The following is a 72,089-nucleotide window of genomic DNA, read 5'->3' as shown; positions in this document are numbered from 1 at the left end:
AAGCCAAAGGAATTTATTCTTTAAATCATGGTTTGCAGTACCGGTCCGTACCGTAGGAAATCATGGTGATCCTGATGAGGGTCATTTTTGCAGGAAAACGCGGCCACCTCACGAAGGTGAGCTGCCAACCACCCAGGAATTATCGTCCAGTGCACGAAGGAGAATAGCCAACTGGCCCGAATCCCGACCAACGCCAACTAGCACCCCTTCCCGAGGGCGCGGCCACCTCACGAAGGCGAGCTGCCAACCACCCAGGAATCATCATCCAGTGCACGAAGGAGAACAGCCAACCAGCCCGGATCCCGACCAATGCCAACCAGCACCCCTTCCCGAGGGCGCAGCTACCTCGCGAAGACAAGCTACCAACCACCCCGGAGAAGGAGAGATGCAGCTCAACATACACAGTGCCCGGATCAGCACACCAAGGAATGCTGATCAGCACCTCGTCGTGAGTGCTCGATCGACCTTCGCATCTAACTCAACCTAAAGAAGACTCCCGACATCGACCCGTGGACCAGGCCGTGCTGACTCACCAGCCACGACACATTTGTTCACTAACAACCCTAATCCAAAACTTTTTAGTGTGATTTATTATCTTAATTACTCTCTAATAAGAGCAGCTATAAATATGGTACTAAGTTCTTCCTCCATTTAATAGACATTTTTTTATTCTTAAACTAAACTAGTCAACCAAACTATCTCATGATCCCTTCCAACCATAATAAATGTGTCAATTGGTCCCACACTTTTACCCATATTCATCCTTGTTAGTCTTATTTTACCTTATTCAATCCAAGAAAAACATAATTATTACTTCTAAATTTAACACCATCATTTACTACTAGAATTAAGCCATGTATAGAATGTACATTAGCTAATTTACAAAAAAAAAACCACCTTTCCTTGATCTCCATATTATTAACAAATATCTTGTGATCATCATCCTTTAGAAGTCCATGGTTACCTAAATCTTTGATATTTCTTTCTTTAACTTTTGAAAAAATATCATTTTTTCTATCGTTAGTACCTAGCTTACTGTAAGACTTTAGATAAGCCTTGTACTTTTGTCATGCATGCAATTTATATTTGCCTCTTTTTAGTCACCTACATATGTACTAAATTTTCCTTATTTTATAATTTCATCAATCTTTCAAGCACAATCTTTTAGGTGTAATTGCTTTTTGAACTTATATCGTCACCAACTCTCTCTCAGATGTACACCTCTACTCTTAGATTCTTAAAATGAATCTTTTCATGTTTCTAATCTCAGTGATCATCAAAGTCCACAGGATTAAGAGTAAACTTATTCAAGTTTGAAACATCTTCGTTCTCCATCCCACTTCTATAAAATCTTAAATTATGTCTTTAAAATTATCCTATCTAATTCTGGTACAATTTACTATCTTCTTTTCTCTTCCATTTTCAAAAAAGTGAATACCTAAAACAACCAATTGATTTATTCATGAACTTTTTATTATGTATAACTTTACGATCTTTAAAATATACCATATAATAAAAAAAAGGTCCAACTATATCCATGTCTACTCTTAAAAGTAATCTGATATTCATCACTTTTCTTGAAGCATCAATAACAATGAAATCATTAATGTAGCAAAATCCAAAATCGTTCCACCCTCTTTGTTCCTCTCCTCATATCCAAAGCCCTCATATATTCCTTTAAATTCACCATCTTCTCTCTCTATATGATCATTCAAATGTCCTCTAATTATAGATTTTCAATAAAAGTTACTACAATTATATCCCAAAATCTCTTGATTTTACAACATTACTTTCACCCCTATCTATAAAAGATACTTACACCAATGTATGTTTAATTATCTAGTATTAACAATCTCTTACATCTTTTCCCTTAACCCATTTAACCAACTATGCAGTATATATATATATATATATATATATATATATATATATATATATATATATATATATATATATATATATATATATATATATATATATATATAATGATATAATGTGTCAATCTAACCCCTTTTCTGAAAATATTCATATATTCCAATTCTACCAGCCTAATTCTATTGTCTTAGATTATTTACCTTGCCCACACCGGTCCAAAATAGAGCAAGAAACTCTGTAAAAAAAATATGCTAGACCAGTTTTCCCTTTTAATAGATCCGAACATAACCATTTTTTTCTTTTAAAATTACTCAAACCGACCCCTTCTAGGGCTACCAACTCCTCACGAACCCATTTTACTTTATGTATAACCACCGCCGAGTGTTCACCCTCCCCACAAACCCTGAATATTCTTCTCTTTTTTTTCTTCCTTTTTCTCGACGGCCTCCTTCTTCTACCTCCATTTTTCTTCCTGCCTCCTTCTCCCTTCTTCAACCGTCGGTAAAGTCATTTTAGTTTGAATGTTGTGAGTAATCATTTTAGTTAAACCAAAGTAAGCAATATAAAATACCATATTAGAAAGTTTTAATGACTATATAATAATTACATCATAAATGCATACGAACTTGTTGCTAATGAAATTATAATTTCAACATGAAGGGCTCGGACTAGGTACTTGACTTTAGCACCCTTTCCAGGGCCAATATAAATCTTTTGATTTCGATAAGCAAGCCTAAACAAAACTATGGATCAATGAGCATAATTGAAACCATGATCATAAGCACTCTAGAAAGAGTAGTGAAAGTTGAAACTAGATAGCATAATCCAAGAAAATTCGTTCTACCAAGTGACAATATCCAATTATTCCGTATCTACATATTGCAATTATGGTTACCTGAGAAATGAACAGTCCAAAACCATTAATAAATTGCTCACTAATTTTATCAAAACAAATACACCTTAATAAGGAAAGACCAGAGGTCGAGGAATTTATAGATTATGAAATTTTGATTGTACTATTCCATGACAATTTTAAAAAACAAAGAGAAAGACCCATGTTATGAGAATGTCATTGGGTCACTAATCCTTGTAAAAAATGATAAATAACAATCACCACGAAAGAACTCTAGGATCACAAGAAAGGTAGCTTTGCATTTAATATTCCATTTAAAATCATAAAAATATATAAAAATTATATTTTTCTTCAGAATTTTTGACTTCTTCATATTCTCTTTGATTTTTTTAAATTCGTCTAACCAGGATCCCGAGCTCAAAGCAATATTAACATAAGCAATGAACCCGACAGCACCTAAACTTATTCAGCCAGATAGAAAGCAACCACGATTGTGAGTGTTTGAATTTAAGTCACAAACATTGAAAAGTTCAACATTATATGACCCTAATAAATATAACCAATCATACAACATTTCTAATCTTCACCTGTTGTTTTATTGTTGGAAACACTTTATGAATTTTAAAGGAGACAAATACAACAAGATGTATAAGTTACTAAATATGACATGTCATGTAAGACTAGGTAAGTGACATCAATGAAATATTTTCTATGTAACATTAGAGGATGCAGTTCATGCCAAACAAAACCTCAAAAGATAGATTTTTTGAATTTCATCATTCAATAACCCAAAGCAATAATATACTCATAAATTCTAGACCTCTAGAAATGCACACTTAGAGAAACCATAGGACTATTCACTACATCATGTTCAACCGGGGGAATAAGAAACATACTTTTGATCAAGATTCACAAGTTCGGTCCGTACTGGCTTGGTACAATACGTATCGAGGCATACCATATCGAGCGGTACGCCTAAAATATGATATAGGTTGGTAATGGTTGAAATTTCGACCGTTACTACCCAATACAACCCTGTATCGGGTGATACGGGGCCAAAAATTTGGCACCGGCGGGTAGCAGGCAGTCTGCGTGTCGACTGCCGAGAGGCTCTTGGACCAATATGTACTGCCTATATCGGGCAGTACACATCGAAATTAAAAACCATATTTTTGATAAGTGGAGCAGTATAAGCTAATTGTGCAAATTATTCAAGTGATTAATCAACAGAAAAAGTATTATCTTTAGTACCTTAATATTCAACTCCAACAAGGTAGGCTTTCTCTGAACAAACCAATATTCTTAGTATGATAATTCTTTGGTTTTAAAATGATAGAAAAATGAGCTAAATATTAGTTTGCAATATATTTTTACAAAAAAGTGCAAAATGAAAGCATACAAATAACAAGAAAAAGTAAAAGCTAAAGGAATTGAGATGTGTAAAAATATTATTGATGAATGCTCCGGTGATAAATGAATATCTAGAATGTAATTCAAGAATTAGTTAATGTCTCTTTTTTCCTTCTTACATAAACATAACAGAGACTAACAGAAGTCACAATTCCCATAGAGTAATTGCCAATAGTTCGCAAGAAATATTACAGAATGTTGAGGGTCAAGCCAGAAGTTAAACAAGAATGAGAAGCAAGTAAACAAATAGACTATTCAATAATAAAATTTGAGAAACCCCTAAATATATTTTCTAGTAAAGGACTAATATAATAGTTTTAAAAAAAAGATAAATGAACCTGATTCTCGAATTCTAATAAGTGAAGCATCAATGCTCTGAGCCTCTTTATCCCTAATGAACAAAAGAAAAAATATGCCTTGATCATAAAATAAAAGAAAGATAAGCCTCAACATATGACTAAAGCATCACAAATGACAATTTATAAGAAAGTTGTTGCAGGTGAAATATCCATATAGCATGAACCATGAAGCAATTTGCTAACAAGCTAATCATCATGGTGATTGTCGTGATGTTATAATAAGCATTTCATGACTTAAATGTTTCAACTGGAATTATCATGTCAATTTAAACATTTTACCATATGCGATATTAGGAATTGCAAAAAACAATCGCTAACTTAATCTCATTAAATAAACTAGGAATTGGCATGAAGAAATACTGATTCAGAGGTCTGTTTTATGCTTGCAAGGTGCACAATTCAAACCACAAGGCGTGGATACTAAAACTTGTGCTAAATGATAGCAACACCATAATTGAAAATATTGAAAACAGTAGCCATGTCATTCTTTGGTGAGCATCTGTATGAAACTTAGCTAGCTTCTCTAACAATCTCATGAAGATTGCTACTAGTCTTCTACAAACCAACAGTTGATTCAGAAAAAGATAAATCCCAGAGACTAAAATAATCATAAATTAGAACCTTCACTAAGATCCTTTTATCCAGAAGGACCAGAACTACACTATCACTATAATCAAGCATTTATTAACTGTTGGTATAGTAAGCTAACTTCCACAATTTAGAACTTGTCAGGCCCTATCTTGAGACCAGCAAAAAACATAGTCTATTCATATAAAGACATGTATCTCTGTTCATATCACAGAAAAAAAAACCATAATATACAGAATCATAATGCCTCATTTTCATCAAACTCATAGAATTATTTGTTTAATATATCTTTACTATTATATTATTCGATTTGGTTTACTGTTCTCATAGGTCTAATGACTGCTGTTTAAAATAGAAATTATGACACATCATACTAAAATTAGAATATTTTAAGCTTGGATTTCACTCTTGAATTAATCTTTTACGGAGATTATTCACTATATACTAACTTACTGAAACCATTTCGGATTAGAAATTATACACTCTATAACCAGTTTTTTCAACAGCATTTGAGTGGTTGATGAGGACAGCTCTTTTGATTGTCAAACACAATTATAATTGCATAATTGTCATGCTTCTCTCCCTATATAATCAATCAAATGTCCTCCAATTATAGATTTTGAATAAAAGATTCTCCTTAGATTATATTAACTAAATTTTCTAAAAATTCCCCTTTGATTTAATCACTTAAGACAAATGTAAGAGGCATAAACAATGAATCAAAATATTTTCTCATGACACAGATTATAGTAATATAATTATATTCCAAAATCTCTTGATTTTACAAACAGTACTCGGTACACTCAGGTGTACCGCTCGGTACGGCAAAGTCCACAGGATTAAGAGTAAACTTATTCAAGTTTGAAACCTCTTCGTTCTCCATCCCACTTTTATAAAATCTTAAATTATGTCTTTAAAATTATCCTATCTAATTTTGGTACAATTTACTATCTTCTTTTCTCTTCCATTTTCAAAAAAGTGAATACCTAAAACAACCAATTGATTTATTCATGAACTTTTTATTATGTATAACTTTACGATCTTTAAAATATACCATATAATAAAAAAAAGGTCCAACTATATCCATGTCTACTCTTATAAGTAATCTGATATTCATCACTTTTCTTGAAGCATCAATAACAATGAAACCATTAATGTAGCAAAATCCAAAATCGTTCCACCCTCTTTGTTCCTCTCCTCATATCCAAAGCCCTAATATATTCCTTTAAATTCACCATCTACTCTCTCTATATGATCATTCAAATGTGCTCCAATTATAGATTTTCTATAAAAGTTACTACAATTATATCCCAAAATCTCTTGATTTTACAACATTATTTTGACTCCTATCTATAAAAGATACTTACACCAATGTATGTTTAATTATCTAGTATTAACAATCTCTTACATCTTTTCCCTTAACCCATTTAACCAACTATGCAGTATATATATATATATATATATATATATATATATATATATATATATATATATATATATATAATGATATAATGTGTCAATCTAACCCCTTTTCTGAAAATATTCATATATTCCAATTCTACCAGCCTAATTCTATTGTCTTAGATTATTTACCTTACCCACACCGGTCTAAAATAGAGCAAGAAACTATGTAAAAAAAAGATGCTACACCAGTTTTCCTATTTAATAGATCCGAACATAACCATTTTTTTCTTTTAAAATTACTCAAACTGACCCCTTCTAGGGCTACCAACTCCTCATGAACCCGTTTTACTTTATGTATAACCACCGCCGAGTGTTCACCCTCCCCACAAACCCTGAATATTCTTCTCTTTCTTTTCTTCCTTTTTCTCGACGGCCTCCTTCTTCTACCTCCATTTTTCTTCCTGCTTCCTTCTCCCTTCTTCAACCGTCGGTAATGTCATTTTAGTTTGAATGTTATGAGTAATCATTTTAGTTAAAACAAAGTAAGCAATATAAAATACCATATTAGAAAGTTTTAATGACTATATAATAATTACATCATAAATGCATATGAACTTGTTGCTAATGAAATTATAATTTCAACATGAAGGGCTCGGACTAGGTACTTGACTTCAGCACCCTTTCCAGGGCCAATATAAATCTTTTGATTTCGATAAGCAAGCCTAAACAAAACTTTGGATCAATGAGCATAATTGAAACCATGATCATAAGCACTCTAGAAAGAGTAGTGTAAGTTGAAACTAGATAGCATAATTCAAGAAAATTCGTTCTACCAAGTGACACTATCCAATTATTCCGTATCTACATATTGCAATTCTGGTTACCTGAGAAATGAATAGTCCAAAACCATTAATAAATTGCTCACTAATTTTATCAAAACAAATACATCTTAATAAGGAAAGATCAGAGGTCGAGGAATTTATAGATTATGAAATTTTGATTGTACTATTCCATGACAATTTTAAAAAACAAAGAGAAAGACCCATGTTATGAGAATGTCATTTGGTCACTAATCCTTGTAAAAAATGATAAATAGCAATCACCACGAAAGAACTCTAGGATCACAAGAAATGTAGCTTTGCATTTAATATTCCATTTAAAATCATAAAAATATATAAAAATTATATTTTTTCTTCAGAATTTTTGACTTCTTCATATTCTCTTTGATATTTTTAAATTCATCTAACAAGGATCCCGAGCTCAAAGCAATATTAACATAAGCAATGAACCCGACAGCACCTAAACTTATTCAGCCAGATAGAAAGCAACCACGATTGTGAGTGTTTGAATTTAAGTCACAAACATTGAAAAGTTCAACATTATATGACCCTAATAAATATAACCAATCATACAACATTTCTAATCTTCACCTGTTATTTTATTGTTGGAAACACTTTATGAATTTTAAAGGAGACAAATACAACAAGATGTATAAGTTACTAAATATGACATGTCATGTAAGACTAGGTAAGTGATATCAATGAAATATTTTCTATGTAACATTAGAGGATGCAGTTCATGCCAAAAAAAACCTCAAAAGATATATTTTTTGAATTTCATCATTCAATAACCCAAAGCAATAATATACTCATAAATTCTAGACCTCTAGAAATGCACACTTAGAGAAACCATAGGACTATTCACTACATCATGTTCAACCGGGGGAATAAGAAACATACTTTTGATCAAGATTCATAAGTTCGATCCGTACTGGCTTGGTATAATACGTATCGAGGCATACCATATCGAGCGGTACGCCTAAAATATGATATAGGTTGGTAATGGTTGAAATTTCGACCGTTACTACCCAATACAACCCAGTATCGGGTGATACGGGGCCAAAAATTTGGCACCGGCGGGTAGCAGGCAGTCTGCGTGCCAACTACCGAGAGGCTCTTGGACCAATATGTACTGCCTATATCGGGTAGTATCCCTAATGAACAAAAGAAAAAATATGCCTTGATCATAAAATAAAAGAAAGATAAGCCTCAACATATGACTAAAGCATCACAAATGGTAATTTATAAGAAAGTTGTTGCAGGTGAAATATCCATATAGCATGAACCATGAAGCAATTTGCTAACAAGCTAATCATCATGGTGATTGTCGTGATGTTATAATAAGCATTTCATGACTTAAATGTTTCAACTGGAATTATCATGTCAATTTAAACATTTTACCATATGCGATATTAGGAATTGCAAAAAACAATCGTTAACTTAATCTCATTAAATAAACTGGGAATTGGCATGAAGAAATACTGATTCAGAGGTCAGTTTTATGCTTGCAAGGCGCACAATTCAAACCACAAGGCGTGGATGCTGAAACTTGTGATAAATGATAGCAACACCATAATTGAAAATACTGAAAACAGTAGCCATGTCATTCGTTGGTGAACATCTGTATGAAACTTAGCTAGCTTCTCTAACAATCTCATGAAGATTGCTACTAGTCTTCTACAAACCAACAGCTGATTCAGTAAAAGATAAATCCCAGAGACTAAAATAATCATAAATTAGAACCTTCACTAAGATCCTTTTATCCAGAAGGACCAGAACTACACTATCACTATAATCAAACATTTATTAACTGTTGGTATAGTAAGCTAACTTCCACAATTTAGAACTTGTCAGGCCCTATCTTGAGACCAGCAAAAGACATAGTCTATTCATATAAAGATATGTATCTTTGTTCATATCACAGAAAAAAAAACCATAATATACAGAATCATAATGCCTCATTTTCATCAAACTCATAGAATTATTTGTTTGATATATCGTTACTATTATATTATTCGATTTGGTTTACTATTCTCATAGGTCTAATGACTGCTGTTTAAAATAGAAATTATGACACATCATACTAAAATTAGAATATTTTAAGCTTGGATTTCACTCTTGAATTAATCTTTTACGTAGATTATTCACTATATACTAACTTACTGAAACCATTTCGGATTAGAAATTATACACTCTATAACCAGTTTTTTCAACAGCATTTGAGTGGTTGATGAGGACAGCTCTTTTGATTGTCAAACACAATTATAATTGCATAATTGTCGTGCTTCTCTCCCTATATAATCAATCAAATGTCCTCCAATTATAGATTTTGAATAAAAGATTCTCCTTAGATTATATTACCTAAATTTTCTAAAAATTCCCCTTTGATTTAATCACTTAAGACAAATGTAAGAGGCATAAACAATGAATCAAAATATTTTCTCATGACACAGATTATAGTAATATAATTATATTCTAAAATCTCTTGATTTTACAACATTATTTCGAGGCATATCTATGAATGATACTTGCATAATTTTACTGTGGCAATCTAACCCCTTATATTCCATGTTACTAGCCTAATCCAATTGTCCCCTTATCTATTTTACACCACAGTTGAAACCTAATATCATAGTTTTCTTCCAAACAGTCTAGAAGTCCACCTTCACATTTTAGTATACTTTGGTGGTAAATATGTCTCACATCTAATCTCAATGATGACCTAATTTTATTATGAAACAATTAAGATCATGCATTTGAGTTCTCAAATGTTTTTCAAGCTGGCTCTTAGTGGCCTTACACAACCCTCCACCTTTTTCATTCGGGCTTGGGACCGACATCGGCGGTGTTAAAAACATTTGTACAGATATTCTCCTTACAAGAGAGAGAAAACCTGAAAAACGTAGTAGGAATTTGAAAATGACAATTGTAGAAATGGAAACAAGTATGTCCAAGTACATGGCTTTACTTCCTGTTAAATCACACAAATCAGACCTTGTATGACAATACCATTTTTTGTGCACCTTTTGTTCAATTTTCTAATCCATATATGAACTAGTTAGCACAGATGATCATAATAGCAAATGATTTGATGGCATTCTTCATAAGGGAAGACCTTTGAAGATCAAGAGATAGCTTCATTAACAAGCATACTAAAAGAAAATAAATGGAAAGTAAAAAATTACCAAGAGATTGGAAGAGAATCTTTTAGATAAAAATTTATAAGAAAGGAAATAATTAAATTGCTCAAACCATCAATGACTTGACTTAAGGAGCCATACTGTAATATCAAAAAACAAACATTCAAAATTTCTTAAACTATCAGGAATTAAGTTATCTGTTATCATTTTTGTTGTTGTGGTCAAATGCAACTTCTATTTCAGCAGACCCTAAGAGTTATGCAATAACATATACAATATTTGTAACTTGGATTACATATAATGTCTCTAGGATTGCATCCCTAACTTTTAGATTGCTAAGGCATAATGAAACAAGCAACAATAACATCTAATGCAGGGAAGTCAAAAACTAAAAATGAATAACAAATGCATGTTTAGTGACATGACATCGGCTCCCATGAAATCTAAAATAGCTAAAATTGAAAAAGCCTAGTGAGCACTTGCTTGTAAGGCTCCTTCATGAATTTTGCACCCTTTTGGTTGAAGAGACTGACAATGAGAGCAGTTCCATCATACATCCTAACATCCCCACCAAGTGCCTTCTCTAAGTTACACAATCATCTAGAAGTAAGATTCCATACATTACCGGAAATAAGGTTAATTCAAATCAAAGATGCATCAGAATTACTCTTGAAATAAAATAAATATACACAACAAGGTCTACAATCTCACTCTAATATCAATTTCAATATTCTATAAGACCAGCATGGTACTAATATATTGGGTCATACATCACCTGAAAAGATAATAGAAAAAACAAAACAAACTAGCATTGGACCGTATGGTCTAAAACCAATCCATAGTCGAAGGTACTGCAGCGGAAGCACACTGCTTAAATCCATGCAAACGACAATTAAAAGACAAGGACACTATTTGAATATATTGCATTGGAGTTTTTGTAACTTACACTATTCAGATACTAAAACTATCTATGCTTGTGAAGTTTTCTTTTATTTTCGACATTAAAGAAATATCATCGACAAATCTGAATGAAAGTGTAAGATAATTAGATATCGACAACAAACGATAGATATCATCAAACATCATAAAAATGTCTTAATTGAGATATACTCGACTTGAAAGAAATCTTGGCAGAAACTTTCTACCAACTATGCATTACTCTTACTCTAAAATGGTGAGCTAGAAGATTTCATTACATTTATAAAATGCATTTAAATGGTAGAAATTAACTTATCTTTCCCACTTTTTACCAAATGGCAGAAAGTAACTCAGAAAGTAATGCATTACATCAGAGACACAACAAAATTTTCCTTTGCATATGTGATCTTTTAAATAATAAAATCTGTTAAATTTTAATTTTCTTAAATTTGTAATATTTCTACAAATCTTTATCAATATAAGCAGATTTTTGACCTTCTAGCTTTCAATTAAATCTTTATTTTTTAAATTATTTTAAATATTTTACATAATTGTATTGTGTTATTATATTTTTTTATCAGCTTCTTCTTACTCATTATAAGTATTTCTTCATAAAATTATCGATTATTTTTTTCTAATGATCAAAGAAATTTGGTTATTTTCCAACTTGGTGGCGAATGCCATCAACAGGATACATAATAATTAGTAATTTTACCTCAAATAAGTGTTTTTTCTTTCAAGTCATAAAAGATATCTTATATATTCCAACTTATTTTTCCTCAATATTTTTTTTCATGTTACTATTCTAGAAAGCACTAATTCAAGTAACCAACGTATAACGACAACATCAATGTGGTCATTTGCTGGCATCAGTATATCGTACAGTTTTAAAATATTCAACTATTTGTTTGTATACTTGTTCGTGTTATACCCATAGATTTAAATTTTAATCAGTTTGATTGATAATGACTGTCCGGGCATGATTTAAGATGTGGACTGCCTCATTTCAGGCTGTATGGTATGATTTTTTTCCTTTTTTATAAAAAAATGCTAGGGCCGTTTTCCCTTTTCAAAGACCCAAATCAAATCATTTTTTCTTTTAAAATTACTTGAATTGGTTCTCCTTCTGAGGTTCGAGTCTCCTCACAAGCCTGTTTTGCTCTTTCTGCAACCACCGCCAAGTGTTCTCATCTTCTTTTCCGCCTCTTCCACCATAGCATCCTTCTACGTCCATTTTTCTTCCTCTTTCCTCCTTCCTTCTTCTCCCTTCCTCACCCCTAGTAATGTCATTTTAGTTTATATTATTGCGAGTAAAGTCATTTTAGTTAAAGCATAGTAAGAAATATAAAATACAACATTAGAGAGCTTTAATGACTACATAATAATTATATCATAAATGCATAAGAACTTCTTCTTGATAAAATTACACATTCAATATCAAGGGCTTGGATTGCAAACTTGACTTCATCACCCTTTCTAGAGCCAATATAAAGTCTTTGATTTCAATAAGCAAGCCTAAACAAAACTTTGGATCAGTTGGCATAACTAGAATCTTGATTACAAGCACTCTAGAAATGCTACTGTAAGTTCAAACTAGACAGCATAAGACCTGACGAAGAAAATTCATTCTACATATTGCAATTGTGGTTACCCAAGAAATGAAGAGAATAAAACCATTAATAGTTTACTCCCTAATTTCATCAGAAGAAACACACTCAATTGGGAAAAACCTAAGGGTTTATAGATCATTAAATTTTGGTTATACTATTCCACAACAATTTTGGAAAGGAGAATAGAACGACCCATATTATAGGAGTGTCATTTGGTCAATAAGTTACTCCCTAATTTCACCCGAACAAACACACTCAATTAGAAAAAATCTAAGATTAAGGAGAGTTTATAGATCATTAAATTTTGATTGTAGTATTCCATAGAAATTTTGAAAAGGAGAAAGCAAAGAGCCCATATTATAGGAGTGTCATCTGGTCACTAATCCTTCTCAAGAATATGACAAATAACAACCACCAAGAGAGAACTCCAAGATCACAAAAAAGGTAGCTTTGCATTTAATATTTCTATTTTAAGGCCACAAAAAAATTTGAAAATTACATTTGCTTTCATAATTTTTGACTTTCTGAGATTTTCTGATTTTTTTTTTATTTCTCTAACCCAATTCCCTAGCTTCAAGCGACATTAACGTAACCAAAGAACCCGCTAACACCAAAGCTTATTCAGCCAAATAGAAAGCAACTACGATTGTGACTATTTGGATTTAAATCACAACCATTGAAAAAATCAACATTATACAACCCCAATAAATATAACCAATAATACAACATCTCAATGGATGGCAATAGCTATCCATGATGTCTTCACCTATTAGTGTTGTTGACAACACTGGATGACTTTTATGAATCTTGAAGGAGACATATATAAAGAGATGCACAAATTACTAAGTATGACATGTCATGTAGGACTAGATAAGTGGCATCAATCAAATATTTCCTATGTAAGATTAAAGAATGGAGTTCATGTCAGAAAGATGCCTCAGAAAGATATATTTTCTGAATTTCATCATTCAATGACACAGCCAAAGCAATAATATACTCCTAGATTTTATACCTCTAGAAGTGCACACTTAGAGCAACTATAGAACTATTCGCTGCATCATGATCAATGGGGGAAATAGAAACATACTTTTGGCAAGTGTAACAGCATGAGCTAATTGTGCAAATTCTTCAAGTGATTCATCAACAACAAATGATGATGTTGATAATTCAGTGCCTTTACATTCAACTCCAACAAGGTAGGCTTCCTCTTGACAAATCTATATTCTTAATATGATAATTTTTTATTTTTAAAATGATGAAAAAATAAGCTAGATATCAGTTTGTAATATATTTTTCCAGAAAAGTGCAAATTGAAAAAGACACAAATAAAAGAGAAAAAACAAAGGCTAAAGGAATTGAAATGTGTCTAAAAATATTATTCATGAATAATCTGTGATAAAAGAATATCTAGGATGCAATTCAAGAGTGAGATAATGTCTCTTTTGTCTTTCTTAACAGAAAGACTAATAAAAGTCATAATTCTTGTATAGTAATTGTCAATAATTGGCAAGCAAAGTTACAGAATGTTAAGGGGCAAGCCAGAAGAGCAAGCAAAAAACTAATGACTTTTCAATAATCAAATTTGAGAAACCACTAGAGATATTCTCTAGTAAAGGTAATATAATAGCATCAACAAAAAAAGATACTCAAACCTGATTCTCAAATTCTATAAGTGAAGCATCTTTGCTTTCGGTCTCTTTGTCCCTGAATGAACAAATAAAGAATGTGCCTTGATCATAAAATAAAAGAAAGATAAACCTCAACATATGAGTAAAGCATCACAAATGGCAGTCTATAAGAAAGTTGCTGCAGGTGAAATTATCTGCATACCATGAACCATGAAGTAATTTGCTAACTTAATCATCATGGTGATTATAATCAAAAGATATTAGGCAAATCTATTATACAAAACTGAAAACAAATGAGGCCTGCACTGATATGATTACTAAGTTGACATAAAGAAGTACATCACGTTGCATATCAACTCATGAATAACACAAAATTTGATATAAAAGAAAAACTGAATCTGGTTAGCATCAAATAAAACTATGTAGCAAAATTCCTATTCAATAAAGCTAGACAAGAATGGACATGATAGATAGGAAGAGCTGTAGAGTTTACTAATGAATCATGATAGAAAGATATATTTTCTGAATTTCAACATTCAATGACAGCCAAAGCAATAATATACTCCTAGATTCTAAACCTCTAGAAATGCACACTTAGAGCAACCATAGAACCATTCGCTGCATCATGTTCAATGAGGGAAATAGAAACATACTTTCGATAAGTGTAATAGCATGAGCTAATTGTGCAAATTCTTCAAGTGATTCATCAACAGCAAATGTATTATATATTCAGTGCCTTTACATTCAACTCCAACAAGGTAGGCTTCCTCTAGACAAACCTATATTCTTAATATGAAAATTCTTTAGTTTTAAAATGATGATAAAATGATCTAAATATCAGTTTGCAATATATTTTGCCAGAAAAGTGCAATGTGAAAAACACACAATTAAAAGAGAAAAACCAAAGGCTAAAGAAATTGAAATGTTTCTAAAAATATTATTCATGAATGATCTGTGATAAAAGAATATCTATAATTTAATTCAAGAGTGAGATAATGTCTCTTTTTTCTTTCTTAACAGAAAGACTAACAGAAGTCACAATTCCTGTATAGTAATTGTCAATAATTCACAAGCAAGGTTACAGAATGTTAAGAGGCATGCTAGAAGAGCAAGTAAAAAACTAGACTTTTCAATAATCAAATTTGAGAAACCACTAAAGATATTCTCTAATGAAGGGCTAATATAATAGCTTCAACAAAAAAAGATACTCAAACCTGATTCTCAAATTCTAATAAGTGAAGCATCAATGCTCCAGGTCTCTTTGTCCCTGAATGAACAAATAAAGAATGTGCCTTGATCATAAAATAAAAGAAAGATAAACCTCAACATATGACTAAAGCATCACAAATGGCAGTCTATAAGAAAGTTGTTGCAGGTGAAATTATCTGTGATGTTAGGAAAATCTAAAGCATCACAAATCTAAAATAGTTAACAAATGCTTGATTTATGATACTTAATCATCACGGTAATTGTAATCAAAAGATGTTAGGCAAATCTACTGTACAAAACTGAAAACAAATGGGGCCTGCACTGATATGCTTACCAAGTTGACAAAAAGAAGTACACATCATGTTGCATATCAACTCATGAACAACACAAAATTTGATATGAAAGAAAAACTGAATCTGGTTAGCATTAAGTAAACTATGTAGCAAAATTCCTAATCAATAAAGCTTGACAAGGATGGACATGACAGATAGGAAGAACCGTGGAGTTTTCTAATGCTCCAATTTGAGCTCAATCAAATAGGAAATACTGGACTTGATGCCACTTTTGATTTCAGATTTGAGATTAGCTTTGTTAGGTTGAAAATCTTCAAGCCAAACTAACTAGAATGGTCAAAGCCACACAACTGGGCCAAAATAAGCATGTCAATTAAATGACTCAAAGAAACAATCACTTAAATGTTTCAACTGGAATTATCATGTCAATTTAAACCTTTTACATATGTGATATTAGGAATTAAAATCAATAATCACAACAGCTGCTGATAGCTTATTCTCCTTAAATAAACAGGTAAGGTGGAATGAAGAAATACCAATTCAGAGGTCAGTTTTATACTCACAAGTAGCAGATTAAAACTACAGCACGTGGATGATGAAACTCGTGATAGATGACTGCAACAGCATAATTCAAAATACTGAAACAGTAGCCATGTCATTAGTTGGCGAGCATTTGTATGAAACTTAGCAAGCTTCTCTAACAATCTCATGAAGATTGCTACTAGTCTGCTACAATGCAACAGCTAATCAGCAAGAAAAATCCTGCAGACCGAAATAATCACAAATTAAAACGTTCAGACTCAATGAAGATCTTTTTATTACTATAATCTAGAAGGACCAGAACGACATTATCACTATAATCTAGCATTTGTTAACTGTTGGTATCGTAAGCTAATTTTCACAATTTAGAACTTGCATAATATCCTATTTGACTCCATTTATCAAGCCCTATCTTAAGACCAGCAGAAGACAGTCTATTAATGGAAAGCCATGAGCCTCTGTTCTTATCACAGAAAAAAAATGTAATAAACAGAATCATAATACCTCATCTTTATCAAACTCATAAAATTATTTGTTTGATATCTCTTTACTATTAAATATTCAATTTGGTTTGCAGTTCTTATAAGTATGATAACTACATTCTACAGAAATTATAATACATCCTTTTAAAATTGAAATATTTTAAGCTTGGATTTCACTCTTCAACTTATATTTTACTTGGAGGTTGTTCACTATATAGTAACATATTGAAATCATTTAAGATTACAAATTATACACTTTATAACCAGTTTTTTCAACGGCAAGAAAAGTCTGAAATTCAGGAGGCTACATTACAATCATAAGAAACCTCAACTCAGCAGAAACAAAAAAAATATATAAACAACTACCTCATTGGTCTAATTATGCATAATTAGCATAAACAAACAAAGAATAAGATCAACATGAAGATTATCAAATTTAAAGAAGGAAAAAAAAACCATTTATCTAAAAAGGCAGAACTATAATAGTAGAATGTAACATGGTTAAAAATATTAAAACTAGGACACATAAAATATAGCAACAATGATGTAGGGGTTATAGATTACATGTACCATCAATATGGCAAAGGTTATAACAATATATGTGCAAAGCTGAAAGAAAAATTGGATACAAAAATCAGACTTGTAGCTGTATCCACATAGGCTCATTTTAAATAGATCTAAAATGCTGTAAAAATTAAAGCATGGTTCTAAATTTTTCATCTTAGGCACTTGCACTCATATCTAAATATCACAAATCTATAATGCTTGTATGAAAATATGTTGCCTCTTTGATGCCACAAACTTCTCTATGCAATGCTACCAGCAATGGATTTTCTTCTCAAGCACTAAAGAAGTCTTCTGTATTATTCTCATAATATTTTCCAACCATCAGCATTTTCATCTAGTGCTTGAGAAGTCAACATGAAGATTCTCAAATTTAAAGAAGGAAGAATTAACAAATCACCTAAAAACATACAACAAGAATGTAACATTGATAAAAATATTAAAACTAGAACACATAAAATATAGAAACAATAATGTAGTGCTTATAGATTGTATGTGTCATCAATATGGTAAAGGTTATACCAAGATATATGCAAAGCTGAAAGAAAAATTGGATACAAAATCAAACTTGCAGCCGCAACCACATTGGTTCGTTATATAATAAACCTATTAAAATGCTGTAAAAATTAAAGCATGGTTATAATTTCTTACTTAACTTAGGCTCTTGCACTCGTATATGAAGATCTTAAATGTATGATGCTTGTATGAAAATATGTTACCTCTTTGATGCCACAAACTTCTCTATGCAATGCTATCAACAATGGATCTTCTTGTCAAGCACTAAAAATGTTTTTCGTATTACTCTCGTAATCTTTTCCAACCATCAGCAGTTTCATCTTATGACACTAAATTGGGCAAAGGGCATAGTGTTTGCTTTAGGTTTTGGTGGTTTGGGAGTCTCAAAGACATTCCAGAACTTGAGTGTCTCATCTTCTGCAGCAGAAGCTACTACACCACCCAATGGGCTCCCAGCCAAGTAAAGAACACGAGATGAATGACCAAAAAGCTCAGCTTTTCTCGTCATGGATGTGTAATTCCATAGGGTGAGTTGATTGTTTGGAAACCCATGGGAGGTCAGCAATTCAGATTTGTTCTTGTCCCACAACAACGCACAAACTTCAGAGCCGGTATCAATTGAGTTCAAGCAAACACCATTAGCAGCATTCCAAAACTTAATGCAATGATCATTGCGTCCTCCACCAGAAGCCAGCAGATTGCTCCTGGTAGGGCACCAATCAAGGGCCCTCACAGTGGAAGTGTGGTTGTTGATCTTGTGAAGCAATTGATGTTGGCACGGATGGTGATTTGCAACAGCCATGCGGGCGTCCCATATGTGCACAAGTTTGTCCTTCCCTCCGCTTGCCAGATATCGCCCAAACAACTCGGACCATTTAAGACTACAAACTTCAAGTCGATGCCCTTTATAGTCACAGATGGCCCGGTCATCTTTTCTAATGTCATAATCAACAACACTACCATCGGATTTCCCAGTCGTCAAGATTGCATTACTTCTCCAGGCAAGTGAACAAACAAAGGAGTGGCTGTCACCTTGGATCCCAACCAACAGACGTCCTGTTGCTGCATCAACCAGATCTAAATCTGAATTGCCAAATGCGACAGCGAGAACTTTGCCGTCTGGGGACCAGCTGATGCTAGTGACAGGGCTGTTGTTTTCTAAGGCTCGTGAAAACTTCATACCAGACTTATTCGCAGCATTCCATATGTACACTGTGTCATTGAGGCCAATCGCCAACACATTATTGCTTCCCCAGTCGAGGAGATTCAACCTATCATCATCTATGATGTCATAAGCAGCCAAAACCCTATCTGGATCTTTTGGGATTCGTCTCTGTTGCTTCTTGTGCGGTCGATTGTCCTCGTCAAATTGGCACACCTTGTCGGCCGGTGATTCGGGTGCACTCTTGAATGCGAAAATGCGAGATCTGTTCTTCAAAATACATTGAACAAGAAGTTTTTGGTACGCTGCACTCGATGGGGATTCTATCGAACCATCACGCTGAGGTCTGGAAGGCATGGTTAGAGCACAGCGCGCGAAGTCCATGTCCATCGCCGATCGGACCGGGATGAAGCGGTCGTACTCCACACGCCTGGAACGAGAAGAAGCCATCTTGCCAATCGAAACCAGAACGAGAAACGCCGAGGTGACGAGAGACAATCAAGAAAACCAGAAAGATCGAACTTCCCAAAAGAAACTTGAAAACCCAGACGATCGATAACCAAGAATTGATCAAAAAGAACCCCGAGAACAACAAAATTTCTGACTTTTGGTCACGGAAATTGTCAAGTATATCAACCAAAACGAAACCAAATCATCAAAATTCAACAATATCTTGAACCCTAAAAAATTTCGACAGCGAAGCGAAACGAAACCTCAAGCAAAGGAAAAGGAATGAGATCACCACAACAAGAATCTAAATTCTCCCCTAAATCGGAGGAGAGGACGCTCACTCCCAGCCGACGATCGGTCGAAGCTTTATCCTTTCGTCGGAGAGCAGCTCCGACCTTCGCAGAAAGACGAGATCGCCAAGAGAGCAAAAGGAGAGCCGAGAGCAGAGCGCGCGAGAGCCGAGAGAGGTTATGAGGTTCGCAAAAGGGTGGTCTCGGCTTATATAGACGCCACCGACCCAGCCTTGTGTTATATCGTGAAATCGTGCCGTTATATTCAACCGACCAATGTGTACTGACGTTGAAACGTCCCGTTATGTTTAACTAATAAGGTAACGGCATTGAAATCGCACCGTTATATACACATTAATCACCGTCAAATTTATGTTGCGTTACAATTTCCTGAGGAATTCTGTCGTCGAAGAGGTAGCAACAATTGCTTGTAATTGAGCGTTTCACTTCAACGACAAAATATGTTAGAGAACAAACTCAAGACGGAAGTAGAGATGAAAGCAGATCATATGTTGATCTAATCAAAGAACTAGTGGATTCTGGAGTTTGATTCTACTGTCTTCAAGAGTCAGATAAAGGCCTAAGACGTGATTTTTTCTTATTTATCTCTAAAAACTCATCATCTTCGTAGCTGATGAGATTATCATTTTTAAGAAATATTTTAAACTGATAAAATTCCTACTAATACAATGAGACATGGTATTTTTTTTACTTGTCTATGTAAAGAAAATCCTAATTTTGTAGTTGTTGATATTATCATTTTTAAGTAATACTTACAAACCAATAAAATTATCATTAGTATTATATCTAACAAATAAGATTCTAACATTAATGTTAAACTTAGTAATTTTTTTGGACATAAGAAAAATTTTGATTCCAACACATTATACATCTAACGGTATCATGAGCTTGTGTCATCTTAAGATACTATACAAAATCAAAACTCAATATCACAATATCATTTACCTTGCTCCGATAAAAATAACTTCCATTGATATATTTCAAAAATAATTATTATAAAAAAAGATAAATACCATCAAATATTGTGTGATCAATATAATAATAGAATAAGTATGCTCTTGTCCTTGACTTTTATTACATAGTTTAGATGGTTTAATTGTGGAGTTTATCCAAACCAAATATGCCTCACATGGTATCTCCTCCTTCCTCTACTACTTTCTCTCCTATATTGATATCACTAGTCTTTTCGCCTTCTATTTCCATCATGCTCTTATATCATTCTCCTCATCATTAATAGCTTCTTAATTTTTGGATATATTCATTTCTTCTTGTACACTATTTTGTTATTCTCTCTGTCTTTAGCCACACTTAGTCTCTCCCTTTCTTTTAGTACTATCTCTCATCGCCCTATATGCCTTCTATACTCACCCATGTTGCTTTATCTAAAAAATATGCTAGATTAAACTTAGAAAATCCTAAAATTAGCAAACTTTGAAAAAATATTGATTCACCTTTGAAATGTTGTATCTCATATTTGGGTAAAGTCTATAGTATAATGGACTTCATTTTTATTGATACATTAAAAAATGAACATGGTTATATTAAGAAGGGTGATTGCTTGGGAAAATACCTACCTTGTATGTTTGTCCTGATTAGTCACCCCCCATCTCTTAAAATATTATCACCCATCTTTCTCGCTATTATGTTGGATCGGTGGAAGACATCCCATTGATTAGTCTGACCTCATTAATTACTATTAGAATGGCTATCAAATAGACTTCTCTTCATTAAAATTAAATCCAATTAACTCTTCTTTCTCTCATCTCTTGGTTCTCCTAACTTCCTCCACTCTCTCAAATATCCATTCTGTAGACAAATTATTTGTTCACCTCAGTCATAAATTGAACCCCTTTGTCAGCTTTTCTACTTCCTCTCCAACGTTGGCTATCTTGCTTTGTATCAAAACTTTAACCCTTATTCCTATGCTACAGTTTCTATGGAACCCGCTCCAATCTTGTTTACTCTCAATTGAGAAAACCCGACAAGCATTTCTCCTATCTTGAGTGGCTCTACCTATAGAGTATTTTAGTTTGAGTTTTTTTATTTTTTCTTGGGTTTTTCCTCTCCGATGATAGCCTAAACCCTCAAACAAATAACATTTTAACCTGTCTTATCTCTTCCAAACCATTAAACTCTAGTAATGCCTAACATCCCCTTCATCTCCTTTAATGTCAATGTATAATAGCATGAAATTATATCGTTATATTCAACTGACCAATATGTAATAGCATTCAAATCACACCGTTATATACACCTAATTACCGTCAAATTTCTATTATGTTATAATTTCCTTCGGATTTATCTCTAAAAAATCTTATAATTTTAAAGAAATATTTTAAACTGATAACAGTCTTACTAATATAACGGGACACAATTTTTTTTATCCATGGAAAGAAAATATTAATTTTGTAGCTGTGTTGATATTATTATTTTAAGTAACATTTATAAACGGATAATATTCTTATTAGTACGGCATGTTATGATCATCAACTCACAATATGATCATTTAAATTCGATAGATATTTTATTGTTAATGTTAAACTTAATAATTCAACGATCTTAATTCTAATGAATTACGAATTTAATTGATTTTGTATCAAACATGAGCTTGTGTCATCAAATTTTTGTTACATCGATAGACGTGATCAAAACCTAATGTCTCATGTATGTGTCAATTAGTTTTTATCGCTCCATGTTGACCTAATTTACTTTGCCTATTGAATATTTATCCCTTAGTTTATTTATATCGAGTGAGGATAAGAAAAAGTAAATATCATCAAATACTGTGTGGGCAAATATGATGATAAGCCAGGTTTATTATTTAGTTTAGAGGATTTAATTATGAAACTAATCAAACCAGTTCATCTAACTAGTTTACTAACACCATAATCCTTTCCTTCTTTCTTCTCCTCGTTACTAGTTCCCTCTCAATTTTTTGTCACTCTCATCTCTCCTTTACTATTGTCGCTCTTTCCACATGAGCTCATTTCATGTTATACTCATTCTCCCTCTCCTTCATTGTTAATTTTTTCCTTTGTTTGACCGCTACTTCTTGCCGCCTATGCCTTCCGTCATGCTCGCCCTTGTCACTTTACCTTAAAAAATATGCTAGATTGATATTTTTACAAAAATTTAAATTAAAAAATATTTATTCATTATTGAAATATTATTTCTCATATTTGGTAAAAGTCTAATATATAATGTACACTATTTTTGTTATTACACAAATAAACGAACTAATAAATGAACATGGTTACATTTATTTTTAGAATCAATATGAAACAATCTAAAATTAGACTTAGAAAATCCCTAAAATTAACAAAAATTAGAAATATATATTGATTCATTATGTAGATACTAGTGTCCATATTTGGTGAAAGTCTGAGATGAAATGAATATTATTCTAGCAGTTACACTAATGAATTTACGTAGCTAAACTGGTTTGTAAAATCAACATATAAACATGTCAAATTGGTTTTAAAAATTATAAAATAATTAGAACTATTAAATTCTATTAATTCATTATTGAGTTGTCCATTTTTGGTGAAAGCTTGAGGTCCAATGGATAAGTATTCCAACGTTAAAAATGATAGAAGAACACTTATTCAAAGAATCAACATTAAAACATGTCATTCTAGCCTTAAAAGGTCCCTAAAATTAAAAATGATAGAAAAAAAATGATAGATACACTATTAAGATATTGTTGCCAATCTGTTATGAAAATTTGAGATGCAATAGACAAGTATTCTAGAATTACATTAAAATCAGTGTGGTTATACTTGTTTATAGAATGAACTTGAAAATGTACTAGAAAACTTAGGAAATCCATAAAATTTATTGAAATGTTGTTACCCATCTATGACGAGAGTTTGAGGTGCAATGGACACCTATTCTGAATAAGTGTAACAACGAATATTCTGAATAGGTGTCTATTGCATCACAAACTTTCAGCACAAGTGTAACAACGTTTCTATTTTTTTGGTACTTTATGGACTTTTAAAATTCTATTTGGGAAGCTTTAGTTAATTCTATAAACAAGAATAATCACACTCATTTATCAATGCAAAATATGGAAGGCAACTGAAGGTGAAGGAGGCGATGGCTGAGGAGAGGGGGAGGTGAGATTGTGAGATTAACTGAGAAAAAAAAAAAAAAAAAAAAGGAGGTTGTAGATGAACAGATAGTAATCGTGGAGGAGAGGAATACTATGAAAGATAAGGAGTGTGATTACAGTTGAGGAGAGTGAGAGGTAGGCATGACTAAAGGTAGGGGTAATTAGATATGGAAAATATTATCGCATGCAGTTAGTTATGTTTAGAATTTTGATCTTTACACTTTAAAAAATTATATTGATATTTCTATATTTATAAAAGTAAAGCTTTTAACACTACTTCTCCTACCATATGTATTGTTACGTATAAAAATGATAATTTCGATCCTCACTATCAGTAAATAACCACCGACCTTACATGAAGCCAAAAGCATTGGATAAGACAGTGAAATAAGAGAAATGAGACAGCACATGAAATGATGATCACCACTGACAACATGGTTTGGTAGGCCATCCGAGAGAATAGCGAAAGTCGAAAGAGATAATAGTAAAGCAGAAGAAATGGGATAGTGCAAGAGATGAGGATTGCCTCCAACGTCATCATTAGGTAGATTGTCTAAGAGAATAACGAAGTCAAAGGGGAGGACAAGGCCGAAAGAATTTAATATCAAAATATGTTTTTAAACCACTATAATAGAAATACAAGAAAACTAATATGGAAACGAAAATTACATACCTCCAACCATTATTGTCAAGAATTTCAACAATGGTTTATCTTTGTATTTTCGTACTTCTCGACTTAAAACTCTCGCTTTAAATGGTGTAGGAAATCCTTTAGACTTAAGAGAGAGATAGAGCCCAAGAACCAAAACTATCATTTATATAGACGTTCTCCCATCAAGAATATTTATTATCACCAACTTCGTAACGTTCAAGAATTAATTTAAATTTGTAACGTTTGAAATATAATGAAGAATTTTAATAATAATAAATAAAATATTTAATAATAACAGTTATATTTATAATAAATAAAAAAATTAAAATATTTAAATAATAATAAATGAAGAAATTAATGATAATGAATGTTGAACTTAATGAGAGCGATTACATTCTCCTACTTGGTCCACATGTTTAGTTTACTAATTTGAATTAATCTTTATTAAATAATTTTTTTAATAAATAAATATATGAATCATATCGATAAGTCCTTTAAGAGCGAGTATTATCATCCATGTATCATGATGTATTTAGTTTCTTAAGAATTAATCTTAGTATGGTAATTTTGCTTAATGAATAAACCTTATATTTATTTTTAGTGTAATACAAATATATTTTCTCAAACTAATGTACACATGAATGAGAAAATATCATAATATATATAAGAGTTTCAATATAATTACAAAATGGAACCAAGTCCTATTTTCTCTACATGATTCTTGAATTTCAGAGATGGCATGCCTTTAGTCAAACGATCAGCGATCATCAATTCAGTGTTAATATACTCAATGACCACTTTCTTTCCTTTTACACATTCTCTTATGGCTAAATACTTAAGGTCGATGTGTTTACTTTGACTTTGACTTTTATTATTTTTATCCATAAAGACAGTAGTTGAATTATCATACAAAATTCTTAATGGCCTAGAAATAGAATCCATAAGTTTAAGTCCAAAAATAAAACTCTTAAGCCATACACCATGTGAAGTAGCCTCAAAGTAGGAGACAAACTCAACTTTTATGGTAGAAGTAGCAGTTAAGGTTTGCTTGATGTTTCTCCAAGAAATAGTTCCACCAGCTATCATAAAAATATATCATGATATTGATTTACGAGAATCAACACAATCGATGAAGTCTGAATCTAAGTAACCAATCACATACAGGCCCGACAATAAACGAGAAATATAATGGAGGCTTGCATACCCCAATAATAATAATCATAATTATACACATCACACCGTCCATGATCAACCGTCCACACATCATACATCACATATATAAATTATCATCATCATATAGGACTACTAGATAATAATAAAAATAATAATCAACTAAACCTTTTAATTAATTAGTATTTTATAAAATTAGGGACATATAGGGAATTTCTTAATTCTTAGGGGTATTTTCATAATTTAGACAAAAGACAAAAATTAAAATTTCTCAAATTCCGAGAGGCAAAACTGTCTTTTGCCCAAAAAACCCTAATGCCCTCAACCTCCCCTGTTGTTGTTGCTGCCGCCGCCTCCGCCACCCTGCCGGCGACGAGCTGTACGGCGGAGGGCGGAGTCGCTACCCTCGCCTGCAGGCGGCACGCCCGCTGGCGGCGCTGCCCCTGCAGTTGGGCACCCCCGCGGGCGCCGCTGCCTCTACGGGCGGATGCCCCTATGGGCGTCGTCCCCTCCGCGGGCGGTTCTGCCCGTGGGGCAGCACCCGCAGGTGGTGTTGCCTCGCCAGGCGACCGCCCCTGCTGGGTTTTTGCCCGTGGGAGCAGCGGCCACAGGCGCCGCTGCCCTGCGGCGCATAACCACGCGAGAGTAGCGGCTGCTGCTGCAGGCTGCTTGCTTGCACGCAGATGGCAGCGAGGGCAGCAACAGTTGCTGCCCTTTTCCGCTTTTGCGTCAACGATTTTGACGTCAAAAGCTTCTCCAAAACACAACACATGCAGTTTAGAACTAATCTATCGCACGAACAACCTGACTCTGATACCACTATTAGGAAAATCTTTGGGGGCGACATCCCATGCGCAGCGGAAGAATAAGAAAACAAAATCCCCGATTCCCAAAGAGATGTTCATGGTCGTGCGAAGATTGGTGCGCAAAATCCGCAAAACTGAAAAACTACGTATAGAATAGATTGTGTTACCTAGAGAGATCGTATATCCCTATTTCCTTGCAGATCCTTAGGAGAGGATGAAGGAGGTCAAGCATCCTCCTCTCTAGCGGTGATCCACACAATAGGGCTGTGACGACGCTCCTTAAAAACTCCAGGCCTGCTCTAAGGTGGAGAGAGGAAGGAGAATAGGAGAGGCAAGCAAAGGCTCTAACCTATGAGGCTCTGAATCCCTCCTATTTATAGAGGTCCCCTATCAAACCCTAATGGATCCTTGCCTAGTGGGTATTGGATCTGCATCCAATAACCCAAGTCTTTTAGATTAGTGGATCTCTATCCAATAATCTCTCATGGGCTCTTATTGGATCTCGTCCATGGGATCCAATAATTCAGGGGGCTTATTGGATATCCAATAAGATAAGGGCTCCGTTGGATATCTCATATCCGAACCTCTATTCATCGCAATGCCTACCATATGTGTGTGACCCTCTAGGCCCAATATCGAGCTGGCCGTGAGTCATACTTGTCAGAATTCCTTCTAACTCAGTGAATTATTATCTTTGTAATAATTCACTTGACTCATCGACTACGAATGTACTAGGCCACTACGCCGTAGTCCCCAAACGATACAGGGGAATCCAATCCATTGGACCTATCTGTCCTCAGTTACCATGTACCTATAGTCCCTCATCCATTTAATATTCCAAAGACCGTATATTGAGCATGGTACTGTCAGACCCATACGATTTCTACTCGAGTCTCGCTCTAATCGGATTCTCCTAGAGAACTCTTTCTCTCTCAACCCGAATGACCTTGGCTAGGGATTTGTCTGAGCAAGAACACATGGGATATTCCTCTCATAACGTCGAGAGTGGATGATCCTCTATCGACACTCAATAGCCCTCGTAAGGTCGACTACCACTCCCAATGACTAGTTGTACTAGATCTGGGACAACCAAACCTATACGTCTGGTATCAAAGAGTGGAGCACTCATACAGGACATCTTCGGTGTCTCAAGTCTAAGGACCAAATATACCACTAGGACTACGAAATCGCTGTCTGATAATAAGGCATCATCAACCATCCAGCATTCCGTAAGCGGATCAATCAATGAACTCATTCTCCAATGAGCACCTGTACTGTATCCCTAGTGTCCCTACACGAGCAGCTATGAGACCAGCTACATCCATCATATGGACGGGTATACAGCACACTTGTCTGTCCGGTTATCACGATGTCCCTCTCGAGTAACCTATGACCAAGATTATTTAGGATATGTGTTTAAAGGTGAATCGATCTCATTTTCGTGATCTCATCATGATCCGATTCTCATTGCACAAATCCAAGGACATCACAATATATATATATATATATATATATATATATATATATATATATATATATATATATATATATATATATATATATATATATATATATATATATATGCAATAGTTATAAAGTGATATATATGTCAAATTATAATAAGCAAAAAGATTTTGTATCAAGTCACATGTGCCATCACTCACGTGATTGGCTTGTTGGGCACCTATGACTAGCAATCTCCCACTTGACCTAAAGCCAATCACCTATGTGTCTGATCCCCATCAGACCCCTGTGACACTCAAAGACAATATGAGATAACGGCTTTGTCAGTGGATCTGCAATGCTATCTTCGGATGAAACTCTTTCCACTACTACATCTCCTCAGGTTACGATCTCTCTGATAAGGTGGAACCTCCTCAGAACATGCTTAGATTTCTGATGAGACCTAGGTTCCTTCGCTTGAGTAATCGCCTCGTTGTTATCGCAATATAAGGAGATCGGCTCCTCGCTACCTACACGACTCCCAAATCTGTGATGAACTTCTTCAACCAGACTCCCTCCTTTGCTGCATCTGATGCAGTAATGTACTCCACCTATGTGGTTGAGTCAGCAGTAGTATCTTGCTTGGAACTCTTCCAGCACACCGCTCCTCTATTCAAGGTGTACACATACCCTAAATTCGACTTGCTATCATTGACATCAGACTGAAAACTTGAGTCTATGTAGCCTTCAACCTTAAGGCTACTACCTTCATATCTTTGGCAAGCTCCTAGACTTCTCGTTTGGTTCCGATAGAACTTCTGATGAACGTCCGAACTTCCGACGAACTCTCGAACTCCCAACGAAATCGCGTTCTTGACTCTGGGACTTTATTTTGCTTTATGCCTTGCTATCGTAGTTAATCCTGCACATATAAAAACGTACTTCGATTTAGACAATTATTACTAAGCATGAATTATGTCGTCCGACATGTTATTGGTCCATCGATGCTTTATTCGATTCATTAGCGCATCGTCCTCTCTTGCGGCCTATTGCCCAATCGGCCAGTTGACCTCCACAACTCCAATATCCTTGGTGTAATATCCGCTCTTCTTGGTCCAATGCCCGAATCCATGGCCTAAAGCCTTCTGTTGATACGTCGACCGATCCTTCGGCTCGACATCCAATCTTTTGACATGTTTTTCTCTAGCCCAACATGATTCTCTCTGCTTTAATTGTCTCTCCCTGATCGAAGCATCCTACGTCACTCAAAACACAGATTAAATCGTAAACACTTATCAATTGGTTTCATCATCAAAATATGAGATTCAACAAATCGGTCTCATTATCGTGATCTCATCACGATCCGATTCTCATTGCATAGATCCAAGGACATCACAATATATATATATATATATATATATATATATATATATATATATATATATATATATATATATATATATATATATATATATATATATATATATATATATATATATATATATATATATATATATATGTAACAAGCAATATAAAGTGATAAATACCAAAATATAATAAGAAAAAAAACTGTGTGTCAAATCACATGTGTCATCACTCATGTGATTGACTTGTAGGGCACCTATGACTAGCAAAGAGTATACAATAATTTAAAGTAATAATGTGAAGCTCAACTAAAGTAAGGAATTTAGTTGAAATTAATTTTCAAAGTGATGAAACAAAAATAGGTAAAATCAATCAAAGCTCGATTTTGACAGAATTTGAGAGGCACATTGCATGAATTATTTGGATAACCATTTAAGCTCCAATTTTGGTCTTTCAAAAGATATATCAATCTTGTTTTTGATAAATCAAATTTTGTATGAATAAAAGTTTCCAACAAGTAGCTATAAATAATTTAATAACCAAAGGTCTGAGAACATTATCTTTGTTTTGCAGAATTCATAGAGTTGATTAGAATAGATGATTCAATAGGAATTTATACTCCAAATCATACAAATCTAATATGTACATAAATATTTATGAGTATTATTTTTTATAAATCATATTTTGTATAAATCATAGTTTTTAACAAAGAGTTATAAGCAAGAGAGTACTAAAAGATCAAAAACAATAGTCTCTATTTTATAGATTTTATAGGGTTAGTTGAAATAACAGTTTGGTAGGTAAATAGACTCCAAATTTATAAATCTTGGTAGTAAAAAAAAGAGCTATAAGTTTTTTTCAAATAAATTTGGTTTTTCTAAAATTAAAAATCTATGTAGAAAGTTATGGCTAGAACAATGCAGAAAGGTCAAAGCTCGAAAATTTTCAGATTCACTATTTTATACCCAAATGATAAAAATATCATGTATGAAGTCAAAATCGTCCAAAATTTTTAGAATTAAGAGGAAATCAAAGATATAAATTCTGTAAGAAGAGGTTAGAACACTTGCCTTAGAAAATTTTGAGTCTCAAATGTATGAAATTGATATAAAACCTCAAACTAAAGCAAAGCTTCTTCTTCCTCTACTTCAATTCATCTTCCCTTCTCTTCTCAATCCTATGTTGGATGCAGCAAATTTTTATCCTTTAGTTTCTCCTCTAATACATTAGATTTGGCTAATATAAGGATTACAAGGTGACAAGTATGCATGAAAGAGGCTTATTTGTCATCCATAGAACAAACATAGCTGGCACAACCTTAGGTTAGTTAGTGATACATGTCCATCTCTTTTTTACTTAATATGAACCTTTCACAAATCACATCAAATTTTTAATATTTACATTTAGGCCCTAATATTACAAATAAACCCTTATAAAATTTTTAAAAATGAGATATGTGCTTCTATATGTGCTTTAGATAAGAATGAAATATATGCAATAACACATGTGATGTTTGAGCTTCTGTTTTGTATTTGTTCTTTGATATATTCCGAAATATTTCTTATTCTTTTGAAAAATTTTATACATCATTGATATGCTCCGAAATATTTCATATGTCATTTATATGTTCTGAAATATTTCATATTCCATTTATATGCTCCGAAATACTTCTTATGCTATTGATATACTCTGAAATACTTCCTATGCCATTGATATATTTTGAATATGCCCTTGATATGCTCTGAAATATTTCATATACTATTGATATACACCAAAACATTTTATACACCATTGATATGCTCTGAAATATTTTATATATCATTGATATACTTCGAAACATTTCATATGCCCTTGATATGCTCTGAAATATTTCATATACCATTAGTATACTCCGAGAGTGTAACATCCCTCATTTTTAAAAATTTTATAAGGGCTTATTTATAATGTTAGGACATAAATATAAATATCAAAAATTTGATATGATTTGTGAAAGATTCATATGAAGTTAAAAAAATTGGTCGACATGTGTCACTAGCTAACCTAAGATTGGTGTCATCTATGTTTGTTCTATAGATGACACATAAGCCTCTTTCATGCATGCTTACCACATTGCAATCATTATATTAGCCAAATCTAATACATTAGAGGAGAAACTAAAGGAGGGAAACCTGGTGCATCCAATGTAGGATTAAGAAGAGAAGGGAAGAGGAATTGAAGTAGAGGAAGAAGAAGCTTTGCTTTGGCTTTAGGTTTTGCATTAATTCCACACATTTTGGACTCAAATTTTTCCCTCCATCACGCCTCCCAAATTTTCACGTTTAGGAAGCATGAACCTATCATTATTATAATTCAACAACAATTCATCACAGGATCCAAACACATATTTGAGGATATTGATAAAACATTCAAATCATTCGCATATATAATTCCACAATTCATAAAATCTATGCAGTTTAAAATCATATACCATAACACTCAATAAATTATAAAATCTAAACCTAACTCACCAAGACAATAACCACCTCATAAATCCACAAGTGTGGTATTCTATATAATCACAAAAACTAATATTTATCACATGTTCATATCATTACACAAATTAAACTTAATACTACAAAATCCTAAACATGAAAGATCCTTTAAACATTTACAAAACTCATAAGCTCATATTTACCATCAACATTTCATTAGACACTAAGTATATTTATACAATAAAAACATATCATCCACTAAAGGTTTATCCCAAAATCTTCTAACTTTTCACAGCCTCAACCCAATTTAAATATTTTAGTAAGCGACAAGCTATCCTGAAAAATTTATATAGCAATAGAGCGAGCATATAGAGCTCAGCAATCGACTAACATATCCATAACGAAAGAGGATAGTTTCAAATAAATAAGGTACCAAATAAAAGGCAGGAATATAAGAGTTCATAGGTAGCCACTCAACGAACGCAGAATTATAATGTTATTTCATTCGAAGCATATTTTGTTCATAATAAGAGAGTAAAGATTGCTAGTCGTAGGTGCCCAACAAGCCAATCACGTGCGTGATGGCACGTGTGACTTGACACAGAATCTTTTTGCTTATTATATTATGGTATTTATCACTTTATATTAACTATTGCATATATGCATGTATATATTGTGATGTTCTTGGATCTGTGAAATGGGAATTGGATCGTGATAAGATTACGATAATGAGATCGATTCACCTTTAAATACAGATCCTAAATAATCTCGGTCATAGGTTACTCGAGAGGGACATCGTGATAACCGGACAGACTGGTATGTTGTATACCCGTCCATATGATAGATGCAGCTGGTCTCATAGCTGCTCATGTAGAGACACTAGGGATACAGTACAGGTGCTCATTGGAGAATGAGTTCACTGATTGATCCGCTTACGGAATGCTAGATGGTTGATGATACCTTATTGTCATACAACAATTCCGTAGTCCTAGTGGTGTATTTGGTCCTTAGACTTGAGACACCAAGGATGTCCTGTATGAGTGCTCCACTCTTTGATACCAAACTTATAGGTTTGGATATCCCAGATCTAATACAACTGGTCATTGGGAGTGGTAGTCGACCTTACGAGGGCTATTGAGTGTTGATAGAGGATCATCTACTCTCGACATCATGAGAAGAATATCCCATGTGTTCTTGCTCAGACAAATCCCTGACCAGGGTCATTCGGATTGAGAGAGAAAGAGTTCTCTGGGAGAATCCGATTAGAGAGAGACTCGAGAAGAAACCGTATGGGTCTAACAGCATCATACCCGATATACGGTCTCTGGGATATTAGATGGATGAGGGACTATAGATATATGGTAACTGAGGACAGATATGTCCAATGAATTGGATTCCCCTGTATTGTTTGGGGATTATGATATAGTGGCCTAGTACATCCGTAGTCGATGAGTCAAGTGAATTATTATAGAGATAATAATTCACTAAGTTTGAAGGAGTTCTGACAGGTATAACTCATGGCCAGCTCGATATTGGGCCTAGAGGGTCACATGCATATGGTAGGCATCGCGATGAGTAGAGGTTCGGATATGAGATATCCGCCGAAGCCCCTATCTTATTGGATACCCAATAAGCCCCTGAATTATTGGATCCCATGGACGAGATCCAATAAGAGCATTTGAGAGATTATTGGATAGAGATCCACTAATCTAAAAGGCTTGGGTAATTGGATGCAGATCCAATACCCACTTGGGGAGGATCCATTAGGGTTTGATAAGGGACCTCTATAAATAGGAGGGATTCAGTGGTTCATAGGCTAGAGCATTTGCTTGCCTCTCCTATTCTCCTTCCCTCTCCACCTCGGAGTAGGCCTAGAGTTTTGAGGAGTATCATCGTAGCCCTACTATGTATATCACCACTAGAGAGGAGGACGCTTGACCTCATTCACCCTCTCCTAGAGATCTGTAAGAAAATAGGGATATATGATCTCCCTAGGCAACACAATATATTCTGTACGTAGTTTGTTTCATGAATTTTTACACACCAATCTTCGCACGACGACGAACATCTTTTTGGGAAATTGGAGATTTTATTTTTCTTGTTCTTTCACTGTGCATGTGATGTCGCCCCCAAGATTTCCCAACAAAGACTAATTAGAGCTTATCAATGAAGTAAGGAGTGTTTCGGAGCATATCAAGGGTATATGAAATGTTTCGGAACATATCAATAGCATATGAAGCATTTTGGAGTATATCAATGGCATATGAAATGTTTCAGAGCATATCAATGGCATATGAAATATTTTGGAGCATATCAATGACGGATAAAATATTTCGGAGCATATCAATGGTGGATAAAATGTTTTGGAACATATTAATAGCGTATGAAATGTTTTGCAATATATCAATGACATATGAAGTATTTTAGAGTATATTAATGATATATAAAATGTTTCGGAGCATATCAATGACTTATGAAATATTTTGGAGCATATCAATAGCGGATGAAACATTTCGGAGCATATCAATAACGGATGAAACATTTCAGAACATATCAATGACATATGAAATGTTTCAGAATATATCAATGGCATATGAAGCAAAGGAGTATATCAATAGCATATGAAATGTTTCGGAGCATATCAAAGATATATAAAATGTTTCGGAGCATATCATTAGCGGATAAAATATTTCGGAGCATATCAGTAACAGATGAAACATTTTAGAGCATATCAATAGTGTATGAAATGTTTCGAAACATATCAATAACATATGAAATATTTCGTAGCATCTCAATAACAAATACAAAATAAAAGCTCAAATGTCACATTTGACATTGCATACATTTCATTCTTATCCAAAGCACACATAGAAATATATAATTAAAGCTCTAGATATCATATCAAACATACAAATGGTGAAGTGGTATCATAACATAATATGGTCCATCTGTTTCTGAATGGCCACCAAACTTAATCTAGAGCATCCTCGGCCCTAAGCACATACCCTTTACCATTTCTAGCAAAGGTTCAAATAATTCCTTTACCATTTTTAGAAAAAAATTATATTATCCCATAAATACCAAAGTATAAAAGGGTATTATGAACAATAAAATTAGGATATATCGGAAACACAAGCATAACAACGGAATGCATGTGCTTATACAAAACAATATGATACAAACATGAACTTTACATAATAGATTCACGTATACAAATAATTGTAGGACAAGAATAAACAAGAATTCAAAGCAATAATGTAAAGCTCAACTAAAGTAAGGATTTTAGCTGAAATTAATTTCTAAAGTGATGAAACAAGAATTGGCAAAATCAATCAAAGTTCGATTCTAACAAGAGGAACATTACATGAATTATTTGGATAACCAATTATGCTCTAATTTGCACAAAATTGGATCTTTCGAAAGATATATCAAATTAATTTTTAATAAATTAAATTTTGTATGAATAAGAGTTTTCAACAAGGAGTTATAAATAATTTAGTAACTAAAGGTTAGAGAATATTATCTCTATTTTGTAGAATTCATAGAGTTGATTAGAACATATAATTCAATAGGAATTATGCTCCAAATCATATAAATCTGATATGCACAAAAAAATATTTATGAGTCTAGTTTTTGATAAATTATGTTTTGCATAAATTAGCGTTTTCAACAAAGAGTTATAAGCAAGAGAGTACTGAAAGGTCAAAATTGATAGTCTTTGTTTTACAAATTTCATATGGTGAGTTAAAATAATAGTTTGAGTAGGCAAGTAAACTCCAAATTTATTAGTCTTTGTAGTAAAAGAAAATGATGTGAGTTTATTTTCAGATAAATTTAGTTTTCTAAAATCAAGAATCGAAGCATAAAGTTATGGTTAGAATAAGGCAAAAATGTCAAAGCTTGAAAAATTCTAGATTCACTATTTTATACCCAAACGATAGAAATATAATGTTTGAAACCAAAATCTTACAAAATTTTTAGAATTAAGATGAAATCAGAGATCAAAATTCTATAGGAAGGGGTTAGAATGTTTGCCTTAGAAAAATTTAAGTCTCAAATATGTGGAATTGATGTAAAACCTCAAGCCAAAGCAAAGTTTCTTCTTCCTCTACTTCAATTCTTGTTCCCTTCTCTTCTCAATCCTATGTTATTTGCAGTAGGTTTCCCTCCTTTAGTTTCTCCTCTAATGCATTAGATTTGACTAATATAAGGATTGAAAGGTGGCAAGCATACATAAAAGAGGCTTATGTGTCATCCATAGAATAAACATAAGTGGCACCAACCTTAGGTTAGCTAGTGACACATGTCCACCATTTTTTTTTTAACTTAATATGAATATTTCATAAATTATATCAAATTGCTAATATTTACATTTAGGTCCCAACATTACAAATAAGCCCTTATAAAATTTTCAAAATAAGAGATGTGCTTTAGATAAGAATGAAATATATGCAACGACACATGTGACGTTTGAGCTTCTATTTCATATTTGTTCTTTGATATATTTTGAAATATTTCTTATGCTTCTGAAACATTTTATACATCATTGATCTGATCCAAAATATTTCATATGTCATTGATATGTTCTGAAATATTTCATATTCCATTAGTATGTTCCGAAATGCTTCTTTTGCTATTGATATACTCCGAAATTCTTCTTATGCTATTGATATATTCTGAATATGCCATTGATATACTCCAAAATGTTTCGTATGCTATTGATATACTCCGAAACTTTTGATACACCATTGATATGATATGAAATATCTTATATATCACTAATATACTTCGAAACATTTCATATTCCCTTAATATGCTTTGAAATATTTCATATGTCATTAATATGTTTCGAGAGTGCAACATCCCTTATTGTTGAAAATTTTATAAGGGCTTATTTGTATTGTTGGGACCTAAATATAAATATTAAAAATTTGATATGATTTGTAAAAGATTCATATTAAGTTAAAAATAAAATGGTGGACATGCTTCACTAGCTAACATAAGGTTGGTATCACCTATGTTTGTTCTATGGATGACACATAAGCCTCTTTTATGCATGCTTGCCACTTTGCAATCCTTATATTTGTCAAATCTAATGTATTAGATGAGAAACTAAAGGAGGGAAACTTATTGCATCCAACGTAGGATTGGGAAGAGAAGTGAAGAAAAATTGAAGTAAAGGAAGAAGAAGCTTTGCTTTGGGTTTAGGTTTTGCATCAATTCCATACATTTGGGACTCCAATTTTTCTCTCTATCATGCCCCCTAAATTTTCACGTTCAGGAGGTGTGAACCTATCAATATTATAATTCAACAAAACTTCATCCCAGGATCCAAACACATATTTGAGTATATTGATAAAACATTCAAATCATTCGCATCTATAATTCCACAGTTTATAAAACCTATGCAGTTTAAAATCATATACCATAACACTCAATAAATTATAAAATCTGAACATAATTCACCAAGATAATAACCACCTCATAAATCCACAAGTGTGGTATTCTATATAATCACAAAAACTAATATTTACAACATGTTCATATCATTATACAAATTAAACTTAACACTATAAAATCATAAACATGAAAGGTTCTTTAAACTTTTACAAAACTCATAAGCTCATATTTACTATCAACATTTAATTAGACACCAAGTATACTTATACAATAAAAGCATATCATCCACTAAAGATTTGTCCCAAAATCTTCTAACTTTCCAAAGCCTTGATCCAATTTAAATATTTAAGTGAGCGACAAGCTATCCTAAAAAAATTATATAGCAACAGAGTGAGCAAATAGAGCTCAGCAAACGACTAACATATCTATGACGAAAGAAGATAGTTTCAAACAAATAAGGTACCAAATACAAGGCAGGAATACAATAGTTCATAGGTAGCCACTCAACAAATGTAGAATTACAATGCCATTTCATTTGAAGCATGTTTTGTTCATAATAAGAGAGTAAAGACTAATTGGAGTATATCAATGAAGTAAGGAGTGTTTTGGAGCATATCAATGGTATATGAAATGTTTCAGAATATATTAATAATATATGAAGCATTTTAGAGTATATCAATAGCATATGAAATGTTTTGGAGCATATCAAAGGCATATGAAATATTTTGGAGCATATCAAAGGCAGATGAAACATTTCAAAGCATATCAATGGTGGATAAAATGTTTTGGAACATATCAATGACGTATAAAATGTTTCAGAATATATCAATGGCATATGAAGCATTTTGGAGCATATCAATGACATATGAAATGTTTCGGAGCATATCAATGACATATGAAATATTTCGGAGTATATCAATGGCAGATGAAATATTTCGGAGCATATCAATAGCAGATGAAATATTTTAGAATATATCAATGACATATAAAGCATTTTGAAGTATATCAATGGCATATGAAATGTTTCGGATCATATCAATGGCATATGAAACATTTCAAAGAATATCATTAGCGGATGAAACATTTCGGAGCATATCAATAGCAAATGAAACATTTCATAGCAGTTTCGAAACATATCAATAGTATATGAAATATTTCAGAATATATCAATAACAAATACAAATCAAAAGCTCAAATGTCGCATTTGACATTACATACATTTCATTATTATCCAAAGCATATATAAAAATATATAATCAAAGCTCTGTTTATCATATCAAACATATAGATGGTGAAGTGGAATCATAACATAATATGGTCCATCCGTTTCTGAATGACTACCAAACTTAATCTAAAGCATCGCGGGCTCTAGGCACATACCCTTTACCATTTCTGGCAAAGTTTCAAATAATCCCTTTACCATTTCTAGCAAAGGTTCATATTATCCCACAAATATTAGAGTACAAAAGGGTATTATGAACAATAAAATTAGGATATATCAGAAACACAAGCGGATAACGGAATGTATATGCCTATACAAAACAGTGTGATACAAACATAAACTTTACATAATAGATTCAGGTATATAAATAATTGAAGGATAAGAGTGAACAGAAATTCAAAGCAATAATTTAAAGCTCAATTGAAGCAAGGATTTTAGCTGAAATTAATTTCTAAAGTGATGAAACAAGAATAGGCAAAATCAATCAAAGCTCGATTTTAATAGAATTTGAGATGCACATTGCATAAATTATTTGAAAAACTAATTATGCTCCAATTTACGAAAAATGGGGTCTTTCGAAAAATATATCATATTAATTTTTGATAAATCAAATTTTGTATGAATAAGAGTTTCCAACAAGGAGTTATAAATAATTTAGTAACCTAAGGTCAGAGAATATTATCTCTATTTTGCAGAATTCATAGAGTTGATTCGAACATATGATTCAATAGGAATTATGCTCCAAATTATATAAATCTGATATGCACAAAAATATTTATAAATCTAGTTTTTGATAAATCAGGGTTTTCAACATAGAGTTATAAGCAAGAGTACTGAAAGGTCAAAACTAATAGTCTGTGTTTTACAGATTTCATAGGGCCAATTGAAAGAATAGTTTGAATAGACAAGTAGACTCCAAATTTATTAGTTTTAATAGTAAAAGAAAGTCTATAAATTTATTTTCAGATAAATATGGTTTTTTCAAAATCAAGAATCTAAGCACTATGGCTAGAATAAGGCAAAAAGGTCTGAAAAATTCCAAATTCACTATTTTATACCCAAACGATATAAATATTATGTTTGAAGCCAAAATCTTTCAAAATTTTTAGAATTAAGATGAAATCAAAGATCAAAATTCTGTAGGAAGGGGTTAGAACACTTGCTTTAGAAAAATTTGAGTCCCAAATTTGTTGAATTGATATAAAATCTTAAGCCAAAGCAAAGCTTCTTCTTCCTCTACTTCAATTCCTCTTCCCTTCTCAATCCTACATTATTTGCAGCAGGTTTCCCACCTTTAGTTTCTCCTCTAATATATTAGATTTGGCAAATAAGGATTGCAAGGTGGCAAGCATGCATAAAAGATGCTTATGTGTCATCCATGGAACAAACATAGGTGACACCAATCTTAGGTTAGCTAGTGACACATGTCCACTATTTTTTTAAACTTAATATGAATCTTTCACAAATCATATCAAAATTTTAATATTTACATTTAGGTCCCAACATTACAAAATAGCCCTTATAAAATTAAAAAAAATAAGAGATGTACTTCTATATGTGCTTTGGATAAGAATGAAATATATGCAATGACATAGCCTTCTGTTTCATAAAATAAAAGAGCTTCTGTTTTGCTTATAATCATCCAAAAACACTAATTTGTTTTATAATTTCTCATATATTTTATGTATGATTGAGTTTTTGTTATGACTTTATTTTTTCAAATCTAGATGTCTTAACTCTTTTATTATTAAATTCTGAGTCATTGTCTCTTTTACTCTTAGTGAACTTATCATGACACCAAAAGTATTAAATTCTCATTAGGATCTATAAAATATATATAATTTATAATCATTCACTACTTCACTCATTAACTCTATAAACCCAAGACCAACTTAAAAATCATTAATAACCACAAAAGAGGTTATTTCTTCTTTACAAGTCACATCAATTTAGATTTTTTAATAACATTATATGCAAAGTGTACTTTTATAATAATACCATGTTAAGCCACCAAAAATTTACCAAAATCTTTTATCATTATATTACCTCAGCCCACACCTAATATTAAGATGAGTGACAAACTAACTTAAAAAATTTATATAGCAATATATGAGCTATAAAGCTCGGTAAATGACTAACATATCTATGACTAAAAGATAATAAATTATATAACATAAGAATCAAGGTATAGATAACAAATTATATAACATAAGAATTGCATAGATACAAGAGTCATATATATATCATTTTATTAGAAGCATACTTAACAAGTAAGCAATGAGCAACATATAAACTACTCAGTATCAAGATACAAGTTATAAGCTCAGGAGTATAGTCACATTTGATATTTTCTTTTAGTTCATTCATAACAATAGAGTAAAGAATATTATAAGAGCATACCAAGAAATAAATACAAAACATTAACTCAAATGTAATATTTGACATTTTATTCATTTCATTTATATTCAAATAGCATATAGGGACACATAAACATCTACTTTAGAAAATATGTTAAAAAAAATATAAAAAATGAAGTAAGATCGTATTAATCTATTTCTAGATAACCATTAATATTATTCTCTCATAGAGCTCCATCCTCTCGGATGAAGTCATTGGGGCTAACAAGAGCATTATAAGTTCTACACATAACTCCTTTTTTTATTTCTAGCATATCATCTCATAATTATCAAAATATAAAAGGATATTCTGAAAGTCAGAATGTATAGGAAGCAACAAATGCACATACGATGCAATATGAGACAATCATGAACTAATGATAAGATATACAAAAATTTAAAGTAGCCACATAAAACTCATTTATGGGAGGAATTTTAGCTAAAGTTCACAAAGATAGAAACAAAAACTAATAAATTTAAGAATAAATCTGTTTTGGTAGAATATATGAGGTATATTGCACTAGATATTTAGATAATAAATTATACTCTAATTTATTCAAACAAAATATATTTTTGAAAAATATATGAGTCTTTTTTTAGATGAAATAAGTTTTGTATAAATTAGAGTTATCTACTTGATTTAGTATAGAGAGGTCAGAACATATTTGTATAAATTAGAGTTATCTCTATTTAATAAAATTTAAATAATCAAAAGAAATAAATATTTAAATAAATATTTATACTTCAAATCAACTAAATAAGATATTGAAAGAAAGATCTAAGAGTTTAGTTTATAATAAATTTTTTTTCTCTCAAATGTAAATTTTATACAAAGAAATAAATAAGAATCTAGTTTTCAAATAATTAAGTTTTACCCAAATCAAAATTTTACATAAAATATTATAGTTAAGATAAGACAAATATGTTAGAATTTTCATAAATTCTAGATTAACAAATTTATCATTCAATCTTGGGTTAAAATACTTGTTTTAAAAAAAAGTTAATTCCAAGGGTGATGATGAATTGGTACAAAATCCTCGAATACCACCCTTTTTTTCTTCATCAATTTTTCTTCTCTTCTCTAGTCTAAGATCAGTCACAGTAAAATTCTCATATGATAATTATTTTTATTTTTTCTCTAATTATTTAGGTTTAGATAATATAAAAATAATAATATGATAAACATGCATTAAGAAAAACATACGTATCATCAATAAAATGCATAGTAGATGACTCCGCTCAAAAACAGACTAGAAGACGATGGAGAGGGCTCCATCACACAGAGTTATCATTTACGATTACATTCGGAAGAGACAAGAGTTAAACAACCTTTATTCAATTACCCTTGAGGAGATGAACCGATCTCATGTGAGGTATTGATAGGTTCGCTGCACCGATTCAGATGCTTTTTAGTCATTAAAGAAAAAAAAAGGTGGGATGCTTCCCAGTAAAAGATGGAACTTTTCTGAATAAATCACCCCAATTCTTTTACATATGTATACACTTATTATTAATAATAGTTGTTATATATTTCTGAATTCTAATTGATATTTATGTATCTTAATAATCCTGATTAATGGTATTTAGTCTATGGAGGTTGACTGAGGGGTGTACTGTGTGAGAGGGGCATTCATTAGAGTGTACAGGGTTATTCCGTTATTTTGAAGCCTTGATAGGATATATATGTAAAAATAATTAGTGTATTCAAGAAAATAAAGTATTTTTCTTTTTTTACCCAACAAAGAAATATAACCTTTATCTAATCCCACCTTCTCGCCCAAGGAAAACAATAAGAAAAATCAGCTAATAAATTTACCTGTAAATATAAATAAAATTAAATGCCCGAAGCACCGCCACTCTTTCCCCTCTTTGCTCTCTCTCCCTCGAACGGGAAGCGTCGTCTTCTTTTCTCGATTCCACTTCCGCCAAACCCTAATTGGTGCGTTGCTACCTGCGATCTGATCGGGTTCCGAAACCCTAATTTCTGGTCTAGGAAAAATCTCGAACTCCGGCATGGACGACTGCAGCGGCACAGCCACTACGGTGGCCCAAGCCATCGCCGCCGCACTGGATTGGGGCTCTCCCCCCGACGCCCGGAAGGCGGCCGTCGACTACCTGGAATCCGTCAGCATTTCTGAACTCACGCTACGCAACGTCCTTTTCTTGAATTTGATCAGTCACGGTTGCTGTTCTTCTTCCAGAGTGGTCTTCCTAAAATTTTCTTCCCGTTGCGATCCACTGGATTGCTCTTGGTTTATGCTTGTAGTATGGCATATTCGAACAACCCCTGAGTGAGCCCAATAATTAGGTTAGGAAATAACACAATTTGCAGATTGTTAGGTCAATACTGAAAGAAACGGGGTGGCAAAAGGGGGAATAACATTGAAATATAAAGGATGACAGATTGCTGCTAAAGTTGCGGAAATGTATGTCAAGTTTTTACTAGTTGCTATTACTCAGAATTGGTGTGATCATAGGCCGTGAAAGCTTAAAAGAGGTTCCTTGGCAGGAAATTCAGATAAATGACATTAAATATGATTAAAATAAAACTAGAGACTGGCTCCGTCAAATATGCTGAAAAGATTGTAAATGTTATGGCATATTGTAAAAGATTGCTGTTCTTCTTCCAGAGTGGTCTTCCTAAAATTTTCTTCCCATTGTGATCCACTGGATTGCTCTTGGTTTACGCTTGTAGTATGGCATATTCGAATGACCCCTGAGTGAGCCCAATAATTAGCTCAGGAAATAACACAATTTGCAGATTGTTAGGTCAATCCTGAAACAAACGGGGTGGCAAAAGGTGTGAAAAAGGAGGAATAAGATTGAAATATAAAGGATGACAGATTGCTGCTAAAGTTGCAGAAATGTATGTCAAGTTTGTACTAGATGCTATTACTCAGAATTGATATGATCATGTACTGTGAAAGCTTAAAAGAGGTTCCTTGGTACGAAATTCAGAGAAATGACATTAAATATGATTAAAATAAAACTAGAGACTGGCTCTGTCAAATATGCTGAAAAGATTGTAAATGTTATCTTTTAACAGTGATTCACAAAAAAAGATACAAAAAATCTGTCTTAAGTTGGTGCAAACTTACATTTCCATTACTGTGATAAAAAAATGCTCTCATATGTTATTAATAAGGTTCTATTTTCATTTTCTATTTTGGTGGTTTTGTGTATTCAAAAAGGCATGGTAATGGAGTGTGTAGCTTAAATGTTAGATTAAAAAAAAAAAAAGGATCTAAGTAGTTGAGATATTTGGAACTTCTATTTGTGCTGATTTTTTATAGGCTGTAAACCTTCATCGTTGCACATTAGAACCTTGATTTGTTAGCAGGTTAACTCTGTTCTTTATTCTATATAAATCTAGAAAAAAAATTGGGCCTTTAGTTTGTAGCATTGCAATATCTACATGTGAAGGCATAAGTATTTTTGTAGTTTTGGATTTTACTTGTGGCTAAGTTCTTTAAGATAGTTTTAAAACTTCTTTTTATTCAAATAGATACTTTGTTTCTCACAGAGCAGATTGGATGATTGTTTCAGGACTAACGGAACCTGGTCCCCTTGGTTCGTTGATCACATAACCATGCTTGACTTTCAGGTGTTATGATTCTGGAGTTTTCATCAGTATTAATTTGAACTTTTGTAACTCAAGTTGATTATCATCAAAATGGAGATTTGACAATGTGTCAGTTGTTTAAGGAAACTTGACAGTTGCAGATCAATGCACAATGTTGCTAAGATGTATACTGGAAGCATTGAAAATGGCTACTTTTATGTTTGATCTAATATGACATGTGCTCTAAAGTTTAATACTTTGACAGGCAGTGGAATTTTTAGTCTAAGAAGTTAGTTTATACTTTATAGTGATAGGATATTGCAATCCGTGATTTCCATTATCTGCAACCATTTACCAGTTGAACTCCATTTCATTGTCAAAACTGTATCTTTTTTGTGCATGTGACTGAAATCAATGTCTAGGTAGGAGCTCCAACATATCTGATCTTAGACGTTTGTGATGTTCATATATTTACATTAATATGCTATGCAGGTTAAGAGTGGTGACATTCGAACTTTGGCAAGCACATCTCTGATTCTAGTTCAGAGGAATTGGCCATCAGAGATCCGGCTACATGGGTTCAAGTTATTGCAGGTTTGTTCACATAGAGCATCTTTTTTTTATCCTTCATCTAACATGCTACATGAGAATTTTTCAATAACTGGAATAATCTTTAACATGGTAAACATCAACATTATCATTGTTGAGTATCTAATTATAAAAGTACATTCTTTTTTCAAAGGGAAACTAATAGTCTATTTTATCATATCAATCTAATGGTATGCCTTAAGTTTAAGCAAATGATATTTAATTTAGTCATGGTGGTAGTTATTTACAGATACATATACATATACAGTTATCTATACTAGTGGATATTTAATTTTTCTATTGATAATTTTCTTTTATGATACTGGTTTGTACAAGTAAGTATGCTGCCATATATACTGGGACGTGATATGGTCTGACTGGTTGCTGAAATTGGTTTTCGGCTGAAATTCAAATCCTTAATATGATGTACAATAACAATATGTCCTTATCTTGATTTTCATGTATTATTGTAGCATTTGGTTCGATTTAGATGGGATGAGTTTAACATTACAGAAAGGAGAGAATTTGCAAACCTCACAATCAATATAGTATCAGAGGTGGTAAATCCTCATGAGGAATGGGCGCTGAAGAGTCAGACGGCTGCTTTAGTTGCTGAGGTGCTTGTGTTGCTTGGTCATTTGTTGTGAATTTTATATGGATCATTATGCAGATTATAATATAATTGCCTTTATTTTGGCACAAGGTTGTTCGAAGAGAAGGAGTAGCATTATGGCATGAGCTTCTACCAACTTTGGTTTCTCTATCGATCAAAGGTCCTATTGAGGTAACCTAATAACCCACTTTTAATTTTACTCCTCTTATCATTTAGTCATGTTGATTGTGTAGTGTGTACGGTACCATCCTTTTCTTTTTAAACTGCATATTACCATCTTTACAATCAACAATTTGTATATTTTTCTGTATGATGTCAGGCTGAGTTAGTTGCTATGGTGCTGAGGTGGCTTCCTGAAGACATAACAGTTCATAATGAGGACTTAGAAGGTTGCTATGGGTTTTCTCTTGGGTAGATTTTCCATAGTCAAGTTTTCTCTTTCTAGCTAATATGAAACAATGTTAAAATGAAAAGTAACATCTTTTCTTGCCTGGTTTGTTCTAATTCTGAGTTTCTAACAGGTGACAGGCGAAGAGTACTCTTGCGTGGGCTTACTGAATCATTGACTGAAATTTTTCCACTTCTATATTCTGTAAGTTTGTTGTGCCTCAATACTTTTGGAAAACTTGATTGTTTTGGTTCGATGAAGTGTTTGCACAATGGATACACAATTAAGTAGGTACATGATGCCTCATTTCAGTTGCTTGAAAAACATTTCGGGGCTGCTTTGAGTGAGTTTGCAGGACAACAGTTGGATGCAGCAAAACAGCATGCATCTACTGTAATAGCTTCTCTGAATGCTGTAAATGCATATGCTGAATGGGCTCCTGTGCCTGATCTTGCTAAATATGGTTTGATTCACGGGTATGTTATTAATTATTATCTGATACATCTCTTGGTTAGCAAAATGCAAAATTAATAGATATCCTGTGAGGACATTAATCATTTCTTTTCGACAGATGTGGGTCCTTACTGCAGTATAATGAATTTCGCCTCCATGCTTGTGAGTTTTTTAAATTCATCTGTCAAAGGTATGATTGTTTGTATATAGGAAGTGAAACCTATTTCAGTTTTGTGGTTGAAATCCTTGTTGAACCTTGTTTTGTGCAAACAGGAAAAGACCTACTGATGCTACAGCTGTGGAGTTTGATTCTGCAATGACGATGATCTTCCAGATTTTAATGAATGTGTCTAGAGAATTCCTGAGCAGATCTAGGTCAAATTTTACTGCAATTGATGAAACCGAGTTTGAGTTTGTCGAATGTATATGTGAGTGCATGGTAACTTTGGCTTCTTCCAACATGCAATGTATTACCGGGGATGGAACAACAACAACTCAATTTCTTCAGCAGGTGAAACCAAGGATGTCTGAGATCTTACAAGACCTGCATCATTGAGAGCTGTTCTTTTAACAACTTTTACAGAAAAAATTTATTTGCTTCAAATGAAGCTATGTTCATTTTATTTTTCCATTTCTGCATAATTTTAGGTTCAGCTTATTCTATGATGAGACTGAAACTGTCTTTCTTGAGCTAGTGCCCAAGAATTTTAAAATGGTTGAAGGATCACCTTGGATAATAGTGTAGGAATATTTGAAGGCCAGAAAGATGGACATAGGGTTTAAGAGAAATGGTTGATCAATGATTCAAGGGATAGATGATAGAATAAAAAATAATAGTAATTGGATCAACCTCATCCTCCTAGACTTTTTTGATTTTCCTACTTATTCTAGGTTGTCATTGCAACTGGAAATAAGGAAATTATAAATAATGAAGATGAGAAAAGCTATGTAAAGCAATGTGCTTCAGTCAGACGCACACAAATTTCATCTTAGGAGAGACTTATTTGTATATGATATCAGTCATTTTTGACACAGCACAACATGTGATTTTTTGGCTAATATTGATTTTGCATGTAAAAGTAATGTGGAGTTATGGATTTTTTATAACACCCTCGAGTTACAATATGTGTTAAAAATTAGGACCCATACAAAATAACACAACTTTAGAATCCTATTCCATCCTGTCTAATTGTAACACAAAATGGTATCTATGCAAACAAATCTGTACATCTCAGAAGCTTAGTCATCTAAATGTGATCTGTGGCCTAACTTGAATCATTCTTGTGTCACATAGGCCCCTGCGTTGATAGTAATTATCACATGCTTTAGTTTCATTATATTGACTATTATTATAAATAAACTTATCCCATAATTAGATAATGTTTAACCTCTGTGTGTCTATATTCCTGGTCCAAAACATACTTGCAAGTTGCATGTACTTATAGACATACATGTATCATATTCATATATCCATACTCATAGACATATATGCATAGATATAATCCACAAGAAATAAGCTTGCTCATTTTGGCTATTTATGTAGTATTTGACATAAATATTTTTCATGGGGTTTTATGGTTTAAGTGTTTAGTGCTACATGCGCTTGGCTCTTATTAACTGATAGGCAACCTTGAGTGATGCATTAAGTAGTTCTATACGTATGATCTTGTTAAGAATAATGGTTGACTCTCTTTCTGTATTTTTACACTCGCGTATTAGCAATTTTCATGGCTTCTTGGTTTAACTCATGTACTTAACTGGAAGTGGTTATGCGGTCGTAGATATGAAATTTTATAGATTTTAATTTTGGCCATCTGAAAGCTAGATGAATATAAGGTTTCGTACCTTACAGCATTAGAAATTAGATGTCAGACATCACATTGATACTGAAAGATTAAATGTTTTGGTTTGAAAGCTTGGTAATTTTGTTAGAACCCTCCACCTAGCTACAAAATTTTATTTTCGGTGTACACTTTGCCTGACACCCATGTTCTTCCAATTTCCAGTTTCCAGTTTCCAGTTTCCAATTTCCATTGACCATTTAACAGATCCTTTAACACAGTTTGAATTTCAAGTGCAGTCAGCTTTACATGTATCATTTTTCAACATTTTTAGATGCTTACGGTCTGATACCCTGAATATGCTTCTTTGTCTGTGTATACATAATAAACTTATTTTTTAAAGATGCATTCAAGAGTGTGTTTTTACTTGTAAAAATATAGCAACAGGCATCTTCAAAAGTTTCATCTTGAAAACAAAATGTATTTTGCAGTTTCCTATTCATCTGATCTCCTCCACAGTAGCGCACCTTTTTGTACATGCTACTTGTCATAGTGCATTATATTTTAGTGGTTAAAGAGTCCTGGTATATGCTTATGTTTTACATAATTCTCAGTTAACTTTTAGTCCTACAGAAGAAAAAGTTCTGTTCTCTTACTTTATTTACCAGATGTGGCTAGCACAATATATTAAGTTATATGTTGTATGATCTATAATTTCTAATCTTGACTTTATTGAATTATTATTTAGAAGTTTTTAGGTGCCTGGTAAATTCCAATTATATCCAATTATTCATTCACAGGTAGAACCTTCCTTTTGCCTCGATTGGAGAAACTGCTGTTCTTGTTGCAGTTCAACCAACCAATTTAGAGTCTAACACTTTGTTTTTTGAAATACTTTTTGAACGTGTGACATTTTTCAATTCCTCCATCTTCCCTTTAAAATGTAAACTTCCCTTTTTGATGAAATTAGGGCAGCGAATTATTCTTCAACATTGTATGTCCCATTACATATCTCTATTGAGGTTTTTGTTCTTTGCAAATGGTTAGCGATCGTTTCACCTTCCAATACTGTGTTTTAGCATGACAATTTGCATCTTGATGGGATGCATAGTGCCTTTGTTATAAGTTCTCTTGATTTTTTGTTGCTTTGGTTAGTTATGCATTAATTCCATATATTCTCTTTGCAGATGGTGGAGTACTACCAACATGTAAAGTTTGGCCTCCACTTCCAATCTTTGCTCTTTTGGCTTGTATGTATTAGTTCTTGCCCAGAATTATTTTTACCTACAGTGTCAGATATAAGTTGATATCATTATTTCATATTGGTGTGTGCATAACTAGGTTGGGATATAACTTGTCCTGTGATGCTAACAGGCAATAATGAGAGAACCTGTATCAAAGGTGAAAGGCGGTGGACAGATTGGTGGGGACAATTCTGCTGTTGGTAACTCTGAAGTTTCTTCCAGACCTACAGAAAAAGAAAAGAAAGGGGTGTCAGCTTTCATCAATGATGACATTTGTGCAGCTATCTTGGATATTTCTTTCCAGAGAATGTTAAAGAAAAATCCTTCTGCAACCAACATATCAACATCTAAAGCAGTTGAACTTTGGGATGATGAGTTTGATTCAAGAACTGACTTCAGCCAATACCGCTCTAGGCTGGTAAGACTTTTTCTGATTCAATTAATGTGGTGCATTATGTAACATCCTTTCATGCCTGTGTTGTTTTCCTAACTATATGGAAGTGAATAACTTTTTTCATAGAATTTAATGTTCATGGAAATTTGGATTGTATTTTGTCAATATCCTGATTGGACATAGCTATGCCATATTCTTTAATAAATTAATATATAATTGTTGCATATGCTCCGGTGTAGCAACAATTGTGGATGACATTTGTTACCAACTTGATCAATCTTTTTCATCTACTCGGCTCCTTTTATTTGCTTAGGAAACTTTTCAAATATTTGGTCAGTTTTATGTTCATTTGTATCTCAATTTTGTTAAAATAGTTGTTGGATGGACATTTATCATGTCCTTTTTTTTTCTGTCAGCTGTAATTTAGTTATGAAAGCTGACCTTTGCTAGACCCTGACAGCTTATTTGTGAGTTGGAGGCCTATTTCATAACTGTCATTTCTTTGCATGAGTCGCTAAGTATTGGACAAGATACAAGTTACTTGATGCATCAAGTTCTTTATTTCTTATATGGGTTGCAAACCACTGAATGGTGGAACTGCTTGATAAGCATAAGAAGACTAGTACTTATTAAAAAGCAAGAGATAAGTATTATCTTGGGAACTTAATAACAGTGATTGCAAAAGGCGCTTGGGCGCTCGCCTAGGCGCTCGGGCGAGGCGAGGCGAGGCCCGAGCGCCTCGCTAATGTCCCAGGCGGCGCGCTTCAAACAAGCGCCGCCTGGGCGCTCGCCCGAGCCCAGGCGCTGGGCGCTTCGGGCGAGCGCCTGGGTAAACCAAGGCGACCGAACCAGAATTTTAGGTCTGGTTCGGTCCTGGTTCGGTTGTTAGTTGGTTCAATCGAACCAACTAAACCGATATAACCCCAACCCTAACCCTAACCCAACACTAACCTGCTGTCGTTGCCGCTCTCGATCCCGATCCCGATCCCGATCGCGATCTCGTCGCTCGCTGCCGTTGCTCCCGCTGCTCGCTGCTGTCGCTGCTCGCGCCTCCCGCGAGCCTTCCCGCTGCTCGCGCCTCCCGCGAGCCCTCTCGCTGCTCGCGCCTCCTGCGAGCCCTCCCGCTGCTCGCGCCTCCCGTGAGCCCTATCGCTTCTCGCATCTCCTGCGAGCCCTCCCGCGAGCCTTCCCGCTGCTCGCGCCTCCCTCAAGCCCTCCCGCTGCTCACGCCTCTCGCGAGCCCTCCCGCTGCTCGCGCCTCCCACGAGCCCTCTCGCCTCCTGCGAGCCCTCCTGCGAGCCTTCCCGCTGCTCGCGCCTTCCGCTCCCTTTCCCTTTCCCGCTACTGCTGCCGCCGCTCGCCGCTACTGCCGCCGCTGCCGCCGCTTCCTCGTTTCTCCATCAGGCTCAGTATACTCTTAATATTAAGTTTATTTGAATTTTGAAATGATTAATTTTCTGTTAATAGATTAATAATATATTATTTTGATTTTAATGTTGTTAATTTTTATTTATTTGAAATTATTGTTATAATTATATTATATATTTTTATAATTTAGATAATTTTAAATAATTATATTATATATTTTTATAATTATATTATATATTTTTATAATTTAGCGCCTCGCTTCGCTCGGGCGAGCGCCTAGCGCCTCGGGCGTTTGTGGACCTTGGCGCCTAGCACTTTTTAAATCACTGTTTAATAACCTCCACTTCACAGATGTAAATTCAAGAAGTTAGTGCAATAGAGCTCTCAAATTCTGTTCAGTTTCACATATTCTCTTTGTTCCATTGTGAGTTTGTAACTTGGGATGCTATGACGTGCAATTGAGATTTAACTTTTTTTCACTTGTACTCTTAAGATTCACTGTCTAGTAACTAGCTGATCATCATAACCATTTAAATTGGGAGTGTTAATTCGTGGTCTGTCATAAAGCCTTGGTTAGCATGTGAGCCACAACTTGTAATATTCTGACTCATGGGTTGTATTTTGTTAGATCACATGGTTTCAGTAATGCAAAAAACTGAAAGCAAATACTACCTACTTATCCTTACTATTAAACTTTGTTCAGAATAACAGTTTAGAAATCTTATTGTGTTTGATTAGTCTAAGATCTTTTTGACAATCTTGTCCTGCACTGAATGTCCCAGCTGGAGCTCATCAGACTTGTTGCTGTTCAAAAGCCACTGGTAGCTGCAACAAGAGTTTCGGAGAGAATTAACCTGATACTCAAGAGTTATGTCCATGCTTCAGTGTCTGCGCAGGTTTTATGCTTAACTTCTATGGAGAACTAAGTTGCTAAATTCCAATTATCTTCCATCATTTGTTATAAAATTAATTTATTCCTAATATCCAAAAGTAAATGGAGAACTTTGTTATTGTGTTTGAACCTCAGGATGTAGCCTTAATAGAAAGTATGCAACTGGGACTTGAAACAGTTGTTGGTGCAATTTTTGATGGTTCAGCTGAATTTTTAAATAGCGCTGCTGAGTCCAAGTTCCAGTTATGCACAATTTTTGAAGGTTGTTTTTTAACTCTGATAGTATTGTGGGCTTGTATATTTTAATTGTTATTCCTGCCTGCTAAAATACCCTGGCTTTGATGTTTTCAGGTGTCCTTCAATGGTTCCTTTCTTTAAGCTGGACCGAACCAGCACTTGCAGTAATCCTTGGTAGATATTTGGATGCGATGGGGCCTTTTCTCAAATACTATCCTGATTCAGTTGCGAATGTTGTGAATAAACTTTTTGGGCTTTTGACATCACTTCCTATTGTGATCAAGGTTATGTTTAAAATCTATGTTTCTGACAGAAATATTGTGAAATTCAATTATATTCTCATTATTATACCTCTGAATTATTTGGACCTTCTTTTGCAGGATCCTTCTTTTAATAATGCTCGTCATGCTAGATTGCAAATTTGTACATCATTTATACGCATTGCAAAAGCTGCAGAAAGAAGTCTTCTTCCTCATATGAAGGTTCATTTAATAGTGTTAACCTCTCCTGAATGGAAATTTTTATAGGATGCATGCCTTTATGCATTACATATAAAATATTTGCTATATTAATTGCATTTATGATGAAATAGCATATGCTCTTGGGTATATGCTATTTGCAAGAGAAAGATATAATGTCTTTAACCTAGTCTGGATTCCTTCTGTTGCCTTCCCTGCCATTATGTGGCATTTGCTTAGAGGACACCATTTTGGTTTAAAAAATTACTATTTTTTGGGTAGAGGATTATTTTATTTAATTATGAGGTTTATTTTCTTTGTACATTGTAGAATATGGTATAATGAATGTCTTCATATCTGCTTCTTTGGGAACTCTATAATTTTTAGTTAAATTGGACTTGGATCTAGAAATGTGCTTTAGATGTATTTATTTAGGGGAAGTATACTTGTGTCTCAGAGTTAAATGATAAAAAGTTCTTTATACACTCCCCTAGATTTTCAGGAGTCAGGAGTGACAATTCATCATTTTTTGAAGTCTGAAAAAGAAAATTATTTTAACAGTTGCGAAGTACAAACCTTGGTAGTTGGTAGTAAAGTAGAAGTGTAGAACAATGAGCTCTTTTCCAAATTGACAGATGTATGCTTGCTCCAATACTCCAAATTTAAGTTATGTTGCAAAATGAATTCCCAACACAATATACCACCAGGCTTCAGAAATCAGGGACAAATTATATTGTCAGGAGAGCTCATTTATCAGTTCATCACAGTTTCAGTAAAAAAAAATTGTGGTCAGTTGACAAGTTTTGCATTAGGGAATTTCTCCCACTTGAGTATCTTGATCAATGCAGCATCAACTATGATAATACTGCAATGGAATTTGTAAATTATTCATCAAGATTCCTAGAGAAGTCATATAGGTGCAACATAGGTGTCCAATCATTGTGCTGATTGGTCCAACTTCTTTAACAATACATAAGGAATCCAAATTAATCCCCATTGTTCAACAAGATTTTATCAAGGTATTTATTTGAATCACCTCCTTAAAGTGCTTATAATGGCAAATTCTGAAGATTTAATTTCTCTAAAAAATTTATTGTTCTTTTCTGCCCATGGGAAATATTAAGCTGCAGCCTAAAGGCATTTCTTGGAGCCATTGGTCACACTCCTTCCTGCATAATTGTCTAAGAATCATTTGACTTCCTGATTAAACAAGCGAGCAGTTGTATGAATGTTAAAGAATGCACCAAAGGCTCCACAGTAGTTTCAGTAAAGGGACATTAAAAAAAGAGCATTTTATTCTCAGAGCTAGCTTGACAATATACACGAAGGTTTCTGCAACATGACTTCCTTAATCATAGTATATATTATTTGTTGTTGCTATTGAATATTTGAGTCTACAGATTAGGGTACAGCATAGGTGTACATATTATTAACATTAATGAAGTTTATAATGCTTAATTATTTTTGAAAAAATGATGATTTGGTAATTAAGGCTTTCACCATAGCTGAGCCTGTGGAACGTCAGATATATGCAGGTTGCAACAAAGAGGTTATTTTATAGATTTAAACACATAGTACCGACTCCTTTCTGGAGCAACATCACTGCTCCAAGGCCTGCCCACTTTCAAAACCATAGCCATGTTAATTATCAACCCCTTCTCTATTTTTCAGGTTTGTGATACTTATATAATTGTTTAATGAATCATTTAGGCAAAGATTAAACAAAAAATGGAATGAAGTTTCTGTACATCTAGAATTGATAGAAGGATTTTGGGTGATTAGGCATGAATTATATTTCTAATATCGCAGGGTATTGCGGACACCATGGCTTATCTACAAGGAGAAGGTCACTTACTTCGTGGTGAGCATAATCTTTTAGGTGAAGCATTTCTTATCATGGCATCTTCTGCTGGGTAATGTCTCATTCTTACTTTAGGTTTGCCTCATCAGCCACTTATAGTTCTTGTGGCTTTTTTTTTTTGGCAAGTGGCATGAAGAAAATATTTAAAATGTCATTCCATGTTCAGAATTCAACAGCAACAGGAAGTGTTAGCTTGGTTACTTGAACCATTAAGCAAGCAATGGACACAGTCAGAGTGGCAAAATGCTTTTCTATCCGACCCTGCTGGTCTAACTCGATTATGTTCTGATCCTCAATTTATGTGGTCAATTTACCATACTGTAACATTCTTTGAGAAGGCACTGAAAAGAAGTGGAATCAAAAAGTCTGTCCTGAATCTACAAGGAAGTTCAGTAGTCACTGATGTTTCCACTCAACCACATCCTATGTCTTCTCATTTATCATGGATGCTGCCCCCTCTCTTAAGGGTGAGTGGATTAACTGAAGCTTGATTATTCCTATATCCTCGTGCTAGTTTAAAGAACATGTTGCAAATTAGATCAAGGTAGACACAAACTTCAATGGTGCACCAGAATTATTTTGTTCTTTTATGACCACTTTGTATATGTAATCAGTTGCACTATCTTTTTGTTCGTCTACAGCTGATTCGTTCCATACATTCTCTTTGGTCTCAACCCATAACTCAAACTTTGACGAGCGAAATCAGTGCAGCAAAGGCTATGAATCATGTCGAGCAGGCTAGCCTTCTTGGTGAAAGCAATAAATTGTTCAAAGGTCTGTCCACTTCTGCAGATGGACCCCAGACTGACACATTGAGGGAAGGAGAGTCAAGTGAAAACGACATAAGAAATTGGTTAAAAGGAATCAGGGATAGTGGGTAAGGATGCCATTATTCTGCTTATCCATAATTCATTTGGGTATATAATTTCTTTGCATCATCCTTTGCTTCAAGCTTTGTTTCATCTTTGGCTGAGCTGGTATCATAGAAGCAAACAGACACATGCACAGGGGATGCACAATGAAAAAAATTGATATATTTTTAATGGATATGATTGTATAATAATATTAATGTTGAGTAGCTAGTCTTACTGTCTGGAAATAACTCCTGTTATCATTGTTGTTGCTGATTAAAAAAGGGAGAAAATGTGAACTTGGAAGTTCAGGTAGGAAATAAGACTCATAAGATAGAATCTGAGAGGAAAGTGAATAATTTTACATGTGATCTCAACAGGTGAGAACAACTCAGCTAATCATTTCTGTTGTTAGATATTTCGTGATAAATGAGATAAAATGTGTATGGAAACATCTTTTATTACTATCATCATAGTCACACTTGTGGATTAATATGGGATAAAATGTGATGGACCTAAAAGTGTTTGTAGGAAACAAGACATGTAGATGGTGTTTGATATGTTTTCTTTTTAGTGTTGGAACTAACTGTAGTCAGAATATAGAGCTTCGGTTTGGATTTATGAAAGACAGAGTAGGTATGTTCTTTACAGCTCCCATTCTCGAGGACTCATTAGTATACATTTTCAGTGATACAAAACCTCATATCAATTATATCAGTCCAAAAAAAGGATTTGAAAGAAAAATGTAAATCTTTGTTTTTTGTTCCAATTCCAGCTGATTCTAGTCACAATACCAATTGCGAACTAGCCAGACACCACTTGAAGATAAATAAAAATAAAAATAAATAATATAACATATATTTTCTTAAAAAATTAGATTCAAAACAACTAACATCTTATTTTTTCAAATGTTCAGTGATAAATGCCATTGTTGCTGTTTAGGTTAAGCAAAGGACAAAAAGTTAAGCACCTAGCTTTTAGGTGATACAAGTACATTTTATGGAGTGGAATTGTGGAGCCATAAATTAGGCCAGTATTCTAACAGATTGATTAGAGCTATGGAGTGTTATGGATGGTTGGATGCTCCTCACTATTTTGTCATAGGATGTAATTTAGGCAGCTAGCAAGAAATAATAACAGTCCAAAATATTTTGGAGACAGTATAAATTATGATAAGAAGATCTAGATTAACAAATCTGTCCCATTTATTTGCTAATCATTTAATTTTTACTAAAAAATGTTAAAACTAAAACATAGAAAAAGAAGCTTTGATTATTACCTTGATAGCATGGACTACTTTTGTATTGTTGATTAAGATGGGATAACAATAGGAAGGGGAAGAGAATGTGAAAGGAGAAAAGAAAGAGAAGGTGAGTGTTTGCTATTTTTTAATTTTTGCTCACCATTGGTGATCTCCTACTTGGCTGATGTCAGCATATCCTCCTAGAGACATAAAAGTGAGTTGTACATAGTGTGCACTTCATGGGAAAAGGGGAGAACTTGCTCTTTTTAACCAAACCTACATATCAGATTTTGCATAGGTCCTTGCATATTGATTTCCAGTAAATTATCAAGAACCTGGAAGCAAAGGGCCAAGGTGGATACCAAGGCATCTGCGCCTTGAACAATAAATTAGCGTATTGTTGGTTATATTGTTATGTTCACATGTATAAGTCATGGAAATATGTTGTGCTACAACAAATTTGTTCTACCACTTGAGAAGTCTGACACCCTTTATATGACAAAAAAGAGTAAGTATTCTTATTTGTCTTATAATATAGGATGGTTTATAAATTAAATGCAATATTTAGGTGATAGCTATTGGGTAATAACTGATAAGTATGGAACTACCTATTGTATCTGAATAAGTTGGTATGCTGAATTAAATTGGTACCATTAAATGCTTGGCACCTAAGATGATAAAGTTCATGATTCTCTTTTTATTATCTGTTTTTTCGAGACCTTTAGTGTTGTAAAAACCATACACAGAAGCCTTTTTAAAATTGGAATATCATTTCCATGCAATATAAAGTGAGTTATTATACTTGGAAATATTAACTTAAATGGGGTTTAAAGCAAAGGCTACAGCTGGAGCTGTTGTGATAATTGTTTGGATTGAAGTGTACACTTTTGCAATTGTTTATCAAACTTTTTAGTTTTTATGATGTTTGTTTTCTTTTTTTAGTGTATGATTCTATGGCCATACTGATATTTCCTGCTCTAAATTCCATGAAGCATTTAAAGTCTTGGCATTTGTCTTTTAGGGTCTTGAGGATCCATCTTTTTCAGTTTTGGCTCTGTGATCTGCTAATTTAGTGTTAAATGATATCTTTCAATGTTATGTTTATCTTCCACCTTGGGATGGGCTTCATGAGTTATTAGCACTTTTCAATTCCTGCACACTCCTTTTCGTTCTCTTTGGGTTTGCTGCTATGTCTTGCAATCCTGAAAGATTTTGCAGGTAATGCCTATAATATTAGCAATTTGTTCGAGTGACTGCAGGTACAATGTTATAGGTCTATCAGCAACCACAGGAGATACATTTTTTCGGTGCATTGAGAGTCACTCTGTTACATTAGCTCTAGTCGAGAATGTCCAATCTATGGAATTTAGACATCTGCGGCAACTTATCCACTTGGTCATCATTCCTATGGTCAAATTCTGTCCGCCAAATTTATGGGAGGTTTGGCTAGAGAGCATTTTACACCCATTACTCCTCCACTGTCATCAAGCTCTTGCTTGTTCATGGTCCAGTCTTCTACTTGACGGCAGGGCAAAGGTTCCTGATACCTTTGGCAATCTTTCTGGTTTGGAGCTGAAGGTGGAAGTGATGGAAGAAAAGTTGCTCCGTGACTTGACTCGGGAAGTGTGTTCTCTTCTCTCAGTTCTAGCTTCACCACCTCTTAATAGTGGACTTCCTTCTTTGGAGCATCTTGGACCTACTAATCGTGTAGACTCACTTAAAGAATTGAATGCATTTGTCTTAAATTCTATGGTCGGGTAAGAGTCCCAGGAAGACTCACAGCCTCAAATTTGTTCATTAGAAAAACACCCAATAGATTTTCTGGTGTTAGCATTTCTGTAGAGCTGATAATCATGGTTTTGCAGATTTCTCATGATGCACAAAGGTCTTGCTCTTCATGCGCTGAAAATAGGCATTGATGTCTTTGCATGGACAGATGGTGAAGCTGTGACTAAAGCTATCCCTTTCTGCGGAGCTATTATTCTTCTTGCTATCATGACAAACACTGTGGAACTTAGAGAATTTGTTGCTAAGGATTTATTCCTTGCTTTAATTAAAGGTCTAACTCTTGAGTCAAATGCTGTAACTAGCTCAGATATCCTCGGATTGTGTCGTGAAATATATGTCTATCTGGCAGATAGAGATCCTGCACCTAGACAGGTAAATTTGAAAACCTTTTGATTTAGTGTCGAGTCATAATTTTAAGAAGCAAAACTTTCATGCCAAATACAATTGGTATCATGAGGTGAATTTGTTTATAGGTTCTGCTGTCCCTCCCTTCTATTACAAGAGATGATTTGCTCGCTTTTGAGGATGCTCTGGCTAAAACAAGTAGCCCTAAGGAACAAAAACAACTTATTAAGAGCTTGCTTCTGTTAGCTACTGGAAACAAATTAAGAGCCCTTGCTACCCTTAAGAGCACAAACATCATAACGAATGTGACAGGTGAGAAACTCCATACCTTTTCACTTTTGTTTCTTTTGGTTCTTGTGGCATTTCTTTGTGATGTTTTGGTGTCTGTTACAACCATACATATCTCTCTGGATTTTCTTTTCCACCTTATGCCTGTTTTAACCTTGTATCTTGTTGGAAAACATGCCAGTAGTTGCAACAAATTGATGTGAAATATATGGCCCTTTTGACCCAGTGATATAACAATTGCTGATAATCGGATATAGCCTGTAACACGAATGAACAGACTAAGAAATAACTAACAAGGCATGCTTTAATCAAACCATCTTGGTGCTGCAACCTTAAATCTGTTTATGTTACGGCATATATGGGTGTTATCAGATCAATCAGGCCAATCATACATCATACTTTGAAGAGTATAGATTATAATCTGCTGCTGAACAAAACATAAGATGGAAATTATAATGATGCTTAATTGTGGTGGCACTAAATGCTTTCCATGACTTCCAGGTTATGGGAACATAACAGCTTGTAACAATTGATTTCTTTCCTACATTCGGATTCCTGTACAAATAATGAAATTGGATCATGCAAGTTTTTCTTGAGGATAGTGGACTTCATTACAATCCATTTTGTTATTTACATTTTGCAGGTAGATCACGGAGTTCAACCGCAACTTCTGGACCTAACATTGAAGAAGATGACACCATTGGCTTAGCGGCAATAACTTGAGATACTTTTATCTGTTCTGATCTCTAATCTTTTGGAGGATGGGTTCAGAAATTTCAGACTTGGATTTATAACCAAGACATACAAATTGTTGTGCCAAAAACAAATGCACGACTATTCATGATACCAAAGAGCAGAATCAAATTGTTTTCGTTCAATCAGGCCCCAGTAGGTTGTATCATAATGTTCAACAGATGTCTCTTTATCTTGGGTTTGTGTGGCATATCTATCCTTTGCGTTTGGATTTCCCTTGTGGAGTTAATTTATATGTTTCAGGTGCTGTATAATCTAAATATTATATAGTTCAATTGGCTATTTACTAGTTTGGGATCCATAAATATTACATGCACATGTAAACTACACTTGTATTTTGATTGTGCTTATGAGCGGCGGCAATTCACAGCATAAATGATTCTTTGGCACAAATCATCTGTGTTCATTATGTCATTACGTGGCATTGGCAAGGCTAAGATTTCTAAACCTAATTGTTGAGAATCTCTTGGCAACACTGTGTATGTCTATCTCAGGAGATTATACGTGCAAAGAAAATAAGAACACCTCAAAAAAATAATAATAAGCTGTAGTGTCTTTTCGATTGGATATATATATATATATATATATATATAGTTTTATTTTAATGCATGTGATTTTGGTTATGGATTTTTTAAGTCTTATGGTTTACTCGTATTTAAAATAATTTTTATATTTAAAAAAATATAGTAAATAAGTTTCTTAAATCAAGTTCAAGTTAATAAGCGTTAGAATCTGTTTACGTGGTATGTTGGCTCTTAATAAATCATTAATATAATAATATATATAATTTATGATTAAGGTTTATTTTAACCTTTGTGGTTTTGGTCACAGATCTATTAAATTCTTATAATTTATTCATGTTTAAAATAATTTCTATATTTTTAAAGACGTAACATATAAGTTTCTCCCGTTAAGTCTAAGTCAACAGATATTAGAGTTTCTTTATATGATATGTTAACTCATAATAAATCATTAATATAATGATACGTATAATTTAAGTTAAAAAAAAATTGAGACCTCCATCAATGGCAGGATGAGACGTCGTCTGGCCTCTCCTACCTTTGCCTCTTTGCCTTTGTCCGCCACTACGACGTTCATTGCTTCCTCTTCCTCGACAAGTTGGTTAGGAGAGCAAACAAATGCAAGAGGGCTACATGAACAAACTCAATCGCTCTTTCTGCTTGCTCTTTGTCTTCATGATATCGTGCTTCGGGAGAAAGGTGGCTTATAAGGTATGATGGTACTCGTCAAGATTAGAGCGGGTGTTGTTCGCGATGGTGGGTAACATGGTGGCATTCACCCTAGAGCTGATGAGTGACATATGAAAGCTCTAGAGCTTATCCTCAGCACGGGAGAGACTGCGTACATATGACGTCCTGCTAGGCAACATCGACTCGATATTGCTATTAGTGATTGCTTCCACGACGATACCTCCTCCCGTTATTGATGGAGGTCTCAGTTTTTCTTTTAAACTTAAATTACACGTGTCATTATATTAATGATTTATTATGAGTCAGTGTATCACATAAGTAGACTCTAATATTTGTTAACTCAAATTTAATGGGAATAGCTTATATGCTATGTTTTTAAATATATAGAAGTTATTTTAGATATGAGTAAACCATGAGGGCTGAACAAATTCACGATCAAAATCATAAGAGCTAAAATAGACATTAATCCTAAATTACACGTAATATTATATTAATGATTTATTGTGAGTCAACAAGCATGTCAAGTAAACAGATTTTAATGTCTATTAACACAAACTTGATGAAGGGATATATATGTTATATTTTTGAAAATATATAAATTATTTTAAACATGAGTAGACCATAAGGGCTTAAGAGGTCTATCGCTAAAATCATATAGACGGTAACCCTATATATAAATATAATAAGATTCAAGCAGGAATTATTTTGAAAATGTGAGCATTAATTTTTTAATAATGTCTTAATAATATATATTTCAAAAAAATGTGATAGAATCCTGTAATGGTTAAAACACTAGGATCTGAAATTTTTGGATCCAACAAACTTATTAGATCGGGGTAACTGGATATTGGATCTAACAAACTTATTAAATCCGGATTCTGACTCGAAACAATCTAAGAAACTGAGTGGTTTAGATTTTGGGAGCAAATCTGCGACTTTATAATTTCAAGAATGTAAACTATATTTGCATTGTAAAGGTTGACCTGCTGGCGGATCCGAGTTCAGCCCAGCCCGGCCCGTTTCAGCTCTACTGGCTCCCACACTTATGGGCATTCCTCCATCTTTCCCTCCAAAATCGCCCACTCCTCTTCCGCTGGCGCCGCCTCTCTCTCTCTCTCTCTCTCTTTCTATGGTTTCCGATCCCTTTGTTAAAGAAACCACTTCTCACTCAAAAGATCGATCTTTTCGCTTCCGTGGATTCGCTCTGCCCTCTCATCAACATGGTTTCCACCGCCGGCGTCGACGACGAGGAGACCCAGGTTTTGGACCTTGATTCTGCGGCACCCGGTAGTTGCCCTAATCTTTTAACCTCTGTTGATTGGACTAATACAATTCTTATTCGGTGGTTTTGGAGGTCATGGTTGCTGTGATATCGATTTGATAGTTTGGTCGGGGTTTCGCTTCTTGCAGGGGAAGTCCCGGTTCTATACGGTGAGACCCAAGCCTTAGATGGATCGGATGGTTCTGATGGCGAGGGCGATAGGGGGATTGATGAGCGGGGAGAGACGCAATTGTTGGATGAAGATGAAGAAACGGCTGCTGTTGACAGCGGTGGCGAAGGGACGGATAGGACCGAGGTGCTTAGCGATGATGAGGGAGTGTCGAATGATGATGCTACTCACTATGGAGATCGAGAAGATGGTGGAAATGTCGACTCCAGACCGGAGTTACGGGTGTTTGGAGGAGAAAAATTATGCTTGGCGGAGGATAAGAAAGATAATTTGGTTGATTCTGGTGCTTTGACCGATGGTGGTGATGGTGATGATGATGATGATAGGAATGCAGGTCGGTTTTCAGTTGTATCCCTTCTTAGTTGATTATGATTATGTTTTTTAATCCAATGATTTGGGTCTTTGGCTGTTCTGCCTTTTCTTTGACCGCTGCATCAGTGACTGCTATATTATCTGATGTATTTCCTAAGTCTAGCTCTCTTGAGTGGTGCTAACACTAATTTGCTAAAAGGCTGTCGTTAGGAAGTTTCTATGTCTCTTTTTCACCTTTTATATTGCTTCTTTTAGTTGGTACGTGTTCATTAAAAATGTGTTTACATATTCATGATCCTGCTCTCACATGCTCAAGACCTGTCTTCGTGTCTTTTGCCCTCAGAAATTTCACCCGGTGGACTCTATGTAGTCATCATTTTAAGAATTAATTGGATCTTTTTCTAAATTATATGGAGCAAAGAATGAAATTCTAGGTACCAGGCTCATTCTGGTTGATGACCAGATTGGTATGCGACATATGGTATGATGACATATACCATGGCACCATTCTGTTAGGGGATGGGAAGGTGGGAGAAGGATGAAGGAGGATGAAAAAGAAAGGAGAAGAGAGGAGGAAGAGCATGCAGAGGAGGCAGTGGAGGAAGAGGAGTAGAAGAGTGAGGAGAAGTACAGAAGATGAGGCATGCGATGGGCTGCAGGCCGGCAAGAGACACAACAGTGGGTGGGTGATGGTGGGAGGGGAGATGGGCTCGTGAGTAGTGCCAAGCGCTAGAACAGAACCCGATGCCATTTAAAAAACCAGCCCTACAATTAAAAAATAATGAACTGGACCACCTGAAATAAGGCAGTCAGCATCTCAATTCATGCCCTGGTAAATACTGATTGTTATGGACCTATTCGGGCAAGATTGAATCCCATGATTTGAAGGGATTTATTATCCAAGGTGGGTGATGTTCAGGGTTTTAAGGGCTCAATCCATAAATAAGGTAGAAGAAACAAGCAAGCATCTTGCTCGAGTCAATTCTAGATAAAACTATTTTTCTGGCTTTCTTGATAGTGCTGATCAAGGTTATATATGTCAGATATGAGACTCTTACTGGTTCATTTCCAGACTGGTATGACTTTGGTTCTTTTCCAGCATAGTGACACATGGTATGTTAGAATACACTGTGGTACAAAGAAGTGAGGATGAAGAGGTGAGGAGCATGAGGAACAGACAAAAAAGAAGATGAAGAGGGAAGGCGATGGCGAAAAAGAGGATGAGTACCGATTCAATAAGCGGCCGTGGGCCGGGGATGGTGATGGATGTGGGCAGTGAGTAACATGATAGTCCGTCAGGTTTGTTGATCCCTGGTTACAAATATTTATCTAATTAGCTTTAGGAATGAGGACCTGGATGCCTTCGTTGAAGGTTTATGGTAAAAAGAATGAGTGTGCCTTTTAAAAGGGAATTATGGTTGTTAAAGTTAGTTTAATAATTAGTTATAACTTTCATTTTCAACAGGTTGATTTCTAGTGATGCAGGCACACAACTCATTGGACCTTAGTACCTCATGTTTAAGTTCCACCATTTGGGCTAATGGGCATTGAGTTTCAAACCTATATGCACTAAATATGGCTTTATTGGATGTGGCTTGGAATTCTTGAAGTGAAATTTGTATTATCTTTTGCTGGTGACATCATGTTTATGAAGTTGCTTGTTTGCTCCTGTAAAACATTATAGGCATCTATTTGTTTAAACCATCAGATGTTTTAAATCTAAGAATTACTAATTTAACCTGGTCACAAAAATTCCGATAAAATGGCTCACCTTCTCTGATATTTTTTGCTAACACATTGCTCATTATTTAGAACTAGGCAAAAGAAGAGGATTAGAATTGGTTAGCTAGGTTAGTTATCGTGATTTGATCCAGTTATTTTAACTCTGAACCAAATGCATCCTACAGGCTTGCTTTGTTGAATAGACAAACATCTCAGGAAGTTGGAGTACTCTGAATTGCCTTATGGTTTTGTCATTTTACATGTAACTTCTGGTTTAACTTCCAGTTTTTCTTTGCTTCTATTTTTATGTCCATGTGATATTTGGTCTCGGGGGTTTGGAACTCATTGTTGTACCTTAGGTCTTTGTATCACGCTTCTGCTAGCAAAGACTTCTTGATTTGTGAGTCATATTGATGAAATTTGGTATTCATAGAATGTTGTTTCATTTTGGTTTTGCATTTGGTTGACAATACTTGTGTTTTTTTTACTTTTCAAGGATCAAAAATGAGGAGCTGTAGTGTAGTTCCTGTGGCAGCAATGTGTTCATCCGGTCTTGCTGCAGCTCAATACCTTGTTTCTAGGAGACTTGAGAATGTGTTCAGACCTTTTAACAATGGAATGCATAGTGAAATGGAAAACTGTGCTGTAGATGAACAGATAGATTTGGCAGGAATTGGTATAAATAATTGGAAAAATAGGGGAAACGACATCTCCTCTCTCAGCAATACAGTTGATAAATTAGACCTGGACCATGAAATGGCAGGCATTCAGAGGTCTAACCAGAATTACTGTATTGATGATACTAAGAGTAGATGTTGCAACATGAGGGTAAAAAGGCTTTTTAAAGAGTTCTTACCTTCTGAAAACCATAAAAGCACAAGCAAGGATGACAGCACCTTATCCAAGGTGGACTATTCTCATTTACTAACGACTGATTATGCTCTTGCAGGATTAAGCTACATTGATTCTCAGGAACCTAGTGATCTATCTCAAGCAAATGCATTGGAAATTGTAGACAAATTTCTTTCGATCAGTGATGTGGGGTCCTCTCAAGAGATCATAAAGGTGGAAACTGATATTTTGAAGTCCCCTCTTGTATTTGCTACAAAGGGAGTTCAACTGTTGGCTGAAAAGACTGATTGTAGAAGTCCAGTTGGAAAGCCAGGAATTTTTGACTGGAACGACAGTATTGAAGATGAAGGAGGAGGTGAACTCTTCAGTAAAAGAAAGGATTCCTTCTTTGAAAGATCATGTGGTGCACGGAAAACTCGAAGCCATCCCCCAAAGTCTCGACTTGCAATCTCTGGTACAACCAGAGATGCAGTTGATAAGAGTGGAGAGCTAGGTGATAACTTAAAAATATATGACAAAGGAACTGTTTTAGTTAATTCAGATTCGAGGCTAATGATACCAAATCCTGTAATAAGTGAGAGGTTTCGTATATCTGAAGCAAATATAAGGAAGAATCTTTTCAAGGATGCAAAAGGTGAATCAAAAATAGAATCTTTAGAGCATCAACTGGATGCAACTGAAGTGGAAGGAAGTTTAGATGGTATACACAATGTTGTTCCTGATACTCAATTGGCAGCTGAGGCTTTGGAAGCCTTAGTCCATGAATCTCTAGTTAATGCGGAAAAGGAGGAGACCAGGGATACTTTTACTGGAAATTTGACTTCGAATTCTGACAAAAGCCCAATCATGAAGACAGCTTCTTCAAAGAACGTTTCACTGCCAAAGTGGACTTCTGTTAATGATTCACAAGTAGTTATGACACGTTCTAAAAAGAGAAAGATGCTCTCTACAGAATTGAGGGGAAGTCTAAATTTACCTCGAGTTTGGTCTAGTTCAAGAATGAAAAACAGTTTGGAGGATACAACTGCTAAACGGCAAGCAAAGAGGGGAAAGGCTAAACTAGATGGGCAAGCAGATATGAGTTTTATCAGTGGACATGATTCTTCTATGTCCACCAAGAAGACAAAGACACAAGCAAAGGATGACAGACATTTGGATGAAAAACAAAAGCAACATCATAATATCTTGGTGGAGAGACATCCTGCACGTTGTGCTAGGTATTCCAAAAGCACCAAGTTATTGAAACAGAATGAGGCTTTACCTCATGGTGGGAAGGATCCAAATGAGTCAGTAAATAAAAATGCTTTAAGATCTGTAGAATCTCCAGATAATCATGTGACTGATAAAGGTTGTCCTAGTGCAGGTTTAGATCTAGCTACAGAAGTAAAGTATCGTGCAACTCATGCTAAGTTTCTGAATGGTGCTCCTCTTGGAGAAGAGCTTCAAACTTTTTCTCTAACAAAAGATGGCTGTCACTGCCCTAAGCGGAGGAGAACTAGTCGGGTTAATTCTGGAAACTTGAATGATAACTTGAATAAAGCATCAGCTATGTCGGATGCTGGTGCATCAGAGACAATTGGGCGATCGTCCGAACAAGTAGGGAAAAGAAAGATCTTCATCAGAAGTGTAACAGATATCCTAAATAAGGTTAAGCGGAAAAAAAGATCTATTTTTACATATGCATCACTGGAAACTGACAGAGAGCCTTCTAGTACCACATTGGTAAGAATTATACGTGGTATGCAATCATCACTTAGGTCCCCTTTGCTTGAACCACTTTCAAATGAGGATACCAAGGAATCGGCGAGGAAACATTTGCTTTGCCCTGTTACACCAAGAAATGCTAGTACTCTTTCTGCTGAAAAAGCAGAACAGCCCAAGTTATGTTCTAAATATGTTGAAGATGCAGCAGCAAATAACAGATTATATAGGTCGCTGAAAGCAAAAGGTCAACCGAATGATTTAGCATGTACAACACCATCTAGGGATAAGAATGCTGTGTCACCTATTTATACAGCTCGGTATCCTCCAAGATCTTGCAATAAATCTGTATCAGCATCTTCAGTTGCTAGTATGCTGAAAGACATGCGGAGGCGAAAAGATATGTCTAGTGTTCGTGTTTTATTTAGTAATCATTTAGCTGAGGATACTATCAAGCATCAGAAGAAGGTATCTGCATTAGTAAATGCTTATTTTACTTACAAGTTATATTTAGTAGTACTAATGTTGGGTACAAGCTAACATATGATACATGATAGCTCTTTTGGTTTTCGGTTAGATTTTGGCACGCCTAGGACTTCCGACTGCATCTTCAATTTCAGATGCAACTCACTTTGTCACAGATGAATTTGTTCGCACACAGAACATGCTCGAAGCAATTGCGATGGGTAAACCCGTGGTAACACCTATGTGGCTTGAAAGCTGTGGACAGGCAAGTTGCTTTATGGATGAGAAATATTACATACTGAGAGATTCTAAGAAGGAGAGAAAGATAGGATTCAACATGCCTGTTTCACTGGCTCGTGCATGCCAACAACCTCTTTTGCAGGTTTAATTTTTAGCATTTGTAGGTTTAGCTGGCTAGTTTTTTTGTCTATGATATTTGCTACTTAGCTTCTTGATGCAGCTAAGTAACAATGATCAGTTTTCTCATCCTTCAAAAATCTTTGCAGGGTAAAAGAGTGTTTGTAACAGCAAATGTCAAACCTAACAGAGAACTTATTGCAAGCTTGGTTAAGGCATCTCATGGTCAGGTAATTCATGTTTGTTATTCTACATTTCTAAAGTTCTGATTCCAGATATTATATCATCTGTATGTTGACATTTTTACTAGTCTCAGTCATCAAGGTTTTACAAACACTTTTTGAATGCATACTAGAAAAACCCATTGTCAACCATTGTGTATGAGTCATGGGAACAACCTCTTTACTTGCAAAGATAAGACCATGTACATTAAGGAGTGAGCCTTGGTGCTACAGGAAGGTTGCTCTTTTATGACTTAGGTATGAACAGTTTGAGTCATAAATTTACTTTTGGAGGTAAGATTGGGTGCATTGATGTACTCCAACTTGCACTAGAGGGAGTCTTGTGCATGAGGCTCCTCTGTTTTTGCTCTATAAATAGGTAGACAAAATTTATGGACAACATTGTTGAACTTGCGTAATTATCATTTGCTTGCTCCCCTTTAGGTAATAATGGTAGAATATCTTGCTAGACATTTGTTCAATATCCTCATCTTGAGTTTACTTGGAAAAACTTTAGTGAGATCATTCTTGTATTTTATCCAAATCCTAACAGCATAGAGACTAATGGTAAAAGAATTCAGAAGGGCAAAGGCTTTATAATGGCTGTAGTTACCCTCAATGGGCAACTTTCTGTGCATGGAAAACCTATTAAAGAACTTAGTCATGTAACCCAGTTTATATTTCAACCCAATGAAATTTCTGACCTTTATTAGAGTTAAATTTTGCTACCCTTATATAGACATGAAATCTCAGTAAATTGGAATAGACATGTTCCCATAAAGACCATCCTTCAAATTTTAATAAGCATTCTGTCATACTTCAAATTTGAGTTGTCTAGATATTACATCCATTGCCACGAACATGGGTTTAAATGACATGATCAATCTCTGATTTATGTTAAATAAGTGTTGGGTTATTGAGGGCAGTGGATCTGAAGGCTTCTGAGTCTCACTGATAAAAAGAGAATAGGTGAGCACTTTTAGATGTGAATGCATTTTTGGCATGAATATACCTGTGGGTTAATTTTTATCACTAATAGGGTCATGGAAGGATTGAATAAAATTATCTGAGATTTTTCAATCTGACTTTATTTTGTTTCTTAAATTATGAACATAACAGGTATATAGTAATTACTTTATAATGGGAACAAAATTTGTGTTAATATGGATTCTTAATTCTTTGTAAGAAGCAGTTGATGCGATGGTATGCAGAATGCAGCTGCGTCATCAGGACACTGGCAAGTATACGTTTGTTCTGTCAATCAGCTTTGCAGATCTTGGGGGTAGTCTAATCTGATGTTCATGCTATTAAAAAGAATAAATCACCCCGAGTTCTTCCCTACAAGTGACTCTTCAAATTTGGGGATGCATCACAACATCTTAGAGTTTCAGTATAAATGTTTATAGGCAGTAGAACTTGGCTTATGCTTTACTCCATCTTGACTTTGCTTTAGAGGTGGTCAATATGTTTTATTCTGCATTTCATCTAGACCCTCCTAGATTAGGACATTTTGTTGGTTGCTTCTTGATTCCATGAGCTTAAACTGTGCATCATGACAGATTTTCCTATACTTCAAGATGCATTTCAGGTTCTATGAGGACTCTCTCTCTCTTGCATTAATATGCATCGGCTAGGAATTTTGCACCAGTTTTTAGAGGGTTGGACTTCAATGACACCTGCCATTGTATTTGTATTGTTACATTATTAAAATCTAATGTGTAATACCCATGCTCATATGATATTGTTTATTGCTAATAAGTAAGCTTGTGAATGTTTTTGACCTTTTACAGAAACCATAAAAATGTGAGTGTAGCATTTGAACTTTGTGTAGAACTTCTGAAAACATTGGTTTATTTCATCTGCAATTGATCTTTCCACTTCACTCTTAAACAACAAAAAACCTTCTATTACTTCCAATTTAAAACTTCAAACTTCAAACTAATGGATCGAAAGAATCATGCCATTGCAAGCATGTTTAAAGGGGATAGGAGTTAGATTCTAAGTGTTTTACATATTATCAATGGTGGATGAGTCACATCCCTGCGAAGGCATGGAATGAAGCATCATATTAGAATTCTGTTTAATGGTTGAGATGGCATGCACTGAGAGGTCTGAAGTTTTTGCATATGCACTCATCCTAAACAGCACCCTTTAAAGGGTGGATTTATTTCCTGCCTGTGGTCAACATCTGTTCAAGGTAAAATACCACACATCTGGCACATGTAACATATTATGCTATTGATTTCTCTAACTTGGATAAACAGGAAGGAATAGTCTGGATAATTGATATACTGCTGGAAGTATTATTCAGTTCACACTCACCATTGCATTATGCAAATGTATCATATTTTACTTAGGCAATCAAGAGAATTGGGAGATCTGCATTGAAGCAAGGTAAAGCACCGGATGAGCTTTTGGTTATATCTTGTGAAGAAGATTACTCTATCTGCATGCCTCTCCTTGAGAAAGGTATTGTTTCTCGTGTTTATTTGGCATGTCTTATACAATCAAAGAGATCCAACAGCATGGATCATGGTTGAATTTTATATGTAGGAACTGGTATTTTCAGCTCGGAGCTTTTACTCAATGGTATAGTCATCCAGAAGCTAGAATATGAGAGGTTAGTTTTGCTTATGGTTTTTTCCTGAAATCTTGGATTGCAAGCAAATTTCTCAGCTCACACTTCCTTTTTTGTTCCCATCATCTTCAGGCATCGGCTCTTCTCGGACCACATTAAACAGACCCGATCAACAATACGGATGAGACTCTATGGTGGCAACCAATTTCTTCCTGTGACCAAATGTGCGTAGAATTGTTAACAGGTGCTGAGTGTGGCTTCATGAACGAGTCCTCCATCTGTAATGAGTTTGCTAAATCATGATACGAGATTAGATGTATGCTCATGTAGTGCTAGTTTGTGTCTCTTAATTAAACTGTATAAATAACATTTCCACTATCTATCGTCTTTCAAATTATTCCTTGTTATATATGCCATGTAAACTGAGGAATAATTAAGGTTTATTGTATATTTATGTGTAATGAGAGTTCATTGTCGACCTTTTTCCCTCTTTTATATACTCACCAACTTGGGGTTGTCACAGATGTGTTTGTTTTGGATAGCTGAATCGAATTTACCAACTTGGGTTTTTGTTTTGTCAATCCTTTTGCACATGCCTACTATGCATTGGATGCAGCGTAGTGTCATGAACAGTCGTTGTGCACCCGTAACAATTTCATTCAATGAATTGTTCGTCGCTCTTATTTACATGTATAGTTGTTTGGCAGCATGTTTTGGCTTGGTTTTAAGTCATTTTGCTTGTAAAAATATAAGTTCGAACAAGTTGTAGCGCTACAGTACGATCGCTCACCGAACCGAGCAAAATAGTCCCAAAGTAGTTTCGTTTTCGTGTGCCACGGGTTATTTTCTGTAGCCCGTTGCTGCACGTGAAACATTAACCATCTCAGCACCTTGAAACCACCCGGGTGGCACCATGGGGGAT

General features: G+C 34.3%; 3 protein-coding genes across 12 annotated transcripts; 2 read left to right on the top strand and 1 right to left on the bottom strand.

The window, feature by feature from the left end:
• Positions 1–14,533: 14,533 nt before the first annotated feature.
• LOC135598974 (cell division cycle 20.2, cofactor of APC complex-like) lies at positions 14,534–20,297 on the bottom strand. Of its 3 annotated transcripts, none has more exons than XM_065093552.1 (5): positions 20,136–20,295; positions 18,432–19,820; positions 16,690–16,888; positions 15,839–15,891; positions 14,534–14,700 (listed from the first exon to the last, which is right to left on the bottom strand). In XM_065093552.1, exon 2 carries the CDS (start codon positions 19,778–19,780, stop codon positions 18,545–18,547), a length of 1,236 nt encoding a protein of 411 aa, XP_064949624.1. In that variant the 5' UTR covers positions 19,781–19,820; positions 20,136–20,295; the 3' UTR covers positions 14,534–14,700; positions 15,839–15,891; positions 16,690–16,888; positions 18,432–18,544. The 3 variants fall into 3 exon arrangements, with proteins under 3 accessions (XP_064949624.1, XP_064949623.1, XP_064949622.1); XM_065093551.1 differs by having other exon boundaries at positions 14,537–14,700; positions 20,182–20,297; XM_065093550.1 differs by having other exon boundaries at positions 14,542–14,700; positions 18,432–20,295.
• Positions 20,298–43,041: 22,744 nt separating this feature from the next.
• Positions 43,042–60,613, top strand: LOC135598973 (protein HASTY 1-like). 5 transcript variants are annotated; one of them, XM_065093545.1, is made up of 23 exons: positions 43,042–43,314; positions 44,714–44,794; positions 45,245–45,346; positions 45,814–45,957; positions 46,044–46,124; positions 46,273–46,342; positions 46,475–46,545; positions 46,654–46,817; positions 46,913–46,984; positions 47,068–47,305; positions 49,763–49,825; positions 49,950–50,237; positions 52,364–52,477; positions 52,609–52,735; positions 52,825–52,994; positions 53,091–53,192; positions 54,978–55,081; positions 55,196–55,496; positions 55,671–55,906; positions 58,383–58,880; positions 58,989–59,283; positions 59,385–59,568; positions 60,188–60,613. In XM_065093545.1, the coding sequence occupies exons 1-23, from the start codon at positions 43,204–43,206 to the stop codon at positions 60,265–60,267; spliced, it is 3,696 nt and encodes a 1,231-aa protein (XP_064949617.1). In that variant the 5' UTR covers positions 43,042–43,203; the 3' UTR covers positions 60,268–60,613. The 5 variants fall into 5 exon arrangements, with proteins under 5 accessions (XP_064949617.1, XP_064949618.1, XP_064949619.1 ...); XM_065093547.1 differs by having other exon boundaries at positions 43,157–43,314; positions 44,737–44,794; XM_065093546.1 differs by lacking the exon at positions 44,714–44,794.
• A 1,983-nt stretch (positions 60,614–62,596) lies between these two features.
• LOC135580827 (uncharacterized) lies at positions 62,597–71,662 on the top strand. 4 transcript variants are annotated; one of them, XM_065093540.1, is made up of 8 exons: positions 62,597–62,795; positions 62,919–63,293; positions 65,490–68,014; positions 68,124–68,393; positions 68,518–68,598; positions 70,947–71,058; positions 71,143–71,209; positions 71,300–71,662. In XM_065093540.1, the coding sequence occupies exons 1-8, from the start codon at positions 62,729–62,731 to the stop codon at positions 71,397–71,399; spliced, it is 3,597 nt and encodes a 1,198-aa protein (XP_064949612.1). In that variant the 5' UTR covers positions 62,597–62,728; the 3' UTR covers positions 71,400–71,662. The 4 variants fall into 4 exon arrangements, with proteins under 4 accessions (XP_064949612.1, XP_064949614.1, XP_064949613.1 ...); XM_065093542.1 differs by having other exon boundaries at positions 65,943–68,014; positions 71,300–71,647; XM_065093541.1 differs by lacking the exons at positions 70,947–71,058; positions 71,143–71,209; positions 71,300–71,662 and adding an exon at positions 69,782–70,026.
• The last annotated feature ends 427 nt before the right edge of the window (positions 71,663–72,089 follow it).

The sequence above is a fragment of the Musa acuminata genome, chromosome BXJ2-1 (genome assembly GCF_036884655.1).
Source record: "Musa acuminata AAA Group cultivar baxijiao chromosome BXJ2-1, Cavendish_Baxijiao_AAA, whole genome shotgun sequence".
Taxonomy (NCBI): Eukaryota; Viridiplantae; Streptophyta; class Magnoliopsida; order Zingiberales; family Musaceae; genus Musa; species Musa acuminata.
This window is presented reverse-complemented; position numbering and strand designations above follow the sequence as displayed.

Coding starts and splice junctions, on each gene's coding strand:
- LOC135598974 (XM_065093550.1), bottom strand. CDS start 19,840: ATGGCTTCTTCTCGTTCCAGGCGTGTGGAGTACGACCGCTTCATCCCG.
- LOC135580827 (XM_065093540.1), top strand. CDS start 62,729: ATGGTTTCCACCGCCGGCGTCGACGACGAGGAGACCCAGGTTTTGGAC. Junction 63,294..65,489: donor TGATGATGATAGGAATGCAG/GTCGGTTTTCAG, acceptor TTACTTTTCAAG/GATCAAAAATGAGGAGCTGT. Junction 71,210..71,299: donor CAGAAGCTAGAATATGAGAG/GTTAGTTTTGCT, acceptor CATCATCTTCAG/GCATCGGCTCTTCTCGGACC.
- LOC135598973 (XM_065093545.1), top strand. CDS start 43,204: ATGGACGACTGCAGCGGCACAGCCACTACGGTGGCCCAAGCCATCGCC. Junction 45,958..46,043: donor CGGCTGCTTTAGTTGCTGAG/GTGCTTGTGTTG, acceptor TTTTGGCACAAG/GTTGTTCGAAGAGAAGGAGT. Junction 59,569..60,187: donor CATCATAACGAATGTGACAG/GTGAGAAACTCC, acceptor TACATTTTGCAG/GTAGATCACGGAGTTCAACC.